This window comes from Phyllobates terribilis, unplaced genomic scaffold (assembly GCF_046119375.1).
Source record: "Phyllobates terribilis strain yellow unplaced genomic scaffold, ASM4611937v1 Scaffold_13__5_contigs__length_258822181, whole genome shotgun sequence".
In the NCBI taxonomy this organism is placed as follows: Eukaryota; Metazoa; Chordata; class Amphibia; order Anura; family Dendrobatidae; genus Phyllobates; species Phyllobates terribilis.
Genome location: NW_027362773.1, coordinates 141,451,196 through 141,523,284, shown reverse-complemented (window position 1 = coordinate 141,523,284; position 72,089 = coordinate 141,451,196). Strand labels below are relative to the sequence as shown.

At 46.0% G+C, this 72,089-nt stretch overlaps 1 protein-coding gene across 1 annotated transcript; it reads right to left on the bottom strand.

Moving 5' to 3' along the window:
• Nucleotides 1–11,516: 11,516 nt before the first annotated feature.
• Nucleotides 11,517–63,921, bottom strand: TH (tyrosine hydroxylase). Its single transcript, XM_073658742.1, has 13 exons — nt 63,767–63,921; nt 59,347–59,550; nt 51,754–51,928; nt 48,995–49,083; nt 47,247–47,314; nt 30,437–30,487; nt 30,208–30,353; nt 23,037–23,172; nt 21,885–21,954; nt 19,328–19,384; nt 17,774–17,869; nt 13,784–13,917; nt 11,517–11,943 (listed from the first exon to the last, which is right to left on the bottom strand). The coding sequence occupies exons 1-13, from the start codon at nt 63,854–63,856 to the stop codon at nt 11,784–11,786; spliced, it is 1,476 nt and encodes a 491-aa protein (XP_073514843.1). The 5' UTR covers nt 63,857–63,921; the 3' UTR covers nt 11,517–11,783.
• Between the last annotated feature and the right edge of the window lie 8,168 nt (nt 63,922–72,089).

Genomic DNA, 72,089 nt, shown 5'->3' with positions numbered 1-72,089 from the left:
ACCTTTATTTTTCCTCCCCATCTTTCAAGAACCACGACTTTTTTTTTACTTTTCCATCGGCATAGCCGTACGAGGGTTTGTGTTTTGTTGTAGAAGTTGTCGCTTTGAATGACACCATTTGCCATATCATGTGCTGAAAAACAGAATAAAAATCGTTGGAAAAAAAGTGGCAAAAAAGAAATTCCATCATTCTTTTTAAATATTGTTTTAACATTGTTAATTGTGCAGTAAAAATGCAACATGATTCTCCAGGTAAGTACAATTTATTTTTATTTTTTTCATTTTTATTTATTATTTTTTTTTACAATTTAGTGATTAAAGAAGTACAGCACTTTATAAAGAAAAAAATTTTTGTGTCGCCGTTTTCCAAGGCACATAATTTTTTTTATCTTTCTGTCAATGTCTATTAAGCTCATCCGATGAGGTGGATCTGTAGCACCCCGAGGACTCGGCTGCTACAGGGGTATTGCACCTCGAACCAGAGGTGTGGTATTCCACTCCCGGGTAAGGATGGAGTGTGGAACTGAGCTCAGTTAGCTGCATGCACCACATACACCCCATTTCCGGGGGACAGATCAACGGTACTCCCACCAGATAGATGTGCAGGTACGACAGCTTCTGTCCCTGGCTGGAGTGGGAGGGGGGAGGAATATCCTAGTGATGTAGGAGCAGACAGGGGAGGGACTCTGGGCATAGGTAGGAGCCCATTGGTTGCATTGTCACCAGGGCTCGGGTGTCAGAGGGAGTATAAAAGGTGGGCACCATCTAGGAACAGGAGGAGTTCAGTCTGAGGAGAAGCTGAGAGAGAGTTCAGCCAGAGAGGGCTGACAGGGAGCTGTGGCTCCGTCTGGGCCCAGCTCCAGAGCTAAGCCTGAAGCAGAGAGGAGAGAGAAGGAAGAGGAGAAACACAAAGAAAGGCCCAGAGACGCAAGCATAGAGGGAACCCTGAGATCCCACAAGAGAACGAAAACGGGTGAAGGGTTGGCAGAGAAGGGTGCCGGATCCCAAACTGGTGGAGGCCAATTATCCTTAGCCAGGAACCGGAGGTCGTGGTCAAGTTTTGGCACGACCCCTCACCACATCCACCAGGAAGGCACGCCACATAGGGTCAGGGAAACCGGAGAGAGGTTTTACCTCCATAAGGCCCGAGGAAGCCGGACAAAGGTGGGTCCCTGGTGGGGGCGGCCAGTAGGAAGGAAGAGAGGGGAGCTCTGGACCACGCTCTGGAATTGCCTGGGAGTTGGCCGAGTCCCTGACCTGGTGGACGCAGCATGACTCGGGTGGTCCTACTGTGCACAAGCGACCTGATAAAGAACCGTGAGTAAAGCTTTTGAAACTGCACTACCAGACTCCGTGTTTCGTCGTCGCACCTGCACCACCAGTACTGGGACATCCGCACCATCACCCCCATCATCAACTCTACAATAGCTGCCCTGAGGCAATACTCCTCCCGTGGGGAGTCGTTCCATTCTCAGCTGCACCAACAACACCAGCCTCGGCGGTCTGCCCTGCAGCGGCGGTCTCATGACCGCAATCCACGGGTGGCGTAGTCGAACATTCTAACATCTACTGCTAAATACTGCCACTCAGTTTGACTCCCTGGGCACGGACCGGGTCACCGCCACGAGACTACTACCCCTATCTGATCCGGCTCCGGGTAAGCCCCCGTGCGCGCGATGCCGCACGACTCAGGCCCAGGGGCGCGTCAGATCATCTAAGACTCAGGTCTGGGTGGGCATACGAACCCAGCCGTTGATGCAGCAATGAGGAAGGCACATGGGAAGTGGGACTTGGCACACACAGAAATCTCAAGAACAGCATGATGGATGAAGTGCAACCTAGCCGGGATGGAAGCTAGTAAAGCACCGTATGCACAGAAAGGGGAGCACACCAAACATAGAGGGCAAGAGTCTCAATCCCAAGACACAGGTATGTTTCTTAATGGGACTCAGATACATATGCCTAGGGGGAAGATGTCACTGATCCACTCCGGGCAAGTTGCAAAATGGGACGTGGAACACAACAGAGGGCAGCGGACCCAGGGGAAAGAAGCGGAGATTGGTACACCCAGGACAGGTGTGTAACAGTGTGATGGCTTATTTTTGGCAATATGAGCTGTCGTTTTTGTTCTATTTAAAGTAAATCCAATGTTTTGATTGCTTTTTATTCCATATTTTTGAAGGATGTAAAACGACCATAAAACAGTAGTTCATTTTCTTTATGATATTTACGGTATAGATTAATAATGTTATAATTTTATAGATCAGACTTTCACAGAGGGGTTGAAACAAATATTTGTATTTAGTTTTTTTTTAGTTTCTTTATGTTTGAAATAAAAAATGCCAATAATTCAAACATATATACTATACAGTATGCAGTGAGTGAAATAAGTATTGAACATGTCACCAATTTTCTAAGTAAATATATTTTTATAGATGTTATTGACATGAAATTCTTACCACATTCCGGTAACAACCCATCCAATCCACACAGGCAAAGAAATCACACCATAGATGTCCATATATTAAGTTATGTGCAATAATGAGAAGTGACACAGGGAAAAAGTATTGAACACATGAAGAAAGAGGTGCAAAAACCCATGGAAAGTCCTGACACCAGCTGAAGTCTATCGGTAAGTAGAAAGCAATCCTGCCACTTAGTGAAAAATAATATCAGCTGGTTAAACCGATGGTCTAGAAAAAGGCGTCTCATTACCAAGGTGCCACACAAGAAGCATCTCATGATGGGTAAAATCAGTGAGCTGTGTCAAGACCTTCACAACCTAATTGTTGCAAAACATATTGATGGAATTTGTTACAAAAGATTTTTTAAACTACTGAAGTTTTCAGTGAGCACTGTTGGGGCCATAATCCGGAAGTGGAAAGAACATATTTTCACCATAAACCAGCCACGACCAGCTGCTCCCTGCAAGAGTAAAGACTGAGCAGTGAAAAGAATTATTAGAAGAGTTGTCCAAGAGCCAAGGGTCACCTGTGGAGAGTTCGAGAAAGACCTGGAATCAGCAAGTACAATTGATTCAAATTAAACTATAAGTAATACCCTCACCCTCCATGGTCTGTATGCACGCTCAGCATGCAAGACTCCATTGCCAAACAAAAAGCATGCTCAAGCGCGTTTAAAGCTTGGTAAACAACATTTAGACAAGCCTGTGAAATACTGGGAGAATATAGTCTGATCAGATGAGACGAAAATTGAACTCTTTGGATGAAATAATACACACCATGTTGGGAGGCCAAAGGGCACTGCATATCACCTCAAAAACACCATACCAACAGTAAAATTTGGAGGTGGGAACATCATAGTGGGGGGCTGTTTTTCAGCATACGGCTATCACAATGTGATGTCTTGAAGTAAGAGAGGGGCCTATAACCGTCCCTGGAACTGTGTCTCTAACTATTCCTGTCCCAGTGGTACTCTTAATGGTAGAGAGGACTGGGTCACCGACCTTACTATGCTCCTGTTAAACTCTAATCTGCCCCCTCCCCCACCCCATGATGCATGGGACAGAAATATAAAGGGAACAGGACACAAAGACAAAAAGGGGATAAATGAATACCACTATCCCACATAAACAACCACCAGCAAATAAGGAGGCAAATAGGGAAAGGAAGGAATAAACCAACCAAACAGGAATACAGACAAGGAGATAAGAACTACTCTTTCAACACCAAACTGGCTAGTTGTGAGTTACCACCAGCAGGGAACAGAGGTAGCATTCAGGTTTAAATAGAAGTAGAAGTCCCTGCAAAGTGATAGCATAAGCCAAATTGCAAATGGAAAACACCTGCTGTGAGACAGAAGTGGACGAAAGGCAAAGGCTAATCAGCACCCGGACAGCAACCAGATCTTCAGTGGGTCAGTGAATAGAGACACCAGCAGACAAACACAAGACTGCCAGATCGAATCCTGAGGCATGACAATGGCACTGATAAACTTCATGTAATTGAAGGAAGGATGAATGGACAAATGTACCAAGACCATACTGATAAAAATCTGCTGTCATCTACCAGGATGTGTCATGCAAGGTGTGGGAAAGACTAAGTGCAACACGAAGGGATGAGGGGAAGGGAGCCCAGACACTATGGAAAGGGGGAGTGTAGACTTCCTAGGCTGATCTGATACCACCCTGTCTCCCATAACATCCCTATATTGGTTCCTCACCAATTGTTGGACAGGAACCTAAAACCCTCTATTTCCCTAGAGCTAGGCCCTGGCTAGGGAAGGGTTTGATGAGCGCTGGTCAGTCCCCACTAACAACTAAAGACAACAAGGTAGATTGACACGGGGGAAAGTAACTTAGTTTGAGCCGATTTCAGAGAGAAAGCACACATGTCCTCTTAGCACCAAAGAGGAAGTAAGAACAGCACGAGCTCCAAGCTTTCACAAGGAAACATGTGAATATCACCGGCGCTTCCCTCTAGCAAACAGAAAGTATTTAAACACCCAAACCTGGGTGTCAATTAGCCAGAGGGAGGTAGCCGCTGGGTCCTAAAGTGAGACAGCTAAGAAGGTGTCAGTAATGCCAAACGAAGAGATCTTCTGCAACCAATTGCAGGGTGACTGTCTATCACTTCTGACACACCCGTGACAGGATGATGAAGATGAAACGACGGTGGACATTTCAGCAAAAAAAGGATCCAAACACACAACCAGGGAAACTCTCAATTGATTTCAGAGAAAAAAAATAAAGCTACTAGAATGATCCAGCCAATCCCTTGACATGAATCCAATAGAAAATTGCTAAAACTAAAGCTGAGAGTTCATAGAAGGAGCCCATGAAAGCTTCAGGATTTGAAGAGTGTTTGTGTGAAAGAATGGGACAAAATCACACCTGAGCAATGCATGTGACTAGTTTCTCCATTTAGAAGACGTCTTGAAGCTGTCATTACCAAGAAAGACTTTTGTACAAAGTATTTAATTAAATTTCAGTAGGGATGAGGGGAAGCAGCACAGAGAATCCACATGTGGTCTATGTCTGTTTATACAGGTAAACTCCTTTATGCATCCATCATCTGTGGTTCTGTAGCCAAGTTAGCTGCATGGCACACTAAGACATATGCTTGATTAATTTGTTATTGTTATTGTTATTATGGTGTGGTTTTGATTATTTAGTATGCCAGTCTAAACTGAATTGACTTATATTATAGGCATTTTCTTGATTAACCGTGTATGCTACTAATAGGTTTAATGTAGTGGGCAATTTTGGCCTTATTGGTTTTGCTTCTCTGGCAGCAGTGGGCAAAGATTAATGGTACTGACTGTTTAAAAGGAGGTTGGGTATCACTGTAAATACCAAATAACTGTCACGCCAGGTGTGGGAAAGACTTAGTGCAACACAGAGGGAAGAAGGAAAGGGAGCCCAGACACTAGGGAAAGGGGGAAGTGGAGACCTCCTAATCTGTTCTAGTGTCACTGTATCATACCTGGCGGCGTCCTTGCATAGTGGTCCATCTCCCACTGTGCAAGAGCGCGCACTTGATCTCCAGTCCAGAATGTCTCTCTGGCTTCCCTCCATGCTGTCTGTTTGTGTCTGTTTCTGCTGCTTAAGGGCGGCGCCCGATCACTTCCTGCTTTTTGTACCTGCTGTGGGTCACACCCCTTGTGCGTCCTCAGCCTATTGCTGTCTGTCACCTGGTATTTAACCCAGCTGCCCCAATCAATCCCTGCCTGAGCATTGTGTTTCTTTCAGTGTGTGCTTTCACTCTGAAGGTGCCAGGTCCCGTTCTGTGTTCTCTTGTCTGCCTATCCTGGAGGCTGTATTTCCAGGCCTGTCTGAACACGCTCCTAGCCTGTTCCTCCTGCCTTCTAGGGGCTGATTACCTAGACCCGCTCCTGTATCTTGTCTGTCCTGTCTGAACACGCTCCTTGCCTGTTCGTCCCGCCTCTGTGGGGGCCGTATTCCCAGACCCGCTCCTGTATTCCGCTGCAGTGTCGGTCTCCTTCGTACACTCAGTTCCAGTCTGAACTCTCTCCTATCTTTTACCTGTTTTTTCTCTATGTCCGTTCCTTTCCTTTTTCTGCAGAGTCTGAACTCGTACCTAACTCCTGCTTGTTGTCTCTGTACTCCCGTTTGTGAGTTTGTGGTCCACTCGCTACTTCTCTGCAAGTACCCTGTGGGTATCTGGCTCTGCCTTTCCCTTCCTGTCTGTTCCGTGTGAACAGAGCCCTGTCCCCCCTGCTCTGCCTTGCCCACCGCTCCGGCGGTTCTAGCCTGCTCTGCCTTGCTCACTGCTCCGGCAGCCTTGCTCCGCTCTGACCCTTTTGCTCGCTGCTCCGGCAGCCTTGCTCCGCTCTGACCCTTTTGCTCGCTGCTCCGGCAGCCTTGCTCCGCTCTGACCCTTTTGCTCGCTGCTCCGGCAGCCTTGCTCCGCTCTGACCCTTTTGCTCGCTGCTCTGGCAGCCTTGCTCCGCTCTGACCCTTTTGCTCGCTGCTCCGGCAGCCTTGCTCCGCTCTGACCCTTTTGCTCACTGCTCCGGCAGTCTCGCTCCGCTCTGACCCTTTTGCTCACTGCTCCGGCAGTCTTGCTCTACTCTTGCTCACCGCTCCAGACGGCCTCGTACTACTCTACTCTTGCTCACCGCTCCAGGCGGCCTCGTCCTGCTCTACTCTTGCTCACCGCTCCAGGCGGCCTCGTCCTGCTCTGCTCTTGCTCACCGCTCCAGACGGCCTCGTCCTGCTCTGCTCTTGCTCACCGCTCCAGGCGGCCTCGTCTTGCTCTGCTCTTGCTCACCGCTCCAGGCGGCCTCGTCCTGCTCTGCTCTTGCTCACCGCTCCAGGTGGTCTCGTCCTGCTCTGCTCTTGCTCACCGCTCCAGGCGGTCTCGTCCTGCTCTGCTCTTGCTCACCGCTCCAGGCGGTCTCGTCCTGCTCTGCTCTTGCTCACCGCTCCAGGCGGTCTCGTCCTGCTCTGCTCTTGCTCACCGCTCCGGGCGGTCTCGTCCTGCTCTGCTCTTGCTCACTGCTCCGGGCGGTCTCGTCCTGCTCTGCTCTTGCTCACCGCTCCGGGCGGTCTCGTCCTGCCCTGCTCTTGCTCACCGCTCCGGGCGGTCTCGTCCTGCCCTGCTCTTGCTCACCGCTCTGGGCGGTCTCGTCCTGCCCTGCTCTTGCTCACCTCTCTGGGCGGCCTCACTCTGCTGTGTTTGTCCGCTACATCTGTGGTTCTGTTCCAGAGTCCCAGTGTGTACTGGGTCCTATCCCGCGTGTGTTCCTACCTGCTAGTGCCTTCCTGTCTGCACTCTAGTCATGCTTGCCTGTACCCCCCTGCCTGCATACCCGCCTGCCTGCATACCAGTTGTGCCAGCCTAACCAGTCTGTTCCCATATTCCCCTGTGTGGGTCAACAGCCGTGTCCGGGGTCTGTCCTGGAGTAGCACCTGGTCCCTCTGCTTGGTTCCTCCTTGGTGCACTGGCGTCGTATGCCGTCGTGCGACCCTGGTCGGATCGGGTGAATACCTAGTTACGCCCCTCCAGGCATTCACTCTCCGGCACGGTCCAGTGGAATCACACGCACACGCCGCTCAGCCCGGGCGTGTGCATTACAGTCACCCTGTCTCAACTACCGTCCCTATATTGCCTCTTCAGCAATCGCCGCACGCGTGCCTTGCTCTGTCTTTCCCTGGCATATGTCTAAGGCTAGGGATCGGAGGAGATGAGCGCTAGTCAATCTTCACTAAACTCTATAGACAACAAGGGTAGACAAACAGGGGGAAAATGCTTAGCTTTAGATGACTCCAGACAAATGTGAACTCAGCCTCAAGCTCCAGAGAGGACGAAGTACTGCTCTTGATAAGCCTTCACAAGTAGAAATGAATATAGCCGGCACCTCCCTCTCAGACACACCAGGTATATACATGACTCGCCCCCTGGGCCGTGGGGTACCAGGAACCGGGCCTTCTGGTGTACGGTGCTGATGGGGGTAGTAGTGGCAGCCCGATCCCGTGGCTCAGGGTGGTCAGACCAAATTGTGGCAGTCTATTTATCAGTGTTTTTGGAATGTCCGACTACGCCACCCGTGGATTGCGGTCAGGGATGACCGCCGCTGCAAGGCAGACCGCTGAGGCTGGTGTTAGTGTGCAGCACAGGGATAAAATAACTCCCCACGGGATGGTGCAGGCGCAGCATAAATCACACAGAGTCCAATGGTGCAGTTCAGGCCTTTTACTCACAGTTGATATCCAAGTCACTTCTGTCAGCAATGACTGCCCAAGCCGTGCTGCGTCCACCAGGTGAGGGGCTCGGTCAACCCCCAGGCAATTCAGGAGTGTGGCACAGGACCCCCTTGTATCCTTTCTCTGGCCTCTCGTGCCCCACCAGTGACCACGCTTCTGTCCGGCTGCCTCGGGCCTTCTTTGGTAAAACTTGGCGCCAGTTTCCCTGACCCTATGTGGTGCTTTCCTAGCGGGTGTAGCAGGGGGTCGCACCAATAAATGATCACAACCTCCGGTTTTTGGCTGAGGGATGATTTACCTCCACCAACTTGGGAATCCGGTACCCTTCCATGGCCTGACCCTTCACCCGATATAACGCGGGTTTGCAATGGTTGCTGTCCGTTCTGCTCTCTTAGGGTCCCTTCTGCCTTCTTGTTTCTGGAGCCTTTCTACTCCTCTGTCTGTCCTCTTTCCTTCCTTCTCCTTCTTCTCTCTTCCCTCAGGCTCCGTCCTCTGTGCTAGGCCTGCCCAGGGAGCAGAGCCCAAGCAGCAGCTCTGCTCCCTGCCTTCTCCTCTCACAGAACTCCCTCCTAAGATGGCCTCCACCTTTTTATCTGCTTCTCTGTGTCTAAGCTCAGGTGACCTGCACCCAATGAGCTCCTTCCTATGCTCCAGAAACCGTCCCCTACTGCTCCTACATCACTGGGTTCTCTCCCCCCTCCCCACTCCAGCCAGGGACATGGTCAGTTGTGCCTGCATAAATGGGAGCACCGTCAAGCCTAGTCAGTCATGCCTGCATAAATGGGAGCACCGTCGAGTTGTCCCCCGGAAATGGGGTGAGTGTGTGTATGCAGCTAACTGAGCCTTGGTCCACACTCCATCCTTACCTGGGAGTGGAATATCATACCTCTGGTTAAGGTGCAATACCCTTGTGGCAATCGAACCCTCGGGGTGCCACATACACACCCAGGCCAGGGAGCTAATTACCACAGGGAGGTAGCCGCTAGGTCCTAGAGACAGCCTCTTATCTAAGAAGATGTCTGTAAGGCCAAACGAAGAGATCTCCTGCAACCAACTGCAGGGCGACTGTCTGTCTATCATTAAAAATATATATAAAATTGATATGAATATACCCTTCTGAGGGCTTACAATTGCACACTCTGACTATTTGCACTTATATATTTGCTCTACGTGTATTATATTAATATTGTCAGACTGTAAAGTTATTTGAATATTTGCATTGTGAATTGTGAATTATTTCATTTTTTTCATATTGTGATATGACTCAATTAATTAGCTATACCATTTATATTGGAGGAAAACTCAATTTGTGGTTTTCCTTTTAAAATATACCCTGTATAAACCTAGATCGTGCTATCATTTTCTAATTAAGTCTGAATTTCTCTCTGTGTTGGCTTCCCCGTTTGTTTGATTGAAGGCACCTTTTTAATCCTTTTTTTGTAGATAATTCATTTTAAACATGTTATTTAATAAAGAATTGATTTTAATATTTAGCACTTCAATAGTTTTCTATGATTTAATTGTCGTAGAACTGGTATGTTATATGTGAACAAGAAGTGATGCGCTCTCCTTGTAGAGAGAAATGCAATTTGGTAATATGATTACTAGGATTTGAAGAGTGTTTGTGTAAAAGAATGGGGCAAAATCACACCTGAGCAATGCATGTGACTAGTTTCTCCATTTAGGAGACAGCTTGAAGCTGTCATTACCAACAAAGGCTTTTGTACAAAGTATTAATTACATTTCAGTAAGGGTGTTCAATACTTTTTCCCTGTGTCATTTCTTATTATTACACATAACTTAACTTAATTTATTTAATTTACGGATATCTATGGTTTGATTTCTTTACCTATGTGGATTGGAGGGGTTTTTACTGACAACTGGTGAGAATTTCATGTCAATAGCACCTTTAGAAATAGATTTACTTAGAAAATTGGTGACATCTTCCATACAAACCTGTTTTAGTCTAGTCCTGTCTAGTCAAGGCAGCATTCGGATGTAGCAGAGTTGGGGATCATCGTGGTACCTCCTTATTATGGATTTATGGCGGACAGGGGAGGATACCTTTTATTTTTATGGTAATAAATAGGTAAATGAGGGTAATTGTCTGGGAGTGATTTTTACCATTAAAGGAATTTTCTCTGTGTGTGTTTTTATTACTTTTGACTACGGGGTTAGTAATGGGGGCGTCGATGGACACCTCTCCATTACTATCCCCTGGGCTTGATGTCAGTGGGCATTACACAGCTGACATCAACCCCAAAACCATTTCCCCGATTGCCAACATACCAATCGGGAAGAGCCAAGGCTAAACTGATCTAATAGATGTGCCATTTCTTGGGTGGCTGAGGGCTGGTGTTCTTGGTATGGGAGGGGGCCAATACCCATGTCCCCTTCCCAGCCTATTAAGATCGGCCTGCAGCTGTCTATGTAGCCTTTGCTGGTTATTAAAAATAGAGGAGACCATGGGTCATTTTTTTTGGGTCACCCCTTTTTAATAACAAGTAAAGGTTATGCGTACAGGTGTGAGCTGTTATTAATAAGCTGGGAACCTTTATGGATATTGGCACCTTTCCAGAATAACAACACCAGCTCTCAGCTGTCTGCTTTCCCTCAGCTGGTTATTAATAATAGGGGGGACCCCACTTCGTTTTTTTTATTTATTTAATGCATGCTTTCACAGACAACGGGTTCTGACTACAACTCTCATCAGCGTCGCCTGGTCTCGCTGATTGTAGGGAGACCAGGAGAGGATGATGACAGTTGTATTCAGCACCCAGCGCCTGGGAACAGCGCTAACTGTAATGCTTTTCCCAGCCACTGGAGCTTTTCATTTCGGTACGTGTCACACGGATGACACACTGTATGTCATCAGTGTGCACGTGTTTGGGACGTATTGACATCCGTGCTGCAGGGAAAGACAGACATGTCCACGTGTGGGTCACACTAACACAGTCCATGTGAATACATGGGCATGTGTGCAGCCCCATAGATTTGAATGGGTCTACATGTGTAAGTGTCTCCACTACATGTGAAAACTGTCACCACATGTACTTGAGACACTGAAGGGGGCCTAACACAGGGAGCACCCACCTGCGCCCAGAGTACATGCTATATTGGGAAGAACTTAAAACCAGTAGTGGGAATTTCATGATATCTGTAAATGCCCTAAAATTTACTTCCAGATGGCTTTAAATCACATGATTAAAAAGAAAAAGAAAATAATTGTTTTTATAAGTTGTATATTATTATTTATTGCATCTTTCAAAACAATCAAAACAATTTAGAAACACAATAACTATTTAAGAAGAGAAACTGAGGAGCAAAAGTGAGCAGGATACCATGCACAACAGCGTTTCCAGACCTTAAAGCATGATTGCAGATATAAGCCGTTACATATCCCGTAATACCTTTATATTATGTACCAATGTATTCAAAATGCAGAATGATTCAGATTTGTACATAATGGTGAGCTGACTGATTCCATACAAAAAGATGAGCCGACCACAGCGATGAAACTGAGATGGTGAAGACCGGAAGTCATGCAGTGAGCCTAGGAAGCCTCCATTGGGTAAGAAATGTTGACTGTTGTCTGCTAGGAGAGGATGTTGAGGGCAGTAGTCAGCGTCTGCAGTTCGTCTCTCAGCTCTTCCAGGGAGCTTTGAATTTGGCTGGGTGAATCCAAAACCTCGATGCTCAAAGTGTAGGGGTTGTACCGCACTGCAAAAGGCCTCTTTATATGAGACGCGTAAGTCCTGTGAAATGGGAAATTGGGCATAGGAACACATCATGGGATATATCATGTAAACTAATATGTTATATACAGAGGACAGTAAATAAAGGCAAATGCAATTCTTTTTCTACCTTTAGCTCAATAAAGCTATAGTCACATGATGTTTCTGGTTTTTATTTAATGTATATGAAAATACTAATGACCCCCATATACAGCAACGTGCATAAGCCAGGACTAAAGACTGCCATATACAGCAACGTGCATAGGCCAGGACTAAAGACTGCCATATACAGCAATGTACCTGCACCAGAACTAAAAACCCCCATATACACCAACGAGCGAAACTGCCGAGTGCTCCTGTGTTCCCTACGAGAGAGCCTGTGCCAGACAAAAGGATCGGCCATTGGAAATCCAACAGACTGGAACCTTTTCTCTCTAAATCATCTGTTCAGGGAGAGTTGGGTGGATTATGCACCTATTGACTCCCTCCTCTTGGTTGCCCCATTTGTACCATATATACTGTATATTACATATTAAGGTATATACACCAGATTCGGCCTTTAGAGATATTTTTATGCCATTTTTTATATGTTTAATGAATATCTAATTAAATCACATTTTTAGTGGATAGTTTGTGTTCGGGTTCTAGAGTCGGGAGGAGCCCATAAACATTAGATCTTGCCGATATTGGTGGCTTTGGCCGACTTTAGTCCAATGTGCATTAACCAGATATTTGTGATGAATGGAGGCCAAAAGGTCCCTGTTGAGGCTTTTGTTGAGCTGATGTTACCTATGCACTTGTTTATTGTGTAGGCCGGGAGCTTTTTCCATGTATATGTTAAACGTAATGTGGACATAGCCAAAGATCTAAACCACTGGTGGACACAGACAAAAAAGGGCCCCAGTGCCAGAACAGTATATGGGTCCATCAAGGTCCAATAGTTCATCATAATGCACAATTCCACATGTTTTGGAGGTTGTGGTGGCCCCATTACCTTGGGCGCTTGTGTGGCTGCACACGTTGCACCAATGCCCGCCCCTGATCTAAACACTGTGACTCTCATCAGGAGCCAAGACAAGTGTTCACCATCACCAGTCTTCTTCATAGAGATAAATGTATCAGAAATGGCCAAGTGAGAACATTCAGCTATTTCCAACATTCCCATTTATCTGTGTGCGTGTTCATCCTTTCACGTAAATTGTGATGACTCTGGAACACATTTCACAAGATATGATCCACACTCTGGAGAATGTGCTATTAGAAGGATTTAAGTCTCAAGTAGATAATGAAAGCAAACCAAAGCACTCCAAAGGCAATACAAAAGTCTTATATTGCTTTATACAGTCAGGTATTATAATATGCAGTGGCCGACATGTCAGTCCTACCCTGGACCTTGGTCATGGCCTCTCTGGAAATCACTGGATGTTGAGTTGATGGCTTTGGAAAAGGCATCACTGTAAAGGTGGACAAAAGTGGACCAAGGAGACCAAGGTGGAAGAATGGGCAAGAATCTCAGAAAGCAAAACCTACACTTAATCCATTTTTGATCATGGCACATTTTAGCAAACCTTTTCAAAATGATGACTTACAATATGGTATTGCGGCACAGCCTAATTCAAGTTTTAGGGAGTAGGGACTAAGTTACAGTACTATCCAAGACTAGCAGAATAATACTGGACAGCCCCTTTATTCGAGTACTTGCACTGAAAATCACTGGCGGAGAGAAACAGAAGAGGGCCCCTGTGCAGGGACAGTATAAGGGCCCTTTGCAGTCATCAAAATGCACAACTTCTCCTGCTTTGGAGGTAGAGGTGGCCCCTTAAATCTTGGGCCCCCATTTTTCAATTCCTATTTGTCATACCTTAGTTTTTCCTTAGCATCTGTGAAACTTTCTGATACGAAATATACAGACTGGTAATTCTGGTCCTGATATGGCTGAATCGCTGCTTCATCTGGGGCAAAGGGTCGAATCTCTGGCTCATCAGACAAAGAGTGCTTCGAAAAAAAATCCAAAAAAAAGCATGAAGCATAAAAAAGCAACAATGTCCTTTGATGATAACATTTGTTTTCAGAAAGGATTCACACAAATAGTCTTATATGCCCTTATAGGTTTGGACCTGATTGGTTCTGTATTCAATGTTTGCAGTACTGTAGGAAGTGTCGGACTAAGATGCCAAGGGCCCACCAGTAATCATCTCCAGGACCCCACTTTTCAGATACATGCAAATGTGATATTATCCTCAATCACAAATTTATATAACAATTAACTGGGGAGATTGTAATATGGATAAGATGCTGCCTTTGTCTGTACACAGTGATTCAAGTATATTGTGCCAAGTACTGCTCATATAAAAGGGTGATGGCCCACCAGAGGATTCTCCTGTTCTCCAGTGGGCCAGTCCAAGTCTGACTGTAGGTAATTTTGCTTGCCCTGCACAGAGAACCCCCATGACAAAAGACTTTTCACTTGGCATATAACATGGGTATAGACCTTGGATAATGAAAAATGAATGATGGCTTACATAACACGGCTGTCTAAAAAATCAGATTGCAAATATCCATTGTGTCCAAATTCTCCCCTTCCCAATGGTAGAGTAAAGATATCCAAAACCATATATAAATGAATATAGAAATTCAATTTATCCTGTCAAAATTGTGAGTATCTGATCTACATACAGTACATCATTTTAAAAATGTCTATGTATGTAGTGTCAGCATGCCATTTTTAAGAGTCCCAGTGACAGTAATACTAAAAGATATTACTATAAGAAGTAATACTATTAGATTTATGGAATATGTGACTTGGAATTTAACATAATTTGTTCACAAGGAAAATAGGCCATCAGCAGAGGTGTCTGGAAATGTCTTACTGCCCTCTTCTTATTGAGAAGACATGCATGCTCAACCACATTGAGCATGCATGTGCATGTGCTATCAAAAGGGATAGCCATCAGCCTGCAACCATCTAAGGTGTGTAGGCATCTTTGGTTGACACCACTTGAGTAGATCTGTTTCGAACATATTCTTATTTGTGTTTGACCACATGTGGCAGGAAAAAATTGCAATAGTCAGTAAAAATAAATGGGCAGGTTAACAAATCTCAGAGGCAAAGAGGCTAAGACCTAATTCAGACGTCCGTTTTTCATGTACAACTACTATCTGTGTTTTTGACGGATAGCACTCCTACCTGTGATATTCTATGGGGCCATTTGCATGTCTGTGATTTTCGCCGAGAAAATCGTGGAGACATGTCTGATTTTGATGCACGCATCGGACCAAAATCGGCCAAGCAAGTAAATGGGTCAATGAAAAAAATTGGACTGCACTCGGATGACATCGGAGTGTGATTCAATTTTCACGGACTGTCCGAAATGAGAAGGTGGAGAAACTTCTTTTCTTTTTGTTTTCAGGTACAAGAAAAACTGATGACACTTGGACCACACTCTGATCAAACTCTGATCAATCTCTGATCAAAGTAACCTGTCCATTTTTTTCGTACGAGAGAAACACTGACGTCCGAATGAGGCCTGAGGTTAGGTTAAAGGGGATGTCCTGTCCAAATCAATAAGTCTGCGGTCACCACTGGCCTGGTCATGGCACTAGATGGGACGTGGCCTCGCTCAATACAAGTGCATGGAGAGCGAGGCCAAGCCACTGGCCAGGAGTACATATAATTCACACATACCATCCGGTCCCGGGTCTGAAGCCGGTGAATCCCCGCAGCGCACAATGCATGCACTGGGGGAATTCATAAGTCTGCAGTCACACAGAGTGACTGCAGACTTATCAGTTTGGACCGGACAACCCCTTTAAGGAAATAGCTGATACATTGATTGTCTGTGGAGCAATTTTCAGTGTCCCAAACCTCTGCTTATTATAGAATGTATGGCCCCAATTCATCAAGACTGTCTTTTTGCACACCAGTGTTGATGAGTGCTGCAGTAATATGTACCAAATTTTTTAAAGAGTAACTGTCGTTTTCATTTTTACTTAATAAATCAATAGTTCACATGAAAGTAAGCAACTTTGTAATATATCTCATCAGAGAAATTCACTTCTTCCTCCAGGACTGATCTTTTACTCTCAATTCATGGTTAAAATCTGTAAAATCTGTATTGAGTGAAGACAGATTATTTACATTACTGAGAGAGGAGATGATAGCTGGTGATTATGAAATATCTATAAAGGAAGGAGGAGCTAGAGGCAGACACAGACATTCTGGGGAGGAGCTAGAGGCAGACACAGACATTGTGGGGAGGAGCTAGAGGCAGACACAGAAATTCTATGGAGGAGCTAGAGGCAGACACAGAAATTCTGGGGAGGAGCTAGAGGCAGACAGAGACATTGTGGGAAGGAGCTAGAGGCAGACACAGACATTCTGGGGAGGAGCTAGAGGCAGACACAGACATTCTGGGGAGGAGCTAGAGGCAGAGAGACATTGTGGGGAGGAGCTAGAGGCAGACAGAGACATTCTGGGGAGGAGCTAGAGGCAGACACAGACATTCTGGGGAGGAGCTAGAGGCAGACACAGACATTCTGCTGCAAGTTCTCCTGAAATAACAGTTACATTTCTCTATAGAACTTCATGAGCACCAGCTGTCATCTCCTATCTCAGTAATGGAAACGTCTGAATTCACTGAAGACACATTCTATTTGCGAATTAAGAGTTTTTAGAATGAATGATCTGTCCAGAGGGAGAAAGAAGCAGATTTCTCTGATAAGATAAATTACAAAGATTCTTTCTTTTCACATGTACTATTGATTTTTTAAATAAAAAATTAAATGACGGTTACTCATATGCACCTTTTAATGGATTTGGCACATCTTCCAATTGCCATGCGCCACTGCCAGAAATGTTATTTCAGCCAAGCCCTGGAGCAAATTTCTGTTGTAATTTACGACCTCACAGAAAAATTAAAAGGAACAGAGTCAATGACCATTACTTCATAAAAATAAATGCAAAATAATCCAAAAATACAATATTCAATTTCTTGTATCTATAAAACATTGGAACAATTTATGTTAGAGAAAAATAGACCTAAAATACTTACGGAATATGATGCTATACAGGAATGTAAAGTGCCAAAAGTTGTCCTATTCAAGTAGGTAGTATTGGTAAACATATAGAATATGCTCACCTGGTGTAGTTGTGTGTGATACAACCACTATATGGCGACTGTTATCAGCAGCAGCACCCACGATGAATCAACGTGCCAAGATACCAGGAAAGGGGATTTGCTCTGCGCTGCTGAAATTCCAGTCAAGGATCCAAGGACAAAGATTTCTTAAAAGTTGTTTTATGTCAACGCGTTTTGAAGTCAATTGACTCCTTCTTCAGGAAAACCACAACAGTTGACTTCGAAACACATTGACTTTAAACCACTTTTACCAAATCTTTGTCCTTGGACCCTTGACTAGAATTTCAGCAGGGCATATCCAATCATCTTTCCTGGTATAATGACACGTTAAAATACTTATATGGCACATCGCATGGTACAATGCCCATGTGCACTATCTTACTCTTTGGAGGAAAAAAACTTTCTATAACCATGGCTGCTGCAGATCCACAGGTGGTCAGACGACATAGTCAATAGATGATGTGTTAGCAATAGATATTTCTAGGCCATGTTGACAACAAAAAATTGCTTCTCATCGAGCATAACTTGAAACTTATGGGTCCAAATGTCAAATCTCAAACACAGCCCCCAACTATCATGGGTCTTTTATAGAATGTAACTTCACATATGGACCTTTTGGGCCCCCAATGCTTCAGCGTCTGGGTGTGATTGCAACCCCTGCACCCAGTATAATTAGACCCATGCTACTTTTCCAATGGCAGAATAATACATACCAGCAATTCACCATACGATGAAAGTAAACCGGCACCATAGGCTTTCATTTCTCCATCCTGCTTGCAAAGTCCAAACTCCACAGTAAACCAATAGAGCTGCAACAACATGCAGGCGAACACAAAGTCTTAAAGCAATTTCTATTCCTATACATATAGCATACAAAAGCTTTATATGGGTTTATACAAAGCTCAAAAGAGCATGTATAAAACGTCCCTATGTGCCCCTATGGCTGCCCATTAAACTTTCTGGGGTCTCCGCTGACTAGAATTCTCCGTAAGTCAATTCACCATGTCACGTCAGGATTTTGCTATGTAATCTGAGGGCATCATAAAGTAGGGGTTGAGACACATATTTCAGGGATGTGTCACTTATTAGTCTGTGTGCTGTTCTTTCCATTCAATGAAGGTTTTGCCACCAGGAAATTATCACTGCCTGGACTACAGTTCACGTGAGCCCTGGTCCAATCACGATCCCGCCTCCGATTAGCAGCTCTCTGTCAATATACACTGTACACAGAAAGCTGTGGTGAGGGCGGGGTCAGCAGTGGTGTGGGTGGGGTCAGCAGTGGTGTGGGTGGGGTCAGCTTTCTGAGCTCTGCTGCATCCTACATCTAAAGGCGCAGTCAGATCGCCATATAACATGGATGACGATCACTCGGACTGGCCGTCGGCTCTCTTGACATGAGCGTGACACCTTTATTTCTATGCAGCTGTCACGCTTGGGTTGGGAGAGCCACCAGCCAGTCCGAGCTTTGTGATGCGATCGTCATCCATATTATACAACCGTCTGACTGCGCCCTAAAGACTCTGATTGTATCACAGCTGCTGCACCCAGTAAACTAAGTGACACATCGCTGGAATCAGGGTCTCTGCTCCTACATTATGCTGCTCTCAGATGAGGAAGCAAAACCCTGGTGGCAGATTCCCTTTAAATTAAAATGGCAATTTTGATTATCAGGCAGTGAAAATCTTTTCTAAGTATCTTTTTATTAAGGCTGAAACTACAGACGTACAAAAATACTGCATATCAGCGTCAACTTGCTGATGACTTACATTATGCTGAGATGCAGCAGCGGCATAGTGCGATCTTCGGCTGAGTGACATAAGTTGCAAATCATTGATACAGCAATATGGTGAAAGTAGCTCTGGTACTGACTATAATTCAGAGTTGTGCCATTGGTGACAAGTGTCTGATTGCAGAAGGTCCCACTCCTGAGAGTCTCAGTGATCACAAGAATGGAGGTGCCCCACTCCCTCCCCCCCACACTGAATGGAGCAGCAGTGGAGTATGTGCACTGATCCAAGATTAAAGGTTTGCTGGATGGACAGATCTCTTGCAGTCAAACGTTATGAAATATCAATGCGATTAAACTGGTTTTATGCTAACTATTGTATGTATGTATGTATGTATGTATACTCATACATATACCTGGTGGATGAATAATTGGATACATTTTTATTGTATCCACTCCCGGGTTGTATAGCAGCAGCTTAATTACATGCCAATAGTTATACCTGTATTATGGATGACATCCGTTCTTCAATAGTTCTTACCGTGGCCAGTTTCTCTATTTCTTCATCTGTCGCTCCAAGCGATGCCAAACCAATGTCCTTCAGAAAACATATAGACTCAGCAATAGAAATGCTTATTTATCTGCTATTTTTATTTATATTTTTATTTACAGTGGATGAAATAAGTATTGAACGTGTCATCAATTCTCTAAGTAAATATATTTCTAAGGCCCCCTTCATACATCCGTTTTGTATCATAGAATCATAGAATCATAGAATGGTAGAGTTGGAAGGGACCTCCTGGGTCATCTGGTCCAACCCCCTGCTCAAAGCAGGATTCACTAGATCATCTCAGACAGATGTCTGTCCAGCCTCTGTTTGAAGACGTCCATTGAAGGGGAACTCACCACCTCTCGTGGCAGCCTGTTCCACTCATTAATCACCCTAACTGTCAAAAAGTTTTTTCTAATATCTAATCTGTGTCTCCTCCCATTTAGTTTCATCCCATTGCTTCTAGTCTTTCCTTGTGCAAATGAGAATAAAGATGATCCTTCTACAATGTGACAGCCCTTGACATATTTGTATACAGCTATTAAGTCTCCTCTCAGTCTTCTTTTTTGCAAGCTAAACATTCCCAAATCCTGCAACCGTTCCTCATGTTTGTCCATATGAGATTAAAAAATGGTGTGGGCTTCCACATATTTTTCCGAACCAGCAGAGGGAAAGCCGCCCGCTGGGAGCTGAGACAGGGAAAGGGTCATTAGCCAAAAATTTTCCCTGGCTATTAGTAACATCTCACAGCTGTTTGATTAGTGTTTATTGGCTAGTTTACAGGGTACCCCCGAAAAAAAATGACGTAGGGTCCCCCTACAAATTCTAACCAGCAAAGGCTAAACAGACAGCTGTGGGCTGATATTAATAGCCATGGAAGGGGTCATGGATACTAGCCCCCTCCAAGGCTAATAACATCGGCCCTCGGTGGCCCCAGAAATGGCGCATTAATAAGATGTGCCAAATCTGGCGCTTAGTCTCGGCTCTTCCCACTTGCCCTGATGTGGTGGCAAGTGGGGTAATAGGGTTTGGGTTTATATCAGCCTTGTATTGGCAGCTGACATGAAGTCCAGGGATTAGTAATGGAGAGGCGTCTATAAGACGCCCACATTACTAACCCCATAGTAAGTTTGGAAATAAACACACAGACAGAATAAAATCCTTTATTTGAAATAAAAGTCCTCACACTCTTTTACACATTTATTTAATTTAAAAATAAAAAGCACAGTTATACTCACCTTACCACCTAATCCATTGAAGCCATTGTCCCCTGTAAAAAAAATACAAAAAGAAAAAAGATTTTTACTCACCTTAACACGTAATCCATTGAAGCCATTGTCCCCTGTGAAAAAAAAAACAAAAATAGAAAACAACCATATCCCTCACCTGTCTGAAGTGGAAAGAATCCATACACGCTGTAATCCATTTGTGCGACATGTGCTCTTCAGCACGAACGGTGGCATGATAAGACCATTCATGCTGAAAAGCAGGGGAGAATGAGCTGCAGTGAGTGGGCCTATGAACTGCGATGACCTCAGTGAGAAAAACGCTAGCAGAGTGAGAAAATTTCTCACGTTTCTGCACTGAGCTCAGTGAGTTTGCCACAGTTCACCAATTTCTCACGAACTCATGTCAACTGCCAATACAAGGCTGACATGAACCCCAACCCTATTACCCCACTTGCCACTGCATCAGGGCAAGTGGGAAGAGCTGAGGCTAAGCACCAGATTTGGTGCATCTTATTGATGCGCCATTTCTGGGGCCGCTGAGGGCTGATGTTATTAGCCTCAGAGGGGGCGGTCATTCCCTTCCCTGGCAATTAATATCAGCCCACAGCTGTCTATTAACCTTGACTGGTTAGAATTTATAGGGGGACCCTACGTCAATTTTTTTTAGGGGTACCCCTGTAAACTAGCCAGTAAACACTAATGAAATAGCTGTGAGCTGCTATTAATAGCCAGGGAACATTTTTTGGCTAATGGTCCTTTCCCTGGCTAGTAATATCAGCCCCCAGCAGACGGCTTTTTCTCTGCTGGTTCAGAAAAATATGTGAGAGCCCACGCCATTGTTTAAAATTAATCCTTAATTTTACACAGGATGTACTCAGCGCATGCTGAATACAACTCCCGTCATTGTCTCCTGCTCGCGCTGATCTCAGAGCAAGCAGGCAACAATGATGAGAGTTGCCTTCACCATCATCAGCAGTCTGGTCCATGGGTGTTTCCAGACTGTGCTCATTGCCGCCTCAATCCCTAACCCTCAGTCCCTAACCCTCAATCCCTGAGATTTGAACAGACCTTGAATGACGTCAGAGACGTCAGTCATGTCAATCAAGACAGGAGGCCTGTCGATTGTGGTGATAGACCACAGACCAGCGACTGTGACATGGTCCCTTTAAGGAAATTAGCGATGTGACTCCACCTTTATGATCTTGAAGTTTTCACATATATCCACAACATATCAAACAATCATTTTATGATTTCCCCCTTTAACTCCATCATTCGGATCTATATACGTGTCAATTTTTAATAAATATCTTGAAACTTACCTGTGAAAACTGAGCAAATGTTTTATCAGCCAACATGGGAACATGTCCGAGCAGCTCATGACAGCAGTCCCTGCGGAGCAGGACGAGAAATGATTATGGTTATCATGTTCTGGTTATATTTCTTCAAATACATGGAGTCATCTATTGACTATTGTGCTCGTCTTTATCCAGAAACTCAATTGATGAAACCTTTTACATTCATGGAAGACTTAACCTAATTACGCTGCCAAATATTAGATCTTCATTGATTGTACGACCATAAATACCGTCATTAATGTAATGTAAATGCCTACAATGATTCCCCTGTCCAGCAGCAGGGATTGTACTGATGGAAATGACCATTAGATCTTAGCTGCAATAATTTTCCATGTAAAGTGGATTCTAGACATGGTAGATCGGATACATTTTTAAATGTAGTAAAGAAATATATTAAAGGGAATCTCCTTTAATATAAGCCGTCTATATGGACATGTAGGTCATAAAAAGTTGTATAAAATGATACCTTGATATCTTCGATCCGATGTCTTATTCCAGAGAAATCCACATTTTTCTTAATATGTAAAAGGATCTTAAGATCTATGGGCCGGAGATAGATCTCCTTAAGAATCTGCCTCCATCAAGGGCTTATTTTACATGAAAACAAGCGATACCAGTGTGAGACATGTAATGACTGACAGTCTGCTCTCCCGATCTACATGTCTCATACTTGTAACGCCTCCTTTCAATTATAATAAGCTCTGTTTGCAGATTCTCAGGGAGTTCTATGTCCGGCCCATAGATTTTAACAGCTCATTTACATTTTAAGAAAATGTGGATTTCTCTGGAATAAGATATCGGATCGCAGATATCAAGGTATCATTTTATTCAACTTCCTATGACCTACATGATCATAAAGCCGGCTTAGGAGGGTTGATCCTACTAATAACTGCCCTTTAATGCCAAATATTTGTCCTTTTCCTAATTTCCCATTGACTTTAACAGTCAGTATCCTCACATATACACGAGCACATCTCCACTAGGGATATGGAGTTGGTGCTGCACAAAACTCCTACTCCTAATGAATTAGCACTCTTTTGGGAAAATGACCCACTGTTGCTAATAGTACTGCCATCATCATTGTCAGTTATGGTACTACTGTGATCTATTACATACGGCTCTGGCGAGTGCATGGGGGAAGATGCATGTCGAATATACTGGGTGCACTGGAAAACACGAAAAGCCAAACTAGAGAGGAAGTCACGAGCAGATAGAAGGCCGGCCACCGGACGTAACTGGAATCCAGTCCTTTCTGTGATAAGTAGACAAGAAAGCCACAAATCAGGGTTGGTCCTGGTTGAATCAGCTCATTTATAATTGTTTGCAAAACAGAAATAAAATTACACACATTTACACATCCTAAGTCATGCGACAAGGCTCGTTAAAGGGTCGATATTGACTTTTAGGATTGCTGCTTTTAATAGGTGGCACTAGAGTTCTAGTCCTTTTCCTCTGAACAGGAAATTTGCATATTTAACTTTCCGGAGGCGCATGCACGGCTTAAAAGTCTCCTCACATTGGCATGCCAGGCTTGGCATGTCACTCTCCAAAAGGAGAAATCTTACCCCTTGGATTCCAGTCAGACGCCTCTCACCCAGCCAAACCAGATCTCACACTTTGCACTGATGAGAGGCAGCACCCCAAAACACAGTGTCTGCAAATTGATATTCTGTTTTGGTTTCTATCCTAAGTCATGTGACAAGGCTCATTAAAGGGTTGATATTGACTTTTAGGATTGCTACTTTTAATAGGTGGCACTAGAGTTCTAGTCTTCTTCCTCTCTGAACAGGAAATTTGCATATTTAACTGTCCAGAGGAGCATGCACAGCTTAAAAGTCTCCTCACATTGGCATTCCAGGCTTGGCATGTCACTCTCCAAAAGGAGAAACCTTAACCTTTGGATTCCAGTTAGACGACTCTCACCTGGCCAAACCAGATCTCACACTTTGCACTGATGAGAGGCAGCACCCCGAAACACAGTGTCTGCAAATTGAGATTCTGGTTTGGCTTCTATCCTAAGTCATGTGACAAGGCTCGTTAAAGGGTCAATATTGACTTCTAGGATTGCTACTTTTAATAGGTGGCACTAGAGTTCTAGTCTTCCTCTCTGAAGAGTAAATTTGCATATTTAACTTTCCAGAGGCGCATGTACGGCTTAAAAGTCTCCTCACATTGGCATGCCAAGCTTGTCATGTCACTCTCCAAAAGGAGAAACCTTACCCCTTGGATTACAGTCAGACATCTCTCATTCAGCCAAACCAGATCTCACACTTTGCACTGATGAGAGTCAGAACCCCGAAACAGTGTCTGTAAATTGAGATTCCGGTTTGGCTTCTATCCTAAGTCATGTGGCAAGGCTCATTAAAGGGTTGATATTGACTTTTAGGATTGCTACTTTTAATAGGTGGCGCTAGAGTTCTAGTTCTCTTCCTCTCTGCACATTTACCATCCAAGAGAAATGGACCATTTTTTTTCTCATCCGTTTTTGTCCCTGAAGGAAGAAGACTGTCTGAAGTTTTTTTTTTATCCATTGACTCTTAGCAATTTATCAGTTAAAAACAGATGAAACTCCGAAGTGCAAAGTCTGTCTTCATCTGTTGTATATGAAACCCTACAGTCCGAGTTTAATCTGCAAAACAGGTGAGAATAGGGCATGCGCTGCGTCTAAGAGACCAAACACATAGAGACTAGGGTTGAGCGAGTATGTTCTGTCCGAGTATGCTCCGGCCGAGCTCCGAGTATTTATAGCTGCTCGGTGATAAGGTTAAATCGCTCCCGTGTGCATGATTTGCAACTGTTTGACAGCTTTATTACATGGGAGGAATGTGTAAGAAATAGATATTCCTCACATGTAACAAAACTGTCAAACAGTCGCAAATCATGCACACAGGAGCGATTTAACCTTATCACCGAGCAGCTATAAATACTCGGAGCTCGGCCCGAGCATACTCGGCGAAAGGGTTAATAGAACATACTCTCTCAACACTAATAGAGACATTTTTAAAACTGATGTTTGTATGGATTAATCAAAACTCTATGGATCAGTGTGGTGTCCGTGAAAAAAACAGGCTTGTCACATGGATGCGTGAATGCAGCCTAAAAATTGAATTTTTCTAGATCTTGACTTCTCTATTTTTCTTTGAATATGTGCAAAGAAATAACATAAAGGAAATTTTTCAATAAAACATGGGCATCACAAACAAAGAAAATGATACAACGCAAATTTAGTTGGAATAAAATAACTAGAATGTTGCAAAATAATGAAAAATAATTTCTCTCAATGTCACTACCTAATATTTAAATCTACAGAAAAACCTCTCCACACTCATAGGTCATGCTGTTCCTCCTTCAAAATATTGGCTGCACTTTGCTTTTTTATAGATGACCCAAGGTAGTGTCATACTGCGTATTTGACAGTTGCAGTTTACACAATTGCCAGCAGGTGGAGACATTTTCCAGTTCATAAATAGAATATGTCACTTTGGGGAAAAAAACAGAAAAATTGGGGATAAAAAAAACATGCTACAGTCTGTAAATCTATCTCTCTACATATGTAACAAATACCTACGATTACACTGAGAGTCACACACAACACAAATTACAAAAAAAATAAAGGAAAATTTTTATTGGATCAATGCTTATCTGGTCACATTTTAATAAAAATCAAAAGAACTACAAAGACTCAAGGTGAGGTGAACCCAATGAGGTACATGACAGTTCACTAGATGAAGGAAGACATTAAAAATATATATTTTCTATGTTATCAAAAATGTTACGAGCCGAAGATCAGGTCAAAATGCTAGTCCATCATTAAAAGGGCAAATTCAAAATATTACTGTCTCCTCCAAAATAGTTTTTATATTACACAAAAATGCAGAAAAGAATAATGAAAGATACTCATACAAAATGTGCAGTGGTCAATGAAGGTTTCTATCTACAGATGTAGCAAACTTTATCTTTACACTCAGTGTCTTACATACTGTAGTGCAGCAAAGCTAAACTTTGCATTTTCAAAGGCATGGGATGGGATGCAGTAAATGGCAAGTCAAAAGTTGCCAGAATGTAACATGTTATGTGTCAAAAGTTTGCTACAGTATATTTGCATTGTTAGAGTAAGGAAGGGGTTAATATCTCACAGTCTATTTAGCTATCTATCTCTCTATCTCTCATACAGGGGCGTAACAATCACGGCTTCAGAAGGTGCGACCGCTACCGGGCTTGTGCTGTGGCAGTGACATCATGCACTGCCCATGGCTGGCACGCCAAAGTCAGCTTCAGGCAATAGAAGAGGACTCAGCACATTGTGAGAGCAGAGGATGCTATAATAGGAAGGGGCCCAGGATGAGGGACATTATGACAGAATGGGGCCAGGACAGGGAACATTAATACAGAACGGGGCCAGGACGGGAGACATTATTACAGAAAGAAGCCAGGACGGGAGACATTATTACAGAAAGGGGTAAGGACGAGAGACATTATTACAGAAAGGGGCCAGGACGGGAGACATTATTACAGAAAGGGGTAAGGAAGAGAGACATTATTACAATAAGGGGCCAGGATGGGAGACATTATTACAGAAAGGGGCCAGGACGGGAGACATTATTACAGAAAGGGGCCAAGATGGGGGACATTATTACAGAAAGGGGCCAGGACGGGGGACATTATTACAGAAGGGAGCCAGGATGGGGACATTATTACAGGAAGGTGCCAGGATGGGGGACATTATTACAGAAAGGGGCCAGGACAAGGGACATTATTACAGAAAGGGGCCAGGACAGGGGACATTTTTACAGAAAGGGGCCAGGACGGGGAACATTATTACAGAAATGGGCCAGGATGGGGGACATTATTACAGAATGGGGCAAGGACAGAGAAATACAGAATGGGGCCAGGACGGGAGACATTATTACAGAAAGGGGCCAGGGCGGGGGACATTATTACAGAAAGGAGCCAGGATGGGGACATTATTACAGGAAGGTGCCAGGATGGGGGATATTATTACAGAAAGCAGCCAGGACAAGGGACATTATTACAGAAAGGGGCCAGGACAGGGGACATTATTACAGAAATGGGCCAGGACAGGGGACATTTTTACAGAAAGGGGCCAGGATAGGGAACATTATTACAGAAATGGGCCAGGACGGGGGACATTATTACAGAATGGGGCCAGGACAGGGAACATTAATACAGAATGGGGCCAGGACGGGAGACATTGTTACAGAAAGGGGCCAGGGCGGGGGACATTATTAGAGAAAGGGGCCAGGATGGGAGACATTATTACAGAAAGGGGCCAGGACGGGGGACATTATTACAGAAAGGGGCCAGGACGGGGGACATGATTACAGAAAGGGGCCAGGACGGGAGACATTATTACAGAAAGGGGTAAGGACGAGAGACATTATTACAGAAAGGGGCCAGGACGGGAGACATTATTACAGAAAGGGGCCAAGATGGGGACATTATTACAAAAAGGGGCCAGGACGGGGGACATTATTATAGAAAGGGGCCAGGACGGGGGACATTATTACAGAAAGGGGCCAGGACGGGGGACATTATTACAGAAAGGAGCCAGGATGGGGGACATTATTACAGGAAGGTGCCAGGATGGGGGACCTTATTATAAAAAGGGGCCAGAACAAGGGACATTATTACAGAAAGGGGCCAGGGCGGGGAACATTATTACAGAAAGGGGCCAGGACGGGGGACATTATTACAGAAAGGGGCCAGGAAGGGGGACATTATTACAGAAAGGGGCCAGGATGGGGAACATTATTACAGAAAGGGGCCAGACTGGGGGACATTATTACAGAAAGGGGCCAGGACGGGAGACATTATTACAGAAAGGGGTAAGGACGAAAGACATTATTACAGAAAGGGGCCAGGATGAGAGACATTATTACAGAAAGGGGCCAGGACGGGAGACATTATTACAGAAAGGGGTAAGGACGAGAGACATTATTACAGAAAGGGGCCAGGACGGGAGACATTATTACAGAAAGTGGCCAAGACGGGGGACATTATTACAGAAAGGGGCCAGGACGGGGGACATTTTTACAGAAAGGGGCCAGGACAGGGAACATTATTACAGAAATGGGCCAGGATGGGGGACATTATTACAGAATGGGCCAGGACAGGGAACATTATTACAGAAGGGGCCAGGACGGGAGACAATATTACATAAAGGGGCCAGGATGGGGGACATTATTGCAGAAAGGGGACAGGATGGGGGACATTATTACAGAAAGGGGCCAGGATAGGGAACATTATTACAGAAATGGGCCAGGACGGGGGACATTATTACAGAATGGGGCAAGGACAGGGAACATTAATACAGAATGGGGCCAGGACGGGAGACATTGTTACAGAAAGGGGCCAGGGCGGGGGACATTATTAGAGAAAGGGGCCAGGATGGGAGACATTATTACAGAAAGGGGCCAGGACGGGGGACATTATTACAGAAAGGGGCCAGGACGGGGGACATGATTACAGAAAGGGGCCAGGACGGGAGACATTATTACAGAAAGGGGTAAGGACGAGAGACATTATTACAGAAAGGGGCCAGGACGGGAGACATTATTACAGAAAGGGGCCAAGATGGGGACATTATTACAAAAAGGGGCCAGGACGGGGGACATTATTATAGAAAGGGGCCAGGACGGGGGACATTATTACAGAAAGGGGCCAGGACAGGGGACATTATTACAGAAAGGAGCCAGGATGGGGGACATTATTACAGGAAGGTGCCAGGATGGGGGACGTTATTATAAAAAGGGGCCAGAACAAGGGACATTATTACAGAAAGGGGCCAGGACAGGGGACATTATTACAGAAAGGGGCCAGGGCGAGGAACATTATTACAGAAAGGGGCCAGGACGGGGGACATTATTACAGAAAGGGGCCAGGAAGGGGGACATTATTACAGAAAGGGGCCAGGATGGGGAACATTATTACAGAAAGGGGCCAGACTGGGGGACATTATTACAGAAAGGGGCCAGGACGGGAGACATTATTACAGAAAGGGGTAAGGACGAAAGACATTATTACAGAAAGGGGCCAGGATGAGAGACATTATTACAGAAAGGGGCCAGGACGGGAGACATTATTACAGAAAGGGGTAAGGACGAGAGACATTATTACAGAAAGGGGCCAGGACGGGAGACATTATTACAGAAAGTGGCCAAGACGGGGGACATTATTACAGAAAGGGGCCAGGACGGGGGACATTTTTACAGAAAGGGGCCAGGACAGGGAACATTATTACAGAAATGGGCCAGGATGGGGGACATTATTACAGAATGGGCCAGGACAGGGAACATTAATACAGAAGGGGCCAGGACGGGAGACATTATTACAGAAAGGGGCCAGGATGGGGGACATTATTGCAGAAAGGGGACAGGATGGGGGACATTATTACAGAAAGGGACCAGGACGGGGGACATTATTACAGAAAGGGGCCAGGACGGGGGACATTATTACAGAAAGGGGCCAGGACGGGAGACATTATTACAGAAAGTGGTAAGGACGAGAGACATTATTACAGAAAGTGGTAAGGACGAGAGACATTATTACAGAAAGGGGCCAGGACGGGAGACATTATTACAAAAAGGGGCCAGAACGGGGGACATTATTATAGAAAGGGGCCAGGACGGGGGACATTATTACAGAAAGGGGCCAGGACAGGGGACATTATTACAGAAAGGAGCCAGGATGGGGGACATTATTACAGGAAGGTGCCAGGATGGGGGACATTATTACAAAAAGGTGCCAGTGCAAGGGACATTATTACAGAAAGGGGCCAGGACAGGGGACATTATTACAGAAAGGGGCCAGGACGGGGAACATTATTACAGAAAGGGGCCAGCCGGGGGACATTATTACAGAAAGGGGCCAGGACGGGGGACATTATTACAGAAAGGTGCGAAGACAAGGGACATTATTATGGAAAGGGGCCAGGATGGGGGACATTTTTACAGGAAGGTGCCACCATGGGTGAGATTATTGGAGGGTGGTCACGTATGTCTTTATAGGATCTAGAACCCTACAAAGGCCCATACATCTGACCAACATGGTAGTGGGGGCCCAGGTCCAAATTTTGCACCGGGTCCCATTTGACTCTAGTTACGCCACTGCTATCACATCATCTTTCTATCTATCTATCTATTGATCTATCTATCTATCTATCTATCTATCACATATCGATCTTTCTATCTGTTTTACTGTATTAGGTGTGCAGCGATGGATAGTCAGTTCAGGACCTATTACAATACATGTTTCCCATCTATATCACCTTTTAGAAAGCAGGATACATCCTGTAGCTGTGGTATATTATCCTCACTGTATCCACTATGGGTCTCCAGCAGATGAAAAGCCTCTAGGTGCTCCTTACACGCATGTGTTGGGTACAGACTCTTCAGAGTAGAGTAGACCTCCTTCCTGAAAATATTAGTAAAAAATATTGACTAATTTGTTATTCCACGGCAATGATTATCATCTTTAAAAATGTATTTGCAGCTTACCAGGTTGCAATCTCCTCCGGCAGATACTCCACCCGTTGTATTGGATCACCGCTGTAATGATATAATATAACAAGAATTAACTACCTACAGAAAAGTATAGGTAAATGTAAGCACTTAATATACACACAGGTAACATCAGAGTCGTTGGGGGACACCATGTGAAATCCATATCCCATTCATGTCAATGAGATTTCTGCACCTCTGTTTACATGCATTTCAACTTTTTATCTTGGATTTTTAGTGCCACTTCAGATAATAAAAGACTGTGAATAAGAAGCATGATACTAATTTCCTACAGATTTTGCAGAGAAAGGCAAGGATTAGTCTGAGTGTATAACAATAGGGCTAATCCACGTGCTGATCCGCAGCAGTGCAAACTCTAAATCAGCCTCAGATTTTTGGTAAGGCACATAGCCCTACTAAAGAGATTCATCTAGATTAAATAAGTGCTTAAATCTATGTAGCTATACCACTTAATAAAAATACTTATATACATACAATAATACATATGTACTACTAATAATATACTATATACAGTTAGGTCCAGACATATTTGGGCAGTGACACATTTCAGCCGTTTACCAAAACATATTCAAGATACAGTTATATAATCAACATGGGCTTAAAGTGCAGATTCTTTGTTTTAAGGATTTTTTTTTAGGCTAATCACATCCGAATTGGAGTAAGGCTGTGTGCCCACGATGCATTTTTTAAGCATTTCCGCAGCGGCAAAAACGCTGCAGAAACGCTTAAAAAACGCATGGTAGAAGGCCTGCCATGTCCCCCAATGATAATCCGCATGTGCTATTCACATGCTGCGGAAATTTCCGCTGCGGATTATCATTGCGGAAAAAAAAGCAGCACTAACAATTATTTTGCGGAAGTGCTGCGTTTTCGCCGCCATTGACTTGCATTGGAACGCGCCAATTCCGCAAGACTGCATCTGTACTTGCGTAATTGACGCGGTACCCGGGTGTGGAGGAGAGGAGAGTCTCATCCACACCCAGGTACCATTGAAAAAGCTGTAAAAAAAGAATAAAATAAAAAATAAATGTATACTTACCTTCCAGCGGCACGCGGTGCGCTCCTCCTTGCTTCCCGGCACTTCGCGATGGAATGAATAACCTGCGCTGACGTCAGAGTCATGTGACGGGTCACGAGACGCTGACGTCGGCAGGTCCTTTACTCTACCGCTGCCGGCAGGCAGGACGGAGCGAAGCAAGACAGCGCGGGCCACCAGAGGGTAAGTATAGATTTATTTTTTTACATTTACATTCTCTCGGTCACACTATATAAATCCATGCCGGTTGCATGGATTTATATATTGTGACCAAGTTGACAAGCACTTTCCAAGTGATGCTAAAATCGCTTGGAAAGCGCTTGTCAACCCGCATGCGGAAATGCAAGTGAAGAACGCTTCACATCCGCATGTCCCTGGCAGGAAAAACGCATGTACAATCCGCATGTACAATCCGCATGTACAATCCGCATGTACAATCCGCATGCGTTTTTTTCTGCCAGGGAGATGCAGAAACGCTCAGGAAAAAATCCTGAGCATTTCTTCATCGTGGGAACATAGCCTAAGGGTTTAGGAATTACAGCTTTTTAATATGTGGCTGCCTCTTTTTCAAGGGACAAACAGTAATTGGACAATTATCTCAAAAGCTCTTTAATAGGCTGCATGGGCTATTCCCTCCTTAATCCATCATAAATTAGTCAGGTAAAAGGTCTGAAGATGATTCCAGGTATAGCATTTGCACTTGGAAGCTGTTGCTGTGAACAAACAACATTCAGTCAATGGAGTTCTCAATGGAAGTGAAACAGACCATCATTAGGCTGAAAATCAGGAAGAAATCCATCAGAGAAATAGCAGAAATGTTAGGAATGGTCAACTCAACAGTTTGGTGCATTCTGAAAAGAAATGAGCGCATTGATGAGCATGGGAACTGAAAAAGGTCTGGACGTCCATTGAAGACAGCAGTGGTGGATGATCGCAGAATCCTTTCATGGTGAAGAAAAACCCCTTCACAACAGCCACTCAAGTGAAGAACATTCTCCAGGGAGTAGGTGTTTCAGTATCTAAGCCTACCATAAAGAGAAGACTGCATGAGAGCAAATACAGAGGGCTCACCACAAGGTACAAACCATTAATCAGCCTTAAAAATAGAAAGATCAGATTAGACTTTGCCAAAAAAGCATCTAAAGAAGCCAGCCCAGTTCTGGAAAAGCATTCTGTGGACAGATGAAACTAGGATCAACCTGTACCAGAATAATGGGAAGAGGAAAGTATGGAGTAGGGTTATATTGGCTCATGATCCAAAGCACAGCACATCCTCTGTAGTAACACATTGTGAGTCAGTGTGATGGCACGGACATGCATGGCAGTGGGTCACTAGTGTTTATTGATGATGTGACTGAAAACAGAAGCAGCCGGATGAATCCTGTGTGTACAGGACGATACTTTGTGCTCAGATTCAACCAAATGCAGACAGGTTGATAGGACCGTGCTTCATAGTACAGATGGACAATGGCCTTAAACATACTGCAAAAAAACTGCGTTTAAGGCAAAGAAATGGAATATTCTGCAATGGCCGAGTCATCACCAGATCTCAACCCCATGGAGCAGCATTTCACATTCTTAAGACAAAACTTAAGACAAAAAGACCCACAAACAAGCAACAACTGAAGTCAGCTGCAGGAAAAGGCGGCAAAGCCTCACTTAGGAGGAAACCCAGAAATTAGATTGCCAGGAAAATGGAAGTAATCTGCTCTTGCTGGAAAAATGACATCCACACTTGGATATAGTATGATTATTTATTGTCAATGCGTTTCAGACTTACGTATGGTTGTCCTGAGGAAGCAGTCGGTGTAACTCTGAAATGCATTGACAATAAACCATCAGACTATGTCTAAGTGTGGATATCATTCTTCCAGTAAGCGTATTTCCCTGGCAACCTCATTTCTGATATTTCTATGGAAGCTGAAGCATCTGGTTTTTCAGTGGTTGTGTCACACACAACCTTGTAAGGTAAGCGTATCTCAATCATACTTGTTTTGGTTATATTAGTGTGGCGCCCGGGGGATGGGGACTACTCGGCGCCCGAGCCTTAATGCCTGGTCTTGGAGGGATGTCGCGGTGGTCGGCTCCCGGGCCCATACCCTGGGGTCTCTCTTAAAAAAAAGGGGAAAATAAAATGTCAAAGTTCGTGACGCCACCTGTGGTGTCTGGTGAGGATCACAAGCGCTGCGGCAGTCCACTGAGGCCGGTGGTACGGCAGCGTTGATGGTGTAGCTCCCCACAGGTGGAGCTAGACCTCAGGGCAGCGATATTTGACGAGGTACACGATATGGCAGTGACCCAGCCGGGCCCAAGGAAGGACAGGGGACACACACACACGGTTTGCTTCTGTACCTTTTACTGGTGGAAATGCAGGTACCATCCGGAGCACTGTAGGGTGAGGGGTGCACTGCAGGACTCTCCCCAGTGAGCAGGTGTAGGGCCTCCTGTTTCTTCGCTGCTTATTGTTAGTCTCTGACCTGCCTGGAGCTAGGCCTAACTTAGTCTCTGTTCTGCACCAGCTGATCCTGTGGTAGGGCCTTCTGTTGGAGTACACACTCCCTGGTATATGGGGCCTCGGTAACTCCTGACCCTGGTATAACAGTCAGCGTTTGGTATTCCTGGGACGTGTAGTTCACCAGGGGTTCTGGTCGTCTCCCGCTGGGTGTAAAGAATCCCTGCAGAGTCGGACCCAGTATCCGGTATATGGTTTCTGGGGTGAGTGGTAAAGCTCCTCTGTCCCCAATGCTACTCACTCCTCTAGCCTTCGGCCTACTCGGGCCCTCACTAGGCTATACACACTGGCAGTTAGGTGGCTGCCTCTTCTGCTACTCTCTGAGCGTCAGCAGCGCTCCTAGCTCACTTAACTCGAGCTGCTTGAGTCTGACTGAGCTCCACTGCAGACTGACCTGTTTCTCTGTGTCTCACTCTGCAGGAACTGGCTGCGGACTCCAGACTGTTCTGTCTCCACTTACTTCCTGAGGAGAACTCACTCACAGACTCTCTCCTTCTGTGTCTGAGCAGAAACTGCTGAATCACTGAGCTGCCTAGCTCCACCATCCCTATTTATATCCCTATCCGGGCTCCCACTGGTGGTCTGAGGTGGAAGGTGGAGGTGTGTGTATGCTGTGAGGGCCTCTTGTGGAGAAAACCTGAAATGCACCCGTCCAGGATCTGTGGCTCCATGCGCAGCAGGGCGTCACATTCCCCCCTAGTTGAACTCAGCACTCCCGGGCTGAAGCACACTTTGTAACAACAACAATAACAAGCTTCCCTTTAAGTGAGGTTAGGACACTTGAACATTGCATAACCAGAACATGGATAAATATACATATATAGTTCAATAAACAGTAGGCAATGAGCAACCAGAAAGTCCAAGTCTCTTCTGGAGAGGTTGCTCAAAGGGGCACTCAGGGAGTGCAAACATGTACAAATAAAGTCTTTGGGCTGCACAAAGTCCTCAGCCACAGAGTTCTTAGATACCCAAGCGGGTAATGGGAAGCAAGTAAATATTAGTTAAAGGCATGTAAAGGCAATAAATACATAGCAATACATACACAGGACAATGCAATAATATACAGTATTATACAATACAATACAATACCTCAGGGGTAACTATCTACATCTGTCGAGGTTTAACTATTTTACTTAGTGTACCTGACAGGGAGTTGACCTTTCGTGCTACGTGTAGATCTGCGTAGTGCGGTGGTCTGTGTAGTGTCAGTGTTTCTCTCAGCTACCCTGTTAGTTCTACTAGCGATGGTATTGAAAAACTGCCTTAACCTCGCTACTGGGCTGGCAAGTTCACCATGGCTGGGCCTTCTTGCTCTGCTTCTGCCGAGGATCCTTCTTCCGGGGATTCTTCCTGAGCAGGCTCTTCTGCGGCACTAGGCTCTTCTGCCGTACTAGGCTCTTCTGCAGCACTTACAGGTTCAACTTGCTGTGGAGGGTCTTCTGGCTGTTGGAAGAATTGGAGTGCTGGAATTATGACTGCTCCTCCGATTTGAGGCCAATCTGCCAGGAAGTCTCCTAAATCAGTATGTATTACTGCTTCATCAGGTTCCTCCGGGAAAATGAGAGGCACTTCTTCTTGGGGTTTTAGCAGGTCTGGACACAACTTCAGGTGGTCCCTAGATACTGTTGCAGTTGTTCTTCCTCCATCTTTGCTGATCAGACACATCTTCCTGTTGTCAAACCTTGAATTCAACACAGTGTAGGGTTCTCTCTCCCACTGGTCATCAAGCTTGTGGTTCCTCCGCTTCCTTTTCAATACCACTTCTCCTGGTGTGAAGGGTTCTGCTGGTGCACTTCTGTTGTATTGTGCTTCTTGTTTATCCCTCACCCGAGTGAGACTGTCTTCGACACAGGCTTGTACTCTTCTGTACTGCTCCTGTCTGGTGGTGTCCCAGTCCTCAGTGGTCACATCAGCTTCAGGTTCTACAACACCAAGCTCCAGGTCCATGGGCAACTTCCCAGGTCTTGCCCGCATTAGGTATGCCGGAGTGCAGTTGGTGGAACTTACTGGTATATGATTGTACAGGTCAGGTAGTAGGTCTGGCCACTGGTTTCTCTCCTAAAGTGGGATGGTCTTCAGCAGGTAGATAATGATGTTAGTTTGGGGGTGGTACGGTGTAGTCCTGATCTTTTTACACCCGTACAGATGGCAGAACTCCTTGAACAATTCAGCCTCAAAGGCCGGGCCTTGGTCAGTCAGTACCTGCTCAGGGTATCCATGGGGTCTGCAGAAGTATGCTTGGAACGTCTTCGCTGCTGTCTCTGCTGTCAGGTCTTTGACAGGGGCGACCACCAGGAAATAGTGATCCACCATGGTCAGGGCATAGGTATATCCTGACCGGCTGGGTGACAACTTGACATGGTCCAGGGCCACGATCTCCAGGGGTCGAGTCGTCTTGATGGGTTGCAGGGGTGCCTTCAGGCTGCTGTAGTCTTTTCTTCTGAGGCTATAGGGTCCACAGTCTCTGAATCACTTCTCAATGGAGCTGCGCATTCCTACCCAGTAGAATCGACACTTCAACAGGGTCTCTAGCTTTTTCCAGCCAAAGTGCCCCGCCTGATCGTGGTAGGCCTCCAGCACCATCTGGATGTCCGTCTTAGGGACCTCTATCTGCCACACCATCTCATGGGTTTTCGGATTGACGCACCTCCGGCACAGCTTCTCATGGTAGATAAACAGCCGGCTTCTCTCATTCCACAGCTGCTTTGCTTGGAGAGACTTATCCTTCTCCAGGGAGGAACCTTCTTGGGGTATCAGCTCCTTGATACGGCTGACAACCGGGTCACTGTCCTGGGTCTCCTTCCAGCTGTGGTGAGGCAAAGGGTTTAATGTCTTACCACGCTGCCTCCTGGAGGCTCGTTACTCGTGGATCATCCCATTCCGATGAAAGGAGGGTAACTCAATCCCCTCCAGGTCATCCACTTCTTCTTCTGTGTCTGACTGGTGAGGCATCCTGGACAGGGCATCGGCGTTGGCGTTCTTGCGGCCTGCCCGGTACTTAATTGTGAACTGGTAGTTTGACAGCCGAGCCATCCATCGCTGCTCCATGGCTCCCAGCTTGGCTGTTTCAAGATGAGTTAAGGGGTTATTGTCAGTGTAGGTGTAGCGCCCCGAGGGCTCGACCGCTACAGGGGTATTGCACCTCTGCCAGAGGTGTGATATTCCACTCCCAGGTAAGGATGGAGTATGGACCAGGGCTCAGTTAGCTGCATACAGCACACACACCCCATTTCCGAGGGACAGCTCAACGGTGCTCCCACTAGACATAAGTGCAGGCACGACCGACTATGTCCCTGCCTGGAGTGGGGAGGGGGGGTGCAACACCCAGTGCTGTAGGGGCAGATAGGGGTTGGTTCCTGAGCATAGGAAGGAGCCCATTGGTTGCTGGTCACCTGGGCTCATGGTCAGAGGGAGGTATAAAAGGTGGGCACCATCTTAGATCTAGGTTCGTTCAGCCAGAGGAGAAGACAGGGAGTAGAGGCTCTGTAGGAGCTCTACTCCAGGAAGGCCTAGTGAGAGGCCGAGGAGGAGGAGAAGGGGAGCTGGGATTTTGGCTCATCTCAGCTCCAAGAGAACGGAACAGAAAGGAACAGAGAAAGAGAAGGAGAGACAGAGAAACAGAAGGGCTCAGGAACAAGAAGGTGGAAGGGACCCTAAGAACCCACGAGAATCCAGGGTGCAGGGTCAGGCAGATTAAGGGTACCGGATCCCAAGTTGGTGGAGGAGAAACAACCTTCAGCCAAAGACCGGTCGTCGTGATCATCTATTGGTGCGACACCTCATCAAACCTGCTAGGAAGGCACCATATAGGACACCGGAGGACGGGGCCCACGTTTAACCGCACAAGTCCGCAGCAGCTGGACAAAAGTGGGTCACTGGTGAGGCAGGCCAGAGAAAGGATTAAAGGGGGTCCTGTGCCATGCTCCTGAACTGCCTGGGAGTTGACCGAGCCCCACACCTGGTGGACGCAGCACGGCTCGGGCGGTCACTACGTGTACAGAAGTGACCCGGAGTACCTGAACTGTGAGTAAAAGACATTGGACTGCAGTACGTTGTCTGTGTGCTCTTTCGCTCCTCCAGCACTATCAGCCCGGGGACTCTCACCACCATCACTCCCACTATCTACTACACTGCCCTGGGGCCGCACTCTTCCCGTGGGGAGTCACACCATCCCAGCTGCATTCATCATCGGCCCCAGCGGACTGCCTTGCAGCGGCGGTTCCTAATAACCGCAATCCACGGGTGGCGGAGTCGGACATTATCAGCAGAACGTAGCAGACTACCATTGGCCTGACCACCCTGAGCCACGGAACCGGGTTGCCACTACTACTCCCACCGTTTCCCTAATTTCCCGGATCCGAGTGCCCCACGGCCCAGGGGGCGAGTCAGCTTTGGCGTAGTCGGCAGGATTTCGTGCCCGCTAACCACGGGTACTGCGCGCCTGAAAAGAGACTGTTTCACGGTACTAAAGTTGGTGCCCGCCCCAGAAGAACGAGCGCCATAATGTGCGCACCAAAAGACAACAGGAGGCTGCCTCCCATCGTGGGCCGGGTCCCAGAATGGCGCCAAAGAGGAAGCCCGCCCCCAACGACCATGAGCACGGCTGTGGAAATGTCCGTCAATGTGGGGGGGCTGCCCCTGAGAGTGATTGTCAGCAGAATGCCCCAGGACCACCCCCCATGGGGGCGGAAAGAGAAGAAAACTGCGGGGCAGGGGGTGGTCTGGATCAGTCCAGACAGACCGCACCCGGGAATGGACGCCCTCAGCAGCACCAGCCTCCTGGCCCGAAGCCTGCTGCAGGCCGAACCGCTCTGCAGCCTAGCAGAAGTCCTGGCGCAGCTCCCCAGAGACCCAGAGCGTGCGCAAGCTGCACTGGAGGACCTGGAGCGGAGGATGGTCCAGGCGCAGCGAGGTGCACTCACCGAGTGGAGAGAGGAACTGGCCCGGCAGGCCGAGACCCACCAGCGACAGGCCTCAACCGCACCCCGGAGTTTGCCTGCCTCTGAGGACGGCGCAGGAGGAGAGAGGACCGGAGGCGACGCCGCGGAGGGAGCCACGAGGACTGAGGCAAGTGAAGGGGACGTCACCACCCCAAGCCCAGCCACCACAAGCCTGCCCCAGCCTCCCGTCGCAGCACAAGAAGCCCCACTCACCGCACCTGTTGCCGCGCCGCCACTGCTCCCAGCTAGGCCTCAAGCGGCGAGCGCCGCGGCCACGCCCCGCCCAGCGCCACGCCCCTTGACCCCGGGCGCCGTAAAGCAGGAAGCATCATCGGCCCGGTCGCAAGGCCTGGATGACTCGGGCGCCATCGCTAAGCCTGAGCCCCTGTTCCGGATGGGACTGCCACCTAGCGCAGCCACAAGACCCCCGGCCTGGTCGCAAGGCCGAGTGCCCCCGGGCGCTGCTCCCAGATCAGGTCCCCCCACTATACCATCGTTGGGCGTGGACCTGTTTGCCCATCATACCGGTCCGGATGGACTGCCGCTGGAATGGCCGGCTGAAGTGACCGGCAATCAGCCATGGAAGGCCCAGCCCCCGCGCGAGCCTCTGATACCGGCTCCTGAACCCGTCGAGGTCACCCTACCCCCACTGGAGGAAGTCCAATTTGCGTGGGACTCCACCAGCGAGAACTTGATGGGGTTCTCTCAAGAGACCCGGGCAGACGCGGTCCGTCGTCTGGAGGCCTGTCATCAGCAACTGGCGACCTTTGAGCGGCAGCGACGAGAGAGGCGCGTCAGAGAGGAACGGCTCCAGGCCCAGAGTGCTGAACAAAAGCGCAAGGCCCGCCAAGACCCCCGAGCAGCCCGTGGTCCCCGAATCACCGGGACCATAGTCAAATTCCACATGGAGAACGGCTGGGGCTTCATCAGGGGCCCAGAAACCGCAGGCGACGTCTTTGTGACCCGCAGGGACGTGGAGAGCCATCTATCTGAGGGACATCATGGCCGTGACCTATACCCTGGTGATGTGGTCGCCTTTACCCGCCACGTAGGTGCAAAAGGACCATACGCCCTACATGTCCATCGGCTCACCGAGTAGGAGCTACAACACCGCGGCTATGAGGAGAGCCAAGAGGACCCGGACGGGTCTGAAGAACCATATGAAGAGGAAGAAGGAGCATATGGAGGACACCACTACTAGTAAGTAGCCACGTACCTGTGTACATAGTTACCCGTCAGGGTATCAGAACTGTTTTTGGGACTGTTTCCGTCTTGAAAGTGTGGTCCCCGTTGGGACAAATATTGAACTGTTACCTGTGTGCCCCTCATCCCCTACCAGGCTGAGGACTGTGAGCAGCCATTCCCTTCCCAAAACTGGCCGAGGACTGAGAGCGGTCAATCCCTTGTATATAGTTGCGCTTCCTAAAGCGCCCCCTACTGGTTTTATACAAAAACCGCAACGTCTACCCCAAGATTTACTGGACTGTTGCACCTTTACCTGGTCGAGATCCAAGAATCCAAGAATGTGCTTTACTTAAAAATGTTTTACATGAGAAAGTTTTATATGCTGTTAGGTAATAATGCAAATGTTTTACAAGATGTTTTATACGACAAAAGAGTTCCAGAGGCATTAGCAAAGTGTTTTATAAAAGTGACAAGAAAAGAGAAGGGTTTCCCATAAAGGGAATTGAACCGTATTGCCTGTTTTCTAATGTGGAAAGTTATTGAAAAAGTTTTGCATGTCCTGTAAATACCTGTTTTTGCTCTTTTCCAGCCCGAGGACGTGCTGTGCTTTACCAGGGGGAAATGTAGCGCCCCGAGGGCTCGGCCGCTACAGGGGTATTGCACCTCTGCCAGAGGTGTGATATTCCACTCCCAGGTAAGGATGGAGTATGGACCAGGGCTCAGTTAGCTGCATACAGCACACACACCCCATTTCCGAGGGACAGCTCAACGGTGCTCCCACTAGACATAAGTGCAGGCACGACCGACTATGTCCCTGCCTGGAGTGGGGAGGGGGGGTGGAACACCCAGTGCTGTAGGGGCAGATAGGGGTTGGTTCCTGAGCATAGGAAGGAGCCCATTGGTTGCTGGTCACCTGTGCTCATGGTCAGAGGGAGGTATAAAAGGTGGGCACCATCTTAGATCTAGGTTCGTTCAGCCAGAGGAGAAGACGGAGTAGAGGCTCTGTAGGAGCTCTACTCCAGGAGGGCCTAGTGAGAGGCCGAGGAGGAGGAGAAGGGGAGCTGGGATTTTGGCTCATCTCAGCTCCAAGAGAACGGAACAGAAAGGAACAGAGAAAGAGAAGGAGAGACAGAGAAACAGAAGGGCTCAGGAACAAGAAGGTGGAAGGGACCCTAAGAACCCACGAGAATCCAGGGTGCAGGGTCAGGCAGATTAAGGGTACCGGATCCCAAGTTGGTGGAGGAGAAACAACCCGCAGCCAAAGACCGGTCGTCGTGATCATCTATTGGTGCGACACCTCATCAAACCTGCTAGGAAGGCACCATATAGGACAGCGGAGGACGGGGCCCACGTTTAACCGCACAAGTCCGCGGCAGCCGGACAAAAGTGGGTCACTGGTGAGGCAGGCCAGAGAAAGGATTAAAGGGGGTCCTGTGCCATGCTCCTGAACTGCCTGGGAGTTGACCGAGCCCCACACCTGGTGGACGCAGCACGGCTCGGGCGGTCACTACGTGTACAGAAGTGACCCGGAGTACCTGAACTGTGAGTAAAATACATTGGACTGCAGTACGTTGTCTGTGTGCTCTTTCGCTCCTCCAGCACTATCAGCCCGGGGACTCTCACCACCATCACTCCCACTATCTACTACACTGCCCTGGGGCCGCACTCTTCCCGTGGGGAGTCACACCATCCCAGCTGCATTCATCATCGGCCCCAGCGGACTGCCTTGCAGCGGCGGTTCCTAATAACCGCAATCCACGGGTGGCGTAGTCGGACATTATCAGCAGAACGTAGCAGACTACCATTGGCCTGACCACCCTGAGCCAAGGAACCGGGTTGCCACTACTACTCCCACCGTTTCCCTAATTTCCCGGATCCAAGTGCCCCACGGCCCAGGGGGCGAGTCATAGGCAGTGAACTTGCTGGAGGCTAGGTAGTGCTTGAACCTTTCTGTGATGGCCCAGACCAAGGCCAGGAACTCTAACTTAAAGCTGCTATAGTTCTTTGGGTTCCTCTCAGTCGGGCGGAGCTTCCTGCTTGCATACGCGATGACTTACTCCTGGCCATTCTGCTTCTGACTTAGGACAGCTCCCAATCCTTCATTGCTGGCATCAGTATACAGCAGGAACGGTTGGCTGTAGTCAGGGTAGGCTAGGATCTCATCACCTGTCAGGATCTCCTTCATTTCTTGAAATGATTCAGCCTGTTCTTTACCCCAGTGGAATGGGGGATCTATGCCCTTGGGGGACTGTCCTACCAGGAGGTCTTGCAGAGGCGCTGCTTTCTTTGTGTAATCTTTTACAAACCTCCGGTAGTATCCTACTAGTCCCAGGAACTGACGCACCTCCTTGAGGTTCTTTGGCTCCGGCCATTTCTGGATGGCAGTGACCTTCTCCGGGTCTGGTGCTACTCCCTCTGGACTAACAATGTGCCCCAGGTACTGTACCTTTTTCTTGAGCAGGTGGCACTTTGAGGGCTTCAACTTCATCCCAAAGCGGGACAGTGACTCAAATACCTCCGCCAGGTGCTTCAAGTGGTCCTTATACGTTTTGGAGTACACAATCACGTCATCCAGGTATAGTAACACAGTCTCGAAGTTGCGGTGTCCCAGGCAGCACTCCATCAATCTCTGGAACGTTCCGGGGGCATTGCAGAGTCCAAACGGCATACTGTTGAACTCGCAGAGTCCCATCGGGGTGGTGAAGGCTGTCTTCTCCTGATCCTCCTCAGCCACAGCTACTTGCCAGTACCCACTAGTGAGGTCAAGGGTGGAAAAGTAATTTGCAGACTTTAAGGCAGCCAGGGATTCCTCTATACGGGGTAAAGGGTATGCATCTTTATGTGTAATGCGATTTACTTGTCTGTAATCTACACACATTCTCATGCTTCCATCCTTTTTCCTGACTAGAACTAGGGAGCTGCCCAGGGACTACAACTATCCCTTACTACCCCTGCCTTCTTCATTTCATGCAACATCTCCTTGCCTTTCTGGTAGTGTGCTGGAGGTATAGGCCTGTACCGTTCCTTGATGGGGGGATGGTTGCCTGTGGGGATGTGATGTTGTACCCCCTTAATCCTCCCAAAGTCAAGTGGGTGTTTGCTGAATACCTGCGCGTATTCCTGAACCACCCGGTGTACTCCCTGTTTCTGGTGGGCAGGAGTGGTGTCTGTCCCAACGTGGAGCTGTTGACACCAATCCTCCACCTGCGTTGTAGGGTCATTATCCTCCACTTGGTCTGGGGAGGTTAAGGACTCCGCCGTGTGAATAGAGTTATTATTTACAGTGTACAGTTTGGCAACAGTGGCATAACGTGGTAATCTGACCTCGTCTTCCCCATAGTTGAGAAGACGGACGGGCACCCTCCCATTGCGTACATCTACTATCCCCCTGGCAGTTAAGAGTGTAGGTCTGTGCTCTGAGCTAAGGGGTTCTACTACCGCCTGGTAGCTCTGTCCTTTGAGACCTATTGCTGCTCTACACCAGATAAGCATTTCGCTCATTGGGGGAATCACAATGGGTATCAGGTCTGTTACCCGCATGCTACCAATCTCACCACCGGTCAGCTTCACTTGCTGCTGGTACATCAGGGCTCGGATCTCCTTCTGGATCGCTCTCTTCTGCCCTGGTCTGGCAACGTCAGCGAGCTGTTGGAGTAAAAACACAACCTCCTCCAAACAGTTACCAACAATGTTAGTGCCTAGTACCACATTCAGTCCAATTTCCTCATTGACAGTCTTCACTACAATGAGTCCCTGGTCCTTTAACTCCACTCTCCCCACTTTTACTGCTACATTCTTAACCCCAAGTAGGTCAAGAGGGAGGCCGTTAGAGGCATATACTGAAAAGTCTGGGTTTGGGGGTTGGAGACTGTCCATGGACCAGTATTTGCTATAGAGGATATCAGGTATGATTGTTATCTGGGATCCGGTGTCCAGCAGGGCAGGTATCGCAATGCCGTCCAGTATGATGGATAGGAAAGGTCTTCCTCCCACGAACCTGCGGTGACAGTCTGAGGGGCCTGCTGAGTCTATTCCTGGGTGTTGGCCCTCGGACCCAGGGTTTTCTTGCTTAAAGGACACTGGTGCACTGTGTGACCTGCCTTCTGGCAGCGGTGGCAGACGAACTCTTGGTGAGGATGGCGCTGGTTGTTGGTCCTTCCTGGGGGCGGCGTTGTCCTCCTCCGGGATGGCGACGTCCTCCTTCTCCTCCGGTTCATCCAGGGGACATCCTCAGGGCAGTCGGCTAGCAGGATCTTTCCCTCTGTCTCTGGCTCCGTCCGTAGTTGCAGGGCACTCATTACAGTGGCCAGGTTTTTGGTCAGCAGGCGCACTTCTGAGCGCAGACAATCCAGCTCAGTAGGGGGCGCTGCCTGCACTTTGGCTTCAGCAGCCAGCGGGGAAAAGGTGGGTGCTGCTGGCGTTGGAGTGGCCCCACCCTGGTGACGTTGGATTGCAGTATCTGCTGTCTCCAGGGGTTGCAGTCCCTTTATAGCCATATCCTTAAGGGTGTCAAAGGTAGCATCTGGATGGTCTAAGGACCACCAACGCACAGTCCTACTCTCCGCTTGGGACCTCAGCCCCCGGACAAATTGTTCTTTTAGCATTTTACTCTCATTAGTTATGCTAATTGTACTAACCTGTTTTAGAGCTCGCAGGGCCCCTTGTAAACGGCAGGCATAATCCCGAACGCTGTCCTCCAGTTTCTGAGAGCATTGGTAGAACCTCATCCGGAGGTCTGCCTCAGTGCGGTCCTCAAAGGCAGTCTGTAACTTTTTGAAAATTGCGGACACTGATTCCTGGTCTGTGGCTGACCAAGTCTCTACTTCTCTCACCGCAGCACCAGTCAATTGTCCCACAACTACTGCAGCTCTTTGTTTGCCCATCATGGAATACATGTCCAGTATCCTGCATATTTTGCACTTGAATCCAGACAGGGTGTCTGGCTTGCCGCTGTACTGGGGGAGCCACTTTGCTCCAGGCATGTATGGTAAAGTCAATGGTATGATAGGGGCTACAGGCCCTGGTGATGGAGCGGCTGCTCCGTCTTGTGCGGCGGCGGCTGCGGGTGCTGTCAGCCTGGGCCGCGACGTTGAGTTGTTGCTGCAACATCTTGGCGCCCCCCCCTAGTGAACCGTGGCCTACCTTCCTTCTGTAGGCCGCAGCTCCGCAGACGGAGTTCTTCTGGTAGGACCTTGCGTCGCTTACGTTCCACGTCAGAGCGTTCACTGGGGTTTCCTGGCAGGACCTGACGCTGCTTCAGTGCGTAGGGCGTGTCCTCGACTTCGAGCGCTTCCAGCGGTTACACCCCTCTTCTTCCAGCGCGGCGACCGGAAAGATGGCGGCCAGTGGCGGGAAACTCCAGAAAATGGCGGGAAAAGCTTCACCACTGTGAGTTTTACAGTTTCTTAAGGCGCACAGTATCCTGTGGCAACGGGCACGCAATCCTGTTCGTGACGCCAGTTAGAGAGATGTGGCGCCCAGGGGATGGGGACTACTCGGCGCCCGAGCCTTAATGCCTGGTCTTGGGGCTTGGGGGGATGTCGCGGTGGTCGGCTCCCGGGTCTCTCTTAAAAAAAGGGGAAAATAAAATGTCAAAGTTCGTGACGCCAGCTGTGGTGTCTGGTGAGGATCACCAGCGCTGCGGCAGTCCACTGAGGCCGGTGTTACGGCAGCGTTGATGGTGTAGCTCCCCACAGGTGGAGCTAGGGCTCAGGGCAGCGATGTTTGACGAGGTGCACGATATGGCGGTGACCCAGCTGGGCCCAAGGAAGGACAGGGGACACACACACACGGTTTGCTTCTGTACCTTTTACTGGTGGAAATGCAGGTACCGTCCGGAGCACTGTAGGGTGAGGGGTGAACTGCAGGACTCTCCCCAGTGAGCAGGTGTAGGGCCTCCTGTTTCTTCGTCGCTTAGTGTTAGTCTCTGCCCTGCCTGGAGCTAGGCCTAACTTAGTCTCTGTTCTGCACCAGCTGATCCTGTGGTAGGGCCTTCTGTTGGAGTACACACTCCCTGGTATATGGGGCCTCGGTAACTCCTGACCCTGGTATAACAGTCAGCGTTTGGTATTCCTGGGACAAGTAATTCACCAGGGGTTCTGGCCGTCTTCCGCAGGGTGTAAAGAATCCCTGCAGAGTCGGACCCAGTGTCCGGTATATGGTTTCTGGGGTGAGTGGTAAAGCTCCTCTGCCCCCAATGCTACTCACTCCTCTAGCCTTCGGCCTACTCGGGCCCTCACTAGGCTATACACACTGGCAGTTACGTGGCTGCCTCTTCTGCTACTCTCTGAGCGTCAGCAACGCTCCTAGCTCACTTAACTCGAGCTGCTTGAGTCTGACTGAGCTCCACTGCAGACTGACCTGTTTCTCTGTGTCTCACTCTGCAGGAACTGGCTGTGGACTCCAGACTGTTCTGTCTCCACTCACTTCCTGAGGAGAACTCACTCACAGACTCTCTCCTTCTGTGTCTGAGCAGAAACTGCTGAATCACTGAGCTGCCTAGCTCCACCATCCCTATTTATATCCCTATCCGGGCTCCCTCTGGTGGTCTGAGGTGGAAGGTGGAGGTGTGTGTATGCTGTGAGGGCCTCTTGTGGAGAAAACCTGAAATGCACCCGTCCAGGATCTGTGGCTCCATGCGCAGCAGGGCGTCACATTAGGATAAGACCCTATTGAGCTCTTGTTTTTTTATCTAAAGGAGGAAACCCAACATTTGGTGACGTCCATCGCTTCCGGACTTTAGACAGTCATTGTCTGCAAAGGATTCTCTATAAACTATTAAATATGAACATTTTATTTATGATAAAGTTAATTTGTCCAATTACTTTTGAGCCCCTGAAATGAGGAGGCTTTGTAGAAAAACTATTGCAATTCCTAAACGTCTCATGGGATATTTTTGTTCAACCCCTTTAATTAAACCTGAAAGTTGTATCTTCCATTATAATCTCAGTTGTTTCATTTTACATCCAAATAGTGGCGTGCAAAGCCCAAACCACCAAGATTCGGTCACTGTCCGAATATTTCTGGACCTAACTGTATACTGCCATATGTGTCTTCTATATGATTCTAAATCAGATTTGTCCATTCAGTATCCGTTCAGTATAATCATCTTACTGCCTGTAGGAGAAGGCAATGTCAGCAATCATCTTCCTCCTTTTACGATACTCCTGGTCAGAGAAACCCTGAATAAGGGAGACAAGGAACCAATAATTAATAGTACTAGTGGACCCAGCCTCTCTACTGACTGAGTAAATTCTCCGAATGCTTTAAAGAAAAATTAATAAACTGTTAAAACAGGTAGAATTAAATTCTTATAAATGATTGGCTTGTCCCATGACGACATAAGAATATATCAGCTCATTTGGAAGTCAGAGCGGTTAATGCTTTCCTCTAGCCAAAGCTTAGAGTCATTGTAAAAAGTTGCTACAATGCTGGAAGACTCGATTCAGGGTCATATTACATGGTCAATCACATACTTCAATGACCGCTCAATGCACAGTATTCCAAATTTTTGCCTTTGGAATGTGAAGTCCAGCTAAGGACTGGGTAAGCTGCAGCCAGAAAAAGCACAAAAAGGTGTAAAATATCCCAGCCCATCCTCCCTCAATCCCATTTTTTTCTTTGCTCTTGTACTATCTAAGAAAATCTAAGTAATATATACATTTTGTAAGGTCTCTCTCATTGTCTTGCATGTGGCTGTAAGACAACTGGCTGCAGCAGGAGCCTCTCCCTCAACCTTGTGTGAAGCAGGACAAAAGATAGCTAAGCCCCATCCCCTTGTATAAGGTGGTGTGGCCTCAAACATCTGCCATCCAAAGGAGGAACTGATCTGCAGGAGAATAACCTCTGTGTTCTCTGCAGGATTTTTACATGACTAATTTCTACAAGACCGATCATACAAAAAATGCTGCAGATTGTCATAGAATAAAGGCATCTATATTTCTTAGCGTCACCAGATTTCACAATACAAACTGCAAACATCATAAATAGATATCTTGGAATTGATGAGGCTGGTGTACTTACTTTAAAAATTCATCTGAGAACAGCTTTAGACAACTGGGTTCATTTTACATTGGAGCTCCAGGTTCATGACTACATCAGGGGTTCATTTTGAATCACCAAAATACAGTATTCAGATGGAACCCCTAACAGAGCCATTAAGTACAATGTGGCAAACGTCAGCAATTTTTTTACTCCACTAGCCCTCATTCCTGACAGTGTCTTTTTAGCCAGACACATTATGCTGGCTTCTGCAGTAATTTCTTTGTTTTCTTGTATGAAAAGAATCTGTCAAGAAGTTTTTTGCGCATTCAGATGGGGTCCCTGATGGAGTGTTGAACATGGAGCTGAAACATATGTAAATCCAGCCCTATCCTACTTAAGAGTTTATACTCAATCTCCACCCACCTAGACTTATTGACAGCTCCTCAGTGTCCCTCCTGCTGCTGAGATCTCACGCTGCTCAGCACAAGCTGCAGCTGTCATTCAAGCTAGGTGGTCAGAGGATGAATGCTCCTGTCTCATGAGTTCCTTCATTGCTCAAAAAATGCTCATTTTAATATCAGGATTGTTTAGCCATTCTGGAATAGATTTTCAAAACCAGCCTCATAATGTCCAAGAGATTTGCTTAGGAAATTATGCAGTCTGTATTCTTAGGTCTGGTGATAAATCCGCTAAAATCTATTATAGATTTAGAAAGGTAAAAAGTGAAAAAATACATGATGTACTAGGGTGGTTACTGGGACGGTATTAATATGGGCACCTGGTCATTAGCTATCACCTTTTTCATGTACTTTGAGTTAAAAATCATTAATGATTTCTCTGAAGATTGACAAGTTAACAAAAACAGATATCTAACTTACCGGATGTTCCAAGTCTAGATCTGGATCGAACTTAGTTTCCAAGTGGTGACATTTGTCCAGGTCTGCAATTTTAGTAGGAAACCAGTGAACTGTATTATGTCAAAAGAAAGACCTTTATTTAGTAACTCACGAAAGGAGCCATGTTAACGATGGGTTATATAATTCCCTCCTGTCCTAGCAATACTCATACCTTTTTTCTACATATGTATGGCAAGCAGAGTTACTAACTTTTCTTTTTTTAGATTTTCTGGAAAACTTACGGAAAGCCAACGTTTTTATGGACAGATTGGAAAACCATAATAAATCATTAAGATTTTAATTGATATATATCTGCAGCCCATAACTCTGATATAAAGCTGTATTCACTTTTAACTGTAAAATGATAATTATAGCCATAATAATCTGTACAACCTCCTCCAGCTTCAGCATAATCACAGACACATCACATTGTATTGACAGACACAGTAAATACCGGGAAGTGCCGATTTTTACGGAATGTCCAGGAATTTTTAGATGGTTGGAAACCAAGATATCAGTACTGCTAGCAGGCTTTCTCCTAATCCGTACACCAATGGTCCCTAACCTGCAGATCTCCAGATGTTGTAAATCTAATGCTCCCAACCTTCCATGATAGCTTGTGCTAATGGTTGTAGTTTTTCGACAGTCGAACAACTACAAATTGGGGATTACAATCCCGAGCCTTGTGATTGTCTACTATTGTGGACATTATGCATGTTTTTTTTAGCTGAAAAGCTGCCATGTATTCTCTCATGCGAGATAATCAGGACGATTAGGCTAATGACACTCAGCTCAAACTTTGTCAGAGATTGATCCGAGTGTCATCTTACTATGATCCGATTCTTTCTCATGAAAAAATCGTATCACAGATGCGGAGAAGACAGAAAACTTAATTTCTCCATCTTCTCCATTGTTTCTTTGCGTGTACATCGGACTGCACTCAGATGACATCTGAGTGAATTCCGTTGTTTCATTCACACCCATAGACTTATATGGGTGCATGTGATCCGATTATCTATCATTGTTTTCTCATACCAAATTGACATGAGAAAAAAAGGGCTGGTCAACTCGGTAGTGCCCCATATTATAATATTGGGCTAAGTGCTATGCGATAAAACTTCAAAGAACCACTAGGCCTTGTTATACCTTGTGTGAGTGTAGCGTGACGTGGGGCGGTAGTCGTGAGCAAGTGCTCGTGCTTCATGCCCCTGCACGCTACATGAAAACTGAGGTCCTGCCTATGTCTGTGGACTTTGACAATCTCGGCGATACCCCTCTGCAGACCGCATGGTGCCGATGTACTCGGCTGGCCAGGACCAGAGGTTACGAAGATCAGTGAGGGAAACCACAGCTCATAAATAAACATATTTTTACTGAAGAGTAACTTGGTATGAACAATATACAGCAGATAGTAGCCATTTATCTTCAAGGACGTTTCTTTAACAAGCAGCATCTTCGCACACATTTCCTTCTTTCCTGAAAACGCTCTATTTTCCTCGGTTACGTCCTCTACTCTTTGCACAGCCCAGCACACTATTTCGGATTCTTCCCTCATTCCCTATAACGTCACTACAGTCCAGTAAACAAGAGTCCTATACCGAAACCCACATCATTTTCTCCGTAGGAGAATTTTTTCTGCCAATATGGCAGCTACTCAGCTTTCTTTTCTACTGATGCTTCTGGACTACCAAGTGGGGCATTTTTTCTTCATCTTGCTTCATCTTCCCTTTCCGTTCTGTTACCTACTAGCAGACGACTCCGTACCGTCCCGCTAGGCTTCCTGCCCCAGGCTCTGGTACTTCTTCCTTTGCTCTCTTTAATAATTTTGTCCCGACTCTGGACTGCTATTCACTTTCCTTACAGCTTTCCCTTTTCTCTGCTGGGTCTTACTATCTGCTCGGTTATCTCCCTCTAGTCACAGGGACACCCACTTACATGCCATTCTGTTGATTAATCAGACCAGAGGTCTGCTCTAGCTGCAAGTTAGGCCCTATCTGATATTCTGACATGAAACTCTCCACTGTCTCCTCACCTAGCCCCTCCCATTCTAGCCTAGACCCAACTGTTAACCCTACTTATACCTACCAACTAACTGTTGCTGGGCAGAACACAACTTCCTTACCAACAATATAAGTTATTAGACCTACAACACATCATAAATGCTTCACATCACATTACAGATCTTCAAGGGAGACTGTGGGCAACACCTCCACTTCATTACTTGAGCAAGCCCTTAAAAACCTTGGTTCATTTATCTTCTGCAGCCTCTTAGTATCACAGTACATACCTGGCTGCAGAATTCAATTTTTCCATCAGTGAGTTCATCTGAAAGCTTTGGCTCAATCTCAAGGAATTTTATTTCCTTCCCAAAACAATCTTCAAAGCTGATTTCTAACTGAGTCCAATTGTCAGGAGAGGAGAGATCAAATCTACAGACCTGAGCCATCAGATAAACTCTTTTAATAGATTTCATTATAAATGACATCCACTAGTAATTGGGAGCTATAAAATTCATTAGATCAGTCCAGTGCATGCAAAGTTGGAAGCTGCTTTTAGGGTCCCTGTGGCATGGTTGGGCTTCGGTACCACAAGGTGTGGTGAGCTAGCTACATTGTGTGACAGTACCCCACATAGGTCATGGGGTAACATAGTGCTGCACCTTAAGCATGAAGCCCAGGTTTGGGTCTGCCATTCTTATCATGCTTCATATTATGCTATACCCAGGTTTGGTCAGGGCATACCTTTCACTTCTTTAGTGGTCCTTACATCTTCTGATACTCTTCTAATGGAGCTCATTAATGTGTTGAGGTCTGATCGATGAACTTCACAGCGTATAAAGTACTCCAAATCTGAGCTCACTCCAGTTCCCTTCTTTCCAGGTCGGGTCTCCATATGCTGGATTTTGGCTTCAAATGTCTATGAAAATGTCCAATAATTCAAGATATAACTATTCTGGTCAGCAGCATTGTAATATTACAATTACAGTGTATGGAAGTAAAGAAAGAAGAACTCAGTCTTCGCCATAGAAAACAATGAGGCACAATGACCCGAAAGAAGCAACACACCAGGGAGCTTGGGTGAGATGTGGCCTGGGAACTTGGGTGAAAGTTGTTCTTTCTTTATTTTCTCGCTCTCACATCTAGAATATAGCTATTACATATGGGCCAAGTAGGACTCTACAACTGAGGTCATGTATCAACATATACATTGACATGCCAAAAGAAAGTCTGCACGGTAGCTATAGGCACCTGTACAATTTTGCTAGTACAATATATGTTAATACATGTCTTATTGCTTCCTCATTGTTGCTGGGTGTGTGAATGTCAATGGGTGCATGTGCCCACGGTGTTAATTTTCATGGACTGTATTAAAGAATTAACAAAGCACTTTCCTTTGGGCAGTGAATTTAAATACAGGGCTCAGGCAGCAAACTGGATTCAATGATTTTTTTACTGAATTGAACAAAAAACGGACTTTGATCCAGTAAAAAAAAACATAAAATGAATTTATCAATAAATGGATTGTCCAGGCTTGGGACTCAAGTCTGCAGTCACTCTGTACAGTGCTCTCTGTCAGGATTATCCGGTGCCGGTGGCGGGAGTTGGCGAGCGATTGGCTGCAAATGTGTTGTTTGCACACATGCAGCCACATTCCGACTAGACGTGCGTGGCCTTGCACAATACAAGTGAATGAAGGGAGGCTGGACACGTCTAGTCGGAATGTGGATGGAATTATGCAAATCGCATAATTGCGATGACCACCCGGTGACGGTGAAGTGACCGCCGGCAAGGCCGCGCGTTGGTATCTATGATCTGGCCCAGCAAGATCCCCACACACAGACTCTATCTTGATAACCGTATCTTTACTCGTATACATTTTTAACAGCAAAGAAAAACAATAAATGACAACAGTAAATATGCACAGTAATAACGTGTACTGATAAGCTGACCCTCACTGTCCCTACTCACACGTTACCAGTCCTTTACTCCAGAAGGATGTGTCCCCCGTCGCAGGCCTGTCTGTCTTTGCAGGAGGGCGTCCCAGCCGGAGAAAAAAAAACAGGAACAACAAATTTCGCTGAAAGGAGGGAATACTTCGGCCTCTCGCCAGAGGACCCGCTTACAGTCTCTCTGATCCGGATAGCAGCTTTGGTGGATCCCTTATGTAGTCCACACTCCAGTAGCAGGGAGTGTAATAGCAGTATCCCTCAGCAGTGAAGAAGCTGGGGAAGGCTCCGAGGATATGGTGTCAGGTAAAAGAAATCCCGTTGAGAGTCTCTCCTGCGCCACGCACGAGGGCCTGCACACAGTCCTGGCTCTTTTCACAGCCCACAGCAAACTCCTCGCGCGCTTTTTTTTTTCTGCTTCCCACTTTGGTCACGTGACTCTCTAGGGCCGGACACAGGAGGCTCAGTCTTTTGCTCTGTCATCACACCCTGCGCAGGTGCAACCTCTGGCCACAAGGTGGCAACATCATCCTGTGTAATCACTTCTGTAACAGGCTCTATATCAATAATCACCGAACAGCCAGAGCCTGCCAGCTCACTACACGCCCCCCCACTCAAAGGTTGGCAGTCCCTGTCAACGACCGGCTCCAGGGCGGCGATGGCTGTGGATGTGACAGGGGGCGGCTGGGAAGAGGGCCACACATATTGGTCTCTGTAGGACTGTCCTGGAGGTACCCCTGCAGTGGTCCTCATTGTCCGCCTAACGGGTTGGATCCCCTCTCTCCTATCAGTCACCCCACTCTCTTTCCCAGTCGACATGTCAGTAGAGGAGGTAATCGGTTCAAGTGCGTCAGTCGGACGGACAGGGGTAGGCATGCATTCAGTCTCTACATCCCCGGGGTCAGTGTCTCCGACAGTATTAGTGATATCCATCTCTCTAGGTATCACAGTAGGGGAGTCAGGCTGGGAACGGCAGGGGCGCAACATATTACGGTGCAAAGTTCGGATGCTGCCGCTGTCTTCGCCCTGCACTCGATAGACGGGGCCACCGGGGTACGGCTGTTCAATTACTCGATAGACTTCGGTCTCCCACTTGGGCCGGAGTTTCCCTTGCGGCTTCTTTATTCGGACTAGGACCAGTTGACCTACATTCAGTGGGTCTTCTTGTACCGGAAGTGGGTCAGCGTGTACTTGATCCTGAATTTGTCGGCCTACTAGCCGGTAGACAGTCTCCATTCTCTGGCGGTGTGTTTGTAGCCAGGAAGGATAGGTACCACAGGTATCTTCTTCGGAACTAGACAGTTGCAACTCATGGATGTCTTTGCCCGGACGGCCAAAGAGAAGGGTGTATGGGGTGTATCCGGTGACGGAATGGACCTGATTATTATAGGCCCACAGCAGTTCCGGGAGGAATCGAGGCCAGTCGGGCTTTTTGTCTTCAGCCAAAGTCTGGATCAGTTGTAAGAGGGTCCGGTTAAAGCGTTCACACGCGCCATGCCCTTGTGGATGGTAAGGGGTGGTCCTGGACTTCTTGATTCCATACATCCGTTGGAGTTCTTCAATGACTCGCCCTTCGAAACAAGCCCCCTGATCAGAGTGTAGCCGCTCCGGACACCCGTAGACCCGAACGAATTGCTGACAGATGGCCTGTGCAGCTGATTCAGCAGTCTGATCCTTGGTAGCAACAGCGACAGCGAATTTCGTGAAGTGGTCCACCATCACCAGACAGTACTGGTAGCCACTATTCGCCGTTCCGATCAATAGATAGTCCACCATCAACAGCTCGAGGGGCCTCGACGTCTTAATAGTCTGGACGGGGGCACGCTGCTCCGCGGACTTGTGGAATTCACAGGTACGGCATGCTTGACAGACGTTTTCAACCAACTTACGGAGCCCCGGACAAAAAATGAACTGCTGGGTCCACCGGAGGGTCTTGTCTATGCCGAAGTGGCCGTTCCTTCTGTGAGCTTCGCCCACCATCTCATGGGCCAACTGCACCGGGACGACAATCTGCAAACACTCCTCCAGCATATGGGATAAAAGGGCCCTGCGACACAGGACTCCATCTTTCACGATCAGCCGATCCCACTGGGCAAGCAGAGCCAAGGCTCCGGTCGATAGTCGGGCTCTCACTTCGGAGGGCGGTTTCTCTTGTTTATTCACATACTGTTTCAGTAAGACGTGCTCGGGATCTCGATCTTGAAGATTGGTCCATTCTTGCTGGGACAGGGGAGATCCCACTACGGCTTCAATCCCTCCTACCGCATACTGGCAGCTATCTTCTATTTGCTTTGCGAGCCGGGCAAAGTCAGGCATCTCATCTTCCTCCAACTCTTCATCCCGGTCCCCCACTGGCGGGGATGATGTCACTCTAGACAGGCTGTCAGCATTCTGATTCTCATTCCCCGCTCTGTATTTAATTTTGTACTGGAATCTAGAGAGCCTGGCCATCCAGCGCTGTTCCATTGCCCCTAGTTTGGCATTCTCTAGGTGGGTGTTAAGGGGTAAGGAAATGACTGTCTCTTTTTCAGCGGGCAAAGTAATCCGGGTACGGCGTGGCACCGTAATGGCGGCTAGGGGTAGTTGTTCCTCTGCCATCTGTTGAAGTCCAACGGTCCGGATTACGCGCTGGAACGCCAGACGAGTAGGCTTATGTTTGGTGACTTTCTGCCAGTATTTGGGTCCTTTTCTTGTCAACAGCATAAGATCCAGGTCTTTCAAAATGTTCATTCCAACTATCACTGGGGTTTCGGAGCCGAAACCTTCCTTGACGATGACGATCCCTCGTTTCCCTAAGTCCTGTCCGCAGGCCTTTGTGTCCATCCAAGCAACTCCGGTCACTGGAATGGGTAGATTATTAGCCGCAATAATCTTAATGGCGGTGTCTGGGTCACGAGCAGTTCTTGGTTTGAGGTAATTTTCATAAAACTGTTCAGAGATCGTGGTCACTTGTGACCCGGTGTCCATCAGTCCCTGTACGGCAATTCCTTCCAGGACAACTTCAAGTGTCGGGCTATTCGAGGCAAGAGCACTCCGCCATCGGCTCTGTTTTTCCACACCCCTCTCCTTGGCCTCCCCTGCTGCGTGAGCCTTAGCTGCAGGGGTGTCTAGTTTAACGGCGGCCATTGTGGTGAGGCCCGGCGTGGTAGCTCTGCTTGTGGATATGGCTGGGGTTCCATTCGCTGGTCTGATCGAAATTCCCTTCGCTGGGGTGACTGAGGGTTTGTTTGTTGGAGTGACGGAGGTTGTTGCGGAGGGAAGTGTTGAGGACAACGATTTGCCCTATGGCGAGGATCACCGCATGACCAACACTGTCCCACGGGACGACTAGGCTGTCTTCGCTGGTCTCCCTGTCGGTCTAATGTTAACTGTAATATCTGTTTCTGTAAGTATGCTACCATCTGTTTCAGGTCTTCCGTGTCACTGTTCGGATTTTTAATGTCAGATATGGATCTGCACGCAGCACCTTGAATCCCCACATCCATGACGGGTCCCCTTGAACGTTCTATGGCTTCCTGTTTGACTTCAGCAAAAGTAAGAGCCGGCATCATCCGGATCAAGTCCTGTAACGTGCGGTTAAGATACTGGTCTCTCAGTCCTATTACAAATTGGTCTCTCAGTACCAGGTCACGAGGAGCCATACCAGCTAGTTGCTCCCCTTTTCCACAGGTTTGTTCAAGGAGTACCTGAAGGGCGTTCGCATATTGGGGAATATCCTCCCATTCTAGCTGCATCCGTCTAAAGAACATGTGTCGCAGTGTTCCCTGGTATGTGGTCGGCCCATAGCTGTTCTCCAGCACCCGCACCAAATCATCTACTGTACGCTGGCCCCTGACCGTCTCCAGTCTGACTGTCGTCCATGCCTCCCCCTCTAGCGTCAGTACCGCCATTTCTGCCAAGGTCTTAGGGTCAATATTATACATTTCCCCCAGTATCCGGACTTGTTCCGCCCACTCTGGTACAGGGTAGTTTCGTCCACCAAATTTCCTGACCTGATTCACAATAGACACCGGCGGGGCTTTCTGACTGTACACGTGGCCTGGGTGGGAATCTTGTTGGTCACAGATCCTGCCGACTACGCCAGATGAAGTGACCGCGGGCAAGGCCGCGCATTGGTATCTATAATCTGGCCCAGCAAGATCCCCACACACAGACTCTATCTTGATAACCGTATCTTTACTTGTATACATTTTTAACAGCAAAGAAAAACAATAAATGACAACAGTAAATATGCACAGTAATAACGTGTACTGATAAGCTGACCCTCACTGTCCCTACTCACACGTTACCAGTCCTTTACTCCAGAAGGATGTGTCCCCCGTCGCAGGCCTGTCTGTCTTTGCAGGAAGGCGTCCCAGCCGGAGAAAAAAAACAGGAACAACAAATTACGCTGAAAGGAGGGAATACTTCGGCCTCTCGCCAGAGGACCCGCTTACAGTCTCTCTGATCCGGATAGCAGCTTTGGTGGATCCCTTATGTAGTCCACACTCCAGTAGCAGGGAGTGTAATAGCAGTATCCCTCAGCAGTGAAGAAGCTGGGGAAGGCCCCGAGGATATGGTGTCAGGTAAAAGAAATCCCGTTGAGAGTCTCTCCTGCGCCACGCACGAGGGCCTGCACACAGTCCTGGCTCTTTTCACAGACCACAGCAAACTCCTCGCGCGCTTTTTTTTTCTGCTTCCCACTTTGGTCACGTGACTCTCTAGGGCCGGACACAGGAGGCTCAGTCTTTTGCTCTGTCATCACACCCTGCGCAGGTGCAACCTCTGGCCACAAGGTGGCAACATCATCCTGTGTAATCACTTCTGTAACAGGCTCTATATCAATAATCACCGAACAGCCAGAGCCTGCCAGCTCACTACAACGGTATCAGAGAATCCTGACAACACGCACTGTGTGCGCTGTGAGGATTCACAAATCTGCAGTCATATAGAGTGATCGCAGATTTGAGCCCCAAGTCTGGACAACCCATTTAGAATGAACCCCCTCCAAGCCACATATATGGGCATGCAGATCTTTGAAATAAAAATTTATTGACACCTTTATATCTTCTATCTGTGGCAGCATTCCTGAGTAATTACCATTTTTATTCATATGCAAATAAAGAGTGAAATTCAATGGGAGTGACTGAGCACTTCCCTAGCCACTGCCTCCAGACTTGCTTCCTCTCCCAATATTAGCCTTTTTAGCTTGACTAATAACTCACTACCTGTGTGATGTCAGATACAAGGAAAGGAAGTCAGAAAGTAAACTATAAATCAAAGTGGTTGATACTGTGAGGGGAAACAACTCTGGGAGGCACAGAGGCTTTTTAAGTGCTCTGCCATGCCCGGAGCACTTAACACCTCATATGAATATGAATGAAAATGTTAATTTCTCAGGAATGCAGCAACAGTTAGAATATATAAAGGTGTTGATGAATTTTTATTTCTAACATCTACATGCCCAAATATGCTGGTTTGGGGAAAGGGATTTGATCTTACTGACAGATTACATTTAATATTCAAAAAAACCTCATATTATTTTGGCAAAGTATTTGGGACCAGCGAGGGCTAATGTTACCCACACTTAAAGATATCAGTTGCCCAGGAACAAAAACTAACACTTATTGGCACTGGAGCTTGGATTATTAGATTTTTAGGTGGTTTATTTCACAATGTACAATGGTTTAGGAAGGAGGTCACCAGTAATGAACTTATCTTTCCCCCATTAGAATTTTTTTTAACCTAACCCCAAATAAGCCTATGTTATAAAATATTCTGCATTTAGGACAAGAAGAGAAGTTAATTATTTTCTAAAGCCAAGCGCTACAGAAGGCAAGGGTTAATAGAGCCAGTCATATTGTGCGGGTGCTTGAGGCAGTGAGATGCTGCTCCTCCTGCCCTATTTGTGTGGCAGGTATCTGCACATCAATGCATTACCACTAATGTGACAGCGCTGATCGCATTACCACAGCGGGGGCAGCAGCAGATAGCTGGCACATCCACAGCCAAATTACATTACCACTGTCTGTCTCCCAATCCCAGCCAGAGGGCTCATCACAGAGCATCTCATGGACAACACGGAGCATCTTCCACTCCAAGTGTCACATCCCATACTCCGAGCATAGGGGAGAGCAGCACATGAGCGCCCACCTCGCCAATCACCGAGGCTATGGGACCTGTTTTTGAAGATAACTGTTCCATTAGTAACTCGATGATGAAAATATAGAAAGGTCAATTAAATTTAATATCAAAAATAATCTAGATCTCAGCCATGATAAAGTTATTATCAAGTCGTTCTTCATTTCTAGTGCACAGAAGTAAGAAAATATAGGACTGATATGGATGCTCAATGGCAATACGACTATTATAGGGTGATTTAATTCTTTTATTATTTGACAGTTCTTACCTCAAACACTTTCAGAGTGCGGGATAAGGAAGATGGCTTGTTTCCTTTAAGAGAGAAGAGAAGGTTGACGATGGCCTTTCCATCCTTCTCCTCAAATACCAGGGGGTCAGTGCACTCTCCAGCCTCCGCAGCCGCTGCCGCAGCCTCGCGTTCCTTCCGGGCATCTTCTATTAAACTCTGCCTTCTGCCCAAGAAGCGTGGGGACTGTAAAGGTAGACGTCACAGTCAGTGACAGGATTTAGAAAGGTCTAGACATCATCATCCCGTGAAAATTCCCTAAGAAATAATGGCTGACGATAGCTTCAAACACATTTCATGGTGACCTTCCAACCATGGATCCACTCACTGAAAATAATTACAGTTGGGGGGTCCTTTTTTTTCCCAACATGAAGATACATGGATTTCTTCCTCTGGATCATCACTGTAGTACAATAGGTGGATGTGTGCCTTTTTCCATTCTACGTTACTAGATTTTCTTCTTGGACCTTGAGGTGACACAGACGCCCCCATTCCACATTTATAAACATAGTCTTCTTCATTAGTATAAAATCCTCATCCCACTGGTAAAATGATAACATCGTGTTCCCCACCACTGTCTTAATCCACAATATCAGTAACTAAAGTATTACTTTACAATAGGGCCACAGACTTTGTTATTCCGCACTTTATGTTCCCCCATGTTCTTCTAGGACATGCCCTTTTACCAAATATTATCCCATGGCAGGTGTACTTACCTAAAGGACCCTTTTATAATGTCATAAAGTTATGTTCAAACTGAGTTATTTTAGTATTTTAGAAGTAACAAAATACTGAACATGTGCACAGCTATGTTGTTTTTTACATTGCTGTGCAATGCTGTGTGTGTTTTCTCTCATCCGAGAGAATCGGGCAGATTATGCTAATCACACTCTGATCAGAGTTTGATCATAGTGTGATCCGATTTTCTCGAATGAGAAGAAGATGGAAAAGAAATGTCCACATCATCTCCATTCTGTGAGTCTGTGAAAATCGGACTGCACTCAGATGTCATCCGAGTGCACTCCGATATTTTCCAAGGACTCATCGACTTGCATGAATGAGTGCGATCTGATAATCGGATCTAACTCGGACATACAGTGATTTTTTTCTCAGATCGGCTCTGCCTGAAGAAAAAAATGGATATGTGTGTGGCTCCATAGACCAACATTGGTCTGACTGCGATCAGATGTTTTGTTAGATTGCACTCGGAACCGAAAATACAGTCATGTACACGAGCCTTTATGTCTGTTTATTTAGGCAGTTTTTTGGTGATTTTTCAGGCAGATTCCAGACGGAGTCTACTTGAAAAAGGCTCTGTTTGCACAGTCGTTTTGAGACTTGGAGGCGGATTGGAGAGATTCCTCTTAGTTTCTCCTCCAAAAACTCCATGCGCACTTAGCCTTAAATAGTATTTCGGGTTTATCAACATAGAGTCTCCTTTAGGCAAATATATTTGTAAGGGCTATATCGTATGAACATATATTGTTTGCCCAATACAAAGACTTTTAATCCGGTGATGGACATATTGCACATAAAAAGTGTATTTTCACTGAGGGCAAGTTTCCATAATGTCATCATGCAGAAAAGATTACTTCTAGTACCATGTACTAGGGCCCCAAAAAAATATCAAATTCTGACTGTTTAGGAACAAATGTGACAACTTCTAACATTGTATTGCTCTTCTCATTGTTGACTAAATGAACTTACAGAACTATTGGGAGATTTCTGGATTCTTTCAAGAAAGGAAATTTATAAAAAAAAAATAAGAATTGGGAATGTTATATGTTTAGACAGCGAATTGGGAGAACAATCCAGAATTGCAGAAAAAAAAAGTTCTTGAAATATGGTCCTCGCCAAAAAGAGGGTCAATGAGGTATGACTTTTCCACTGACCCCCTCTCCATGCTGCTGTGAATGCAGAGGTGGTCGCTTATGTGCATGTCTCTATATTCATACTATTAGGGTTCCAAAACTTTCCAAAAAAAGTTGTGTGGTTGTTTTGTGCAGCCTCCTCTCAATTCACAGAGTTTGTAAGAGGGAGAGAGTGCCAGGGATGGGTCCCTCATCTATCAAACATCTATGGCATATCCAAAGAACACTTTCTAGTTTTGAGGTTTTAGTGTCTTAATATTTACCCTCACATCTTAAGGATCCCCTAACACAAAACTCTTATACCTAATATTAGACCTCAGTTAACTTGATATAGTAAAGGCCAACTAGCATCAAAGCTGTGCTGCATTTAGGAACTTCTCCAGTTTGGGAAACAACAAAGATCCATTTGCCCGGATGGGATCTAATCGTAAATTCTAATTTCCTCCCACACTCTAAATTATCAGTTAGCTTAGTTGGTTACCAACATATTAAAAATTGAGAGTCCTCAGTGGTTGATAAAAGGTTATTTAAAAGGACTCAACCACTGAGGACTCAACCACTGAGGTACCAACCACTGGGGACTCAATCACTGAGGACTCAATCACTGAGGACTCAACCACTTAGGAATCAACCACTTAGGACTCAACCACTTAGGACTCAACCACTGAGGTCTCAACCACTGAGGTATCAAACTCAGTGGTTGATACCTCAGTGGTTGAGACCTCAGTGGTTGATACCTCAGTGTTTGAGTCCTCAGTGGTTGAGTCTTCAGTGGTTGATACCTCAGTGGTTGATACCTCAGTGGTTGAGTCCTCAGTGGTTGATACCTCAGTGGTTGAGTCCTCAGTGGTTGAGACCTCAGTGATTGATACCTCAGTGGTTGAGTCCTCAGTGGTTGATACCTCAGTGGTTGAGTCCTCAGTGGTTGATACCTCAGTGGTTGAGTCCTCAGTGGTTGATACCTCAGTGGTTGAGTCCTCAGTGGTTGATACCTCAGTGGTTGAGTCCTCAGTGGTTGATACCTTTTAATGAATCTTTTATCAACCACTGAGGACTCTCAAATTTTCATATTTTTCTATCTACTGGTTAATACGGTTGGTACAGAGATATGTATTTTTACTGTATCAAATCGGTTACCAAAGAAATTTTAATTAGGCTAAGTTCACATTAGCATATAAAATGTTGTCCGATTTTCATCCAGAAAAAAAACGACCATTTTCATCTCAATACTCATCCTTATGGCATCAGTATGGCATCCAGTTTTATATATTAGTATCTATTAAAATTTACAGGACCAAATACAATTTCCTATATTAAAGAATGTATCTCTAAAAATCAGATGTTATATGACTGATCCCTATGGGATCTGATTTTTTTGCGAGTCCACAGACTTGAATAGGCGAGTCTCTCCGACATACGGAAAAACTGATCTTTTTCACACAAAGACTCGGTCCATGAAAAAAAAACCTCATCTGAACAGCCCCATGAATAACATTGGTCTTAGAGCTGTCCGTGTGGTCATTTTTGCCACGTTCAGCACTTGGACCAAAAATACAGTCGTGTGAACTTGGCTTTAAAGTAATTGTGCGCCAAGTGGACGCTATGTGACCTAAGAAAATTGTGCTACAAAGTTACCATAGCAAAAATTACAGCAGTTGTATATCTGTGATTGGTACTGTATAAGGTCATTTATAACCTTTTATTCCCAAACAGAAAAAAAAGAGTCAAATTAGAGTTTTTTCCTGATTTTTAGCCGCTGTGTAACTGTAGCCTTATGGGGAAATAATGACGCTCCTATTGCACCAACATTTTGGGATGAGCTACTTTGTAATTAGCATTTTCCGGTTCATTACTATATGTATTTATCAAGCCAAATATTATAAAGCAACACAAATATTTCAGACTTAGAACGTAAGTTTCTTATTATACTTATTAACCAGTGAATAGACTTTTCATACACACAGCAATTTTTTTTTTTGCTTACAGCGAATGTTTAGGACTAGAGAAACGCATGGCAGCTTCTCTACCAGATTGTATTGTATCCAAATTCAGTTGCAGTACCAGACGCAACCCAAGGACAGATGTGGCGCTGTTTTTTTTTTTTGTAAGAAAACAGCTATTTTTCTCTAATCCTGCATAACCGTCTTGATGGAAAACATTTTAATATTATTTTATATGTGCAAATTTGACCTGATAAAACTGATCATGGAAAATTATGTGTTTCCATATATAATGTTGAAGCATAAATGGACATGATATGTCAGTGCCAAATCCATACAGATGAAAAAAACCTTACTCTGTCATTATGGACCTCATTAATAATGATCAGGGGTGCATTTCATCATAGATCATGTTATATCAATATATAAGTGTATAACATTTTACATTTGACTACAACTACAAACTACTGGGACAGTACATGCAGGCATAAAAAAAGAAGGAAAAGTAAAAGCAAACTGTAATATAAGTTACATATACAAAGTGGAAGACTACGCTGACCACAAAAAGTAGGGTTAGATTCTTCTTCTTACCAGAATAGCCTCAGCCTGTTTGGGATCAAGCTCCGAAACAGCCCTTCTGAAGCTCTTCCCGGCAGATCCGGAGATGTTTGGTGTAGGCATCACTACTCTTTGTAGAAGTGCGTTCCCAGCACCTGCTCCAAGCCCAGGCTTTTATAGTGCAAGTCTGACGTCACTACTCCCCCCCACCACAACATCTCCGGCTGAGGGAGGAGGACGGACAGTGGTCCTTTAGCACATCTCCCTCAGACTCAGACATTGTAACCTGCAGAGCATCACTCGCTTTGTAAGAGTAACCTTCTTATCCAACAACTGCAGACCATCTCCGCAGCAGCTTCTTGATGAATTTTACGACCTTTAGTTCAATGCTAATAATTTATTACAACATGTTTTATCTTGAGAGTTTAGATTTTTTTAGGGTGCAGAAGGAAAGTTAATGCCCCGTATACACATTAGACTTACGATGAGGTTCGGCCGACTTAGTATGTGGGCCGAACCTCAGCCAACACTCAAATGTGTATGGAGACCCTGGACAACTGATCATTGGGGGAGATGTTGATAGGGTATGTCTGATTTTAGACTGCCGATCACGTTGTTCTGCCAGAGATAAGATGCCACCTGACATGTCTGGTGAGTGGTGACACCACTATCATACAGAGCTTCTGTGTAAAATCCTAGAATGTTAGAGTTGGAAGGGACCGCCAGGGTCATCGTGTCCAACCCCCTGCTCAATGCAGGAAAGTATGTACTGGAGAGACGGCCGAGATAGCTGCCGGCCGAACAAGCAGCAGAACAATGTGTATGGTGGGATGAAGTCAAACGCTGAAATTTCAATTTATGGCATACAATAGGCTCTAAACAGCAGATTTATTTGGGTTTTATTTCAAGTTCCTAAATGGTCCAAAAGGAGATGTTCTTCAGCATCAAGGAGAGTAATTAAAACTTATCTTTTAATCAAATAGGATAAAAAAAACTGATAGAATATGCACATATTAAAAAAAATAATAATTACGCATTTCGGGTAGAAAAACCCTTATTCATAGCCTGAAACGCGTAATCATTGTTTTTTTTTAAATATGTGCACATTCTGACAAATTGTTTTATTCTACATGACAAAAGGCTAGGCTTTAACTACTTTCCTTTGGTGCTGGAGAACTTCCCCTTTTGGAGCATTGAAAGCTCTTTGATCTGGAAGCCTAGACCAGTATATATTCCATGCACCAGACCCCGACCACAGACTGTCCGCCCTGGAAGTTTCCTGGGATACATATCTGTAATACAGGAGTGGTAAGCTGAATTGGCGCTTTTTCTATTTATTGCATGGTGCTTGTTAAGGAATCTTGTACTGATGGACTCTTCCTCTAGTGACTCCCGAAAACACACAGGCAGGGGAACTAAGGAGTGGCTCCGTAAGAAACATTTCAAGGTCCTGGAGTGGCCTAGCCAGTCTCCAGACCTGAACCCAATAGAAAATCTTTGGAGGGAGCTGAAACTCAATGTTGCCCAGCGACAGCCCCGAAACCTGAAAGAACTGGAGGAGATCTGTATGGAGGAGTGGGCCAAAATCCCTGCTGCAGTGTGTGCAAACCTGGTCAAGAACTACAGGAAACAAAGGTTTCTGGACCAAATATTATGTTCTGTTTTTCTATTGTATCAAATACTTACTTCATGCAAAAAAATGCAAATTAATTATGTAAAAATCATACAATGTGATTTTCTGGATTTTTTTTAAGATTCTGTCTCTCACAGTTGAAGAGTACCTACGATAAAAATTACAGACCTCTACATTCTTTGTAGGTGGGAAAGCTTGCAAAATCGGCAGTGTATCAAATACTTATTTTCCCCACTGTATACAGTGGCGCAGGACAGTAGCCCTGGTGGGGGTCCTGGCTGGGTGTGTGGACTTGTGCTGTGAGGAAGCTACACCCGTGGAGGCCGCATGTAACCAATGACGTTGGTTTACCAGGATCAGATGTTTTACAGTTCAATGAGAGAGACCACCATTCAAAAATAAACTTTTTACTAAACGGGAACTTGGTGGGAATTATATGCAACAGATAGCGGGTGCACAGCTTTATGAAAGTTTCCTTCACAATACGGAGCATTTTCCATACACAGATTCCTTTCTCTTTACTAGTTTATCCTCTATCTTTCCTGTTCCCCTTCACTTTCCCACAACCCAGCTCAGTAGCACAGTCCAGTTTGTAAGAGCACTATACTCAACCCGCTACTTTGAAAGTATGACCGTTACTTATCTCTTCTGTCTCTGACACTCTAGAATTACCGCCCGGGGCACTCTCTTCGTCTTATGTACTCTGTTCCGTCTAGGCCCTCTTGGAGTTATAAACTCTGGGCCGCACTGCTAGACGTTCTCTGCTAGGAATCGTCTCTGATCGATCACTCTGTTCTTTTAGTCACTTCCTTCTCTTTCTCTCCGCTAGAATCTCGCTGTCCTCTGTCGCTGTCTTCTCTCTCATTAAGGACACCCACGTCATGCGACACTGCTCTCATGGAACTTTAGGTCTTTTCTCTACTCACAAAGGGCCCTTTCTGCCTCATTACCAGGAAATTGTCACTTTCCCTTCAACATATCCCCTCTCAATCTGGGCTAATCCCAAACATTAACCCCCACTATCACTATCCCTACATTATAAACATTACTAACATATTTAACGCACATCACAATGCAAATTACAAATTACAACTATACACTTGTTTCGTCAAGGGGGAATGTGGGCAGTATGTTCATCTCTTATACAAGTGCAATAGAAATGATAGAATCGGTCAAAAAAATGCACACTCAGCCTCCGCTCTGTATAAATGTTTCTGCGTGATGATCTCATATTTTTCACCTACTGTATTCTATGTTGTTTCTGGGAAACCCATTTACTATGAGACCAAACTTAACCATTGTTGTGTTATCTATTACTCTCTGTTTTCAGCCATTTAAAGCTTCCTTAATGTTCTTCAAAGGGACAACTACAGCAAGTTAGGAAACGTGTCTACCCTCATGATCACCTTTACCTATGCATGTTTCCCATAAAAAAATATAGTTTTAAAAGTTGAAGAATTAGGACAACTGTTTTTCTTTAGGGTAGGGTTCCTGAGGAAGTTTCATAGTATTTGTCCAAACCAATCAACATCATTTTGCTAAACACTAGTTATCTTTTCCATTGAGTGAATGTCCCCGATTCATCAATGCACACACGCACGCCTCCATGTACCTAGCCACAAATCTTACTCTAGTCAGAAACTGGAGTAATATTTTTGGCTTAAGGAATGCAACTACGTGTCATGAATTTTACTAGCAGTGGTTGCCAGAGTCCTCAATGCCCCTGTCCCACCCCAGCTTGGCCCACTTTGTCAGAATTTGTCAAAAATAGCTTGAAAATGCCAAAAATCCCACAATTTTTGCGCAGCCTCACATTTTGCAACTTCTCAAAGCTTTTTAGGCAAGTTTTCTGGCCTAAAAGCTTTGATGAATCGAGACGTTTCTCTTTGCGTGTTGCCCTAACACAGGGCAGCCAGGCAGTAAATAGTTCATCATTTCGGTGTTGGCATCTGAAAATGGATTGCTTTGTCGAGACAACAAACCTGCGTCTACCTGTAACATGTTGACATGTCTTTTTAGTAATGAGTTCATATTACTGACAGTATAAATTTCTCCTGCAATGACTTAGTCCGACCATTAGGGGTCAGCAAGAAACAACTAAAGAAAAGCTTGTACAGACTGCAGCCAGACTGTGTGCCGAAGAAGAAGCTGTGCCTTGTGAGTAACTGAGATATGTGACCGGTCACCAACTGTGTAGTCAGTTAGGGAAAGCTAGTTAGTGATTCCAGTAGTGCTGAGAACTGCCTGGTGTATATCACTGCTGATGGACTGATCAGGCTTGATCCAGAGATTGTGAAGGATCTGGTATACTAAGACTGTGCACGTGGATACTACAAAGGAGCCCTGTTGTGAACTACACTTTGAGACTGAGATTGATTCTAATTCCTCCTGACACCTGGATGTGCTGAAGAGCTTGGTGAGAAGGAGAAGCTGATCAAACCCTGTGGCCAGAGATCAGGGTCTAATAAAAGGTTTAGTTTGTTAACTGTTTGTATATGTATTAAGTCTGAGAGATTTCTCTTTGGTCTTGTAAGAAAAGAAACTGTATACTGTATAGGTAACGCGTTGGTAAAATATATGTGAGTGTTCTCTAAGGGGAAAACAAGGGTACCCAGATCTCATTGTATTAGTGTGGGAGGGGTGTGTAAGGTTATATTCCTGGGAGGACCACGTGCCACGTCCGCGGTAACTTCCTGGGTAGGTCCTGTACTGAATAAGGGTAGGAGCGGCATAGCCCAGGGGTAGTTTGGCTCATTCCCGCGAGATTGGCACTTGGGCTCTCTCGGGCTGCATAACTTGTATTTTGTGTTAGTGGCTGTTGTGGCCCATATTTTGTAGAATCGTTTAACCCTGTCATTTGTGTGACCACTATAAAGAAAGTTATTTGCCACTATACGAGGTCGGAGTCATTCATAGCAGCGCCGTATTCCTCATACACATTCGACCGGCGTTCCGGTCGTTACATACCCAGGACTCCTATGCCAAAAGAGGACGAGATTGGGGTGCCCATTTTGACATTTATCTCATGTATGGCTAGCTAAGAACTTTCGGCCTTCAAAATGTCTTACAACACTTGCACAGAACATACTGTGAACCTGTATAGTCAGTCACTTTTGTTCTAGTTTTGGCATACATAAAAATGTTCTTTGATATATTACAATTAGTGATGAGCGAGTGTGCTCGTTTAAGGCTGTGTGCCCATGAAGCACAAAACGCTTGGTAATCCACCCCCATGGTCCCCAATGACAATCCGCAATGTCAATGCCCATGCTGCGGATTTTTCCGCAGCATTTATGCTGCGCTCATAAATCCGCAGCATGTCCATTAATTTTGCGGACACGCAGCGTAATCGCCGCCATTGACTTGCATTGGACCGCGTGACATCTGCATCACTACATGTGGATAAGCGGATATCACACTGTTCAATGTGCGGATGGTACCCAGGTCTGGGGAAGAGGAGACTCTCATCCAGACCTGGGTACCATAGAAACTGTAAAAAAAATAATTTAAAATAAAAAATAAATATTATACTTACCTTCCGATGTCCTCCCGGTGTTTTGTTCGCTCCGTTCGGTCTCTTTCATTGCTTGCGCTGTTGTGAAGGACCTGCCATGATGTCATTGAGTCATGTGACCTGACACATGACTGAATGACGTCACCGCAGGTCCTTCACACCACCGCAAGCCGCCCAAGACACCGGACGCGGCGGAGATAACACTGGGAGGACATCGGAAGGTGAGTATAATCTTTTTTTTTTATTTTTTACCATTCTTATTCTTTCTTTTTAACTAACTTGGTCACACTACTATAAATACATGCCGGCTGCATGGATTTATATAGTGTGAACAAGTTGTCAAGCACTTTTCCAAGTGATGCTAAAATCGCTTGGAAAAGCGCTTGATAACCCGCATGCGGAAATGCATGTGAAGAACGCTTGACAAACGCTTCTACCTAGCGGGAAAAACGCATGTAAAATCCGCAAACGTTTTTTCCTGCCAGGGAGAAGCGTAAAAAATATGCAGCATTTCTGCATCGTGGGCACATAGCCTTATCCTTTAATCGAGCACGTTCGGGTGCTTTCCGAGTATCTTCGGCGTGCTTATATATAATGTTCGAGTCCCTCCGTCTGTATGATTTATGGCTGTTAAACAGCATCAACACATGCAGGGATTGCCTGTTTGTTAGGGAATCCTCACATGTATTGAAGCTGACTCGAACTTGATATATGAGCACGCCGAAGATACTCTGAAAGCACCCCAGCGTGCTCGCCGAAAGGGTTAAACGAGCATGCTTGCTCATCACTAATTACAATCTATGATAAGTTTTCTAACAACAAAAGTAGAGCTCAGTAGATATCCCTAGAAAATGTTGCCCTCGCTTCATACATATAGCACAAATTCTCCCAGTGCATCTACGCCACTTTATAGACTGCTGCTCATCAATAAACAAGCAGGGTCTGATTTTTCCCTGTATTCTTTAGTTTTGTGTTTTTTATCTCGCCGTTATAGGCCTCACTTTTTTTTTATGAGATCTCCTGGGCAAATATTTTCTCTTCTTGGTTCTTCGTATTGCAGCCTCATGTTCTTTCTCTTTGCCTAATCTCTGCTCCCCATCCGTGTCTCCTCTCTCTCCCTCTCTCTTGCAGTAATTAGACTTTGTCAAACACAGTAATTAGCACCACTTTGCCTGGGTGCCTTTTTGCCGTCATGACTCTTTTCATTCACAAAAAGACTTTTAATAACCCATAATGGCAGGGCACAACTGCTGCAAAACAAAGCTTCTCCTTGCTGCTGAAAGTTAGCTCTGCGGTCCAGGGACAGGCATGTAGGCTCAATCAAAGCCAAACTTCTGTTTAATGAAGGATATGTTCCTCTATACATTTCTAGATCAAAAAGAGCATCTTGTACAAAAGAAACTTAACTCTGGAGTAAATATAAGTTCATGAGTTGTTTGCATCACAATGATATACCATCACTTTATGATCAGTGTTGGTCTAACCTCTGGAACTACTACCAAGATTGTATGAGCCCCAATGCTGATTTAGAGTTGCATCCTTCAAAGTTTCGCTCCCAATAATTCTGCTGTGCAGAGATCTGTAGCTGACACCATTGGCTTCAATTCCCTGCACCGAGGAACCCCATCCACCTCTCAGTCAAGTGGTCATAGTGCTAAATCAGAGCTGCAGATCATTTATTCTCATAAGGCTGATCCCACAAATCATATCCTATTAATATGCCAACACCTAACTTATTTTACCCCAGACAGGATGCACCACCATGTGCTGTGACCTCTGCTGCTTCCTAGAATACAGTCGCAGTGGTGCTGGCAAAAAAAAAAGCAGTTTCGACTACTATCAGCACCAACTGGCTTTCATAATGCCACTTTAAAAGTATGCACACAGTGCCTCCCGGAATCCGCCTGAAAAAGTACCACAAAAAAATTAACATAGTGCACAGCTATGGCAAAACGACATTGCTGTGCCCATGCTTCATCTTATACCTAGATACCTAGCCACCATTATTTATTGAAAATAGCTGTCCTTGACAGGTCAGGGCACAAAATGCCAATATTTTTCCAAAATAAAATGTATCTTCTTTTAACCGCTGAAAGGCTGTGCTGTTGAAAAATATGCCTTGTACATCCTGCCACACATTGACTAGAAACTACATTACTACAAATTGACCAGCAAGATGAGCAAGGCTCAAGATGTCCTCCTTCATCTCCTCATGATCATTTTTCTGGTAACCCATAAGTTATGCCTTGTCGTTGTAATTTCCTCATAATTATCCTTATCTACTGCTTTCTGTACTCTTCCTCCTCTCTCTCCATTACATTATCAATTATCCTTTTATGTGCCCAAGAAACATGGGTTCAGTTGTCCGTTTGTGTGGAAACTGAACTCCCACATGGTCAAGTTCACCACAATCGATGCTGAACCACATGGATCGTACTGCCTTTTGCAAAAAGATTGCAGCTTCAATGAGAGATAGCTAGCCACCATTATTTATTGAAATTAGCCGTCCTTAACAGGTCTAGGCACAAAATGCCAACATTTTTCCAAAATAAAATGTATCATGTTTTATGCAAATTTTTCACGTTTCATTTCATTGTTATCATTATTTGTGAAATTACATTTTTTTGTGCCTGCAGTAGGGTGAATTCTACATGTAAGACCCTATTGTCACGCCAGGTGTGGGAAAGACTTAGTGCAACACAGAGGGAAGAGGGAAAGGGAGCACAGACACTAGGGAAAGGGAGAAGTGGAGACCTCCTAGTCTGGTCTAGTGTCACCCTGTCTCAACTACAGTCCCTATATTGCCTCTTCAGCAATCGCCACACGCGTGCCTCACCCTGTCTCTCCCTGGCATATGGCTAAGGCTAGGGATGGGAGGAGATGAGCACTAGTCGATCTCCACTAAACTCTATAGACAATAAGGGTAGACAAACGGGGGGAGAATGCTTAACTTTAGACGACTCCAGACAAATGCAAACTCGGCCTCAAGCTAAAGAGATGATGAAGTACTGCTCCTGCTAAGCCTTCACAAGTAGAAATGAATATAGCCGGCACCTCAGACACACCAGGTATATATACACCCAGGCCAAAGAGCTAATTACCAGAGGGAGGTAGCCGCTAGGTCCTAGAGACAGCCTCTCATTTAAGAAGATGTCTGTAATGCCAAACGTAGAGATCTCCTGCAACCAACTGCAGGGCGACTGTCTGTC

Excerpts from the sequence above, each read along its gene's own strand:
- TH (XM_073658742.1), bottom strand. The coding sequence starts at position 63,856 with ATGCCTACACCAAACATCTCCGGATCTGCCGGGAAGAGCTTCAGAAGG. Across the intron at positions 49,084-51,753 it reads GACCACTAAAGAAGTGAAAG|TTCACTGGTTTCCTACTAAA; the intron begins GTATGCCCTGAC and ends GACATAATACAG. Across the intron at positions 30,354-30,436 it reads CCGGAGGAGATTGCAACCTG|GAAGGAGGTCTACTCTACTC; the intron begins GTAAGCTGCAAA and ends TAATATTTTCAG.